This window comes from Gastrolobium bilobum, unplaced genomic scaffold (genome assembly GCF_033153095.1).
Source record: "Gastrolobium bilobum isolate Gb01-03AN ecotype WA unplaced genomic scaffold, APGP_CSIRO_Gbil_v1 utg23163, whole genome shotgun sequence".
Classification (NCBI taxonomy): Eukaryota; Viridiplantae; Streptophyta; class Magnoliopsida; order Fabales; family Fabaceae; genus Gastrolobium; species Gastrolobium bilobum.
In genome coordinates, this window is record NW_026899959.1 from 41,888 (window position 1) to 113,976 (window position 72,089).

Here is a 72,089-nt window from a genome sequence, read left to right on the forward strand (position 1 = left end):
TCATTAGGTTTCTCTTAATTGCCATCTGTGCCTCCTTTCTTTATTCAAATTCTTGCTTAACATACAACTTGTTACCTATTATCCACGGACCATTAATTGAACCTGAGCTAGAGCCAGAACTTGAACCGTCGTGACTTAAATCTTGTTCCCTCGGATGATCCCAATTAATGTATGTGTAATGTGGAATGTCTTTCCAAAATGGAACAACATCGTCACCTACAAGTACAAAATTAAACATTAAAACCCAAAAAGCTACAAATATAAATGTATATTTTCAGCCATTTACTTACTTACCTTCCAAAATTGGCGGTAACTGAGTGGACGCGACATTATCATGTTCCTGGACATGAGACTCCCCCGCAACATTATATTCTAAGATTTGAGTTTTAGGAATACCACATTCATCATCGTTGTCTGAAGTGCTAGCATCCTCAGCAAGAAGTTGATCTTCCATTGCAATATTTTCATCATCGTCATCCTCACCATCATCTTCCATAACCCAGGTAGGATCATTTTCTCCTTCCTCAGACAGATTATCAACTGGAGCAGCAGATGATGATGCATTATGTGCAAAATTTAAAAATCAACTAACCTCACGGGTATAACAACATCCTCTGTTTCGGCAATATCCACGTATAACTCTAAAAAATCTTTTCTTGACTGGTTGAAAAACTCTCTGATTACCATTTCTACGTCTTCATCGTCAACAACTTGCATACTAAGTATTGTGATTCACACCATATTCTTGCAGTGACCATATTGATAGATTGTTTACCTTCAAGCGCTAACTTTTGACGAATTTTTTGATGCACTTCGCTAATTGTTGAGTTTTGCGTGATACGTGTTGGCCTTTTCTCGCCTTCAAAAATGACACCATGTCGACCTTCCATTTTCCTACCATTATAATATAAAACAACACGAACAAAATCAGAATGTGAACTCATTCTTAACTATATTAATAAAGAAAAACACAAAACAGAGTATGCATAGAAAGTAAGATTGTATCGAAGACTAAGAAGTTAAGATGAAGAAGAGTTGTGATGAATGTGGAGATGAGAGGTGTTTATATAGGAAAAATAGGTGCCATTCACGCCCAAAGTGGGCTGGAAAGGGGACTGAGTATAATAGCCCTAGCTTAATTAATTAGTAAATTACATGAAATTAAGTAATTAAGAATGTATTAGTGAGTAAAAATAAGTATAAGGCCTACTTAAGTGAATTGGGGTCACTTTTGAGGTAAAAAGTGTACTCAGTGAAAATTATGGGGTATAAATGGGTGTAGGCAAAAGTACCCAAATTATAAAAATAAAAGTGAAAATATTCCTAGATAAATATTCCAGACATTTGGGTAAAGTTTGGTGGTGAATAGAGTTGAATAGATAGATGAGCTAATACCTGGTTGATCTCACTTAACCTATGTTAAGTGACTAAAAGCAATTGAAACCCATTTCATTTCCCCCACATCCGTCGAGCCAAAAACAGGGAGAGAGGAGAGGAGAACAAAACCTTGAAGCTCAAACCCTAGATCCTTGGATTCTCAACCTATTTGAGTGATTCAAAAGCTTAAACCACTTGGAATCTTCCTCTCATCCTTAATCCAAGCTTGGTTGTGAGTGGGAAGCATTGTGGTGGGAGATTTCTTCCTCCAAAAATTCGACCCACATGGTTGTTGGAGAGGTTTGAAGACATTTCCTTCAAGGAGAGCTTAGGGGATCCACATTCATGGGTTGTGCAACCATTTATGGTGAGTTTCCACTCCTTGAACTTTGTTTTCATGGAGAATGTATTGTTGAGGAAGATGGTGAGTAGTGTTTTTGGGGTTGTATAAGTGTGAGGTTGATTTAAGCTTAAGACCTTTGTAAATGTGGTTAGTGATGATAAATAAACGGTAGAAATGAGTTTAGGTAATCATTTAGTTATTGTTCCATGTATTAGAAAATTTATGCTTGAAGTGTTGGTTTTCTAGTATTGTAAGGCATGGTTTGGTTTGGTTGGATATTAATTGTGTCCATGTGATGGGTATGATTGAGGAAATTGGACCACCTTTGAGTGACCAACCATTGGAGGGAGCTATGGAGCTTGATTAGCTCATTAGAATAGGTAAATTCATGTTTTTGTTATGGTATGAATTGGATAGTTTGGTTGATAATTATGAGATACTCTTGAATGTAATATGTTGATTGCATTACACATTGTGTAGGTGGTTGTTTGTGAAGTTGATTATTGTAATTGTTGGCAAAACTTGATGATGAGCAAAGGTTGAATTGGAGCTTTGAGGTAAGCCTTCGGACCTTGGGTGTAAATCCCTCTATTGTTCCACCAAGCCCTGAATGGGTAGTGGTTGTTGATAGTGTATATAAACGCAATGAAATAGTTTAATGCTTTGTTATACGTATGTGTATGCATTTGGTGTGGCATATGATGGTGTTTCCCTATGTTGGTATGTTGCATGACGATGCGTAATTCATACTTGGTAGTTTAGCTGGCCAGTAGGACTATTTGCATCTGAGTATCCTTAGGACAGCAAGATCTCGAGGGATTTCTCCTGGAGATGTTTGTTACACACTGCATGGATATGTATTTATTGCATTATTTATTGTTATTGCTATTATACTGTGATTGAACTATGGGGTGGAGAGATGCTCCAAGGACCCCTGGTTTACTGCGATATATTCGTATATCTCACCCCGTGTTGTGGGAACCCCCTTTCAGGTGCCGATGCTGCAGGAGCCTCTAGTGGCAACTCGCCGTATTTGGATTAGATGGTCATATGTTGATAGCTTCTCATTTTGGATTGCATCTTATCTACGATAGCAGATGTATATGTCATTTACATTGCCACATGTATATGTATATTTTGAGGACACATGATGTATTTTGGGGGACTTAGTGCATGATCATTGTAGTGGTGAATGCCTTGTTGTATATAGCTTATGGCTTTGATCATGTTCCTTTTGTAGCTAAGTCCTTTGGCATGTATATGAAATTTGTAAGAACAACGATGTAATTGAGACCTTGATGGATTGATGAATATGTAGTATGTTTATCATGTATTAAAGTTGTATAATGTCTATTAGGTGATAAAAGAATGGTGAAAGTGGGAGGAAATCTCCCATGGAGTCACATGAAAACAGGGGAGGACATATTTTGCCCAGCTGGAGAGCGTTTTAGCGCTGAAATAGGCGCTAAAACGCTCTAAGTTCGTAAAATGGAGGAAAGGTCTCTGCCCTTGGACGTTTTAACGCGCAAATGGGTGCTAAAATGCTCAAGTGGGCGTTTTAACGCTCAAGTTGGGCGCCAAAACGCTAAATTCGAAAAATCAGTAAAAACTTAGTTTAGTAAAATTGACATAACTCGAGCTACAGAGCTCCGATTTGAGCGCGGTTTGAACCCACTCGAAGCTAACAAAGAGATTTATAACATAGTATGAGATGAGAAGTATAAAGTAAATATAAAAATTCCAATTTAATAAAAAGTGAAGAGAGTTTAGTATTAAACTCGAACAGAATAATAATATGATGTTAAGTTTAGTTTTGATTATTCCTCAAAATAATAAGGTTATGGTCACGCAATTGGTTATTTCAAACTCGGCGTTGTTAAAAAGATAAAACAAGTAAGTTGTAAAACGAAAACGAAAAATTTATCCGAGTTTTTAATTGAACCAATGTGATTGTAACTGCGCTTAATATCATAAAGCAATGTTAACAAACCGGTTCTAGAACGGAGTGTTACACTGAGTCACGCCTAGAATGGGCTTGAATGTCCAGTGATTCACGCCTACATGGGGCGTGACTAATCACGCCTATTTTGGGCGTGAATGACGTGGAATTCACGCCTATCATGGGCGTGAATTGTCCTGCCCATTTGCGGCGTGAATGACTGCAACAGATCCGAAATTAATTTTCAAACTGCAACTATTTGTAATTAATTATTAAAAATGTAATATTGTAATTTTTTTTGCCAAATATATCGTATGAAAATAGAGCTTACCAATTATAAATATTTAATAAGAAATCCGAATTATAATATTTTTTACCTTATTATTATGAATGGCTTGTTTGTAGTGCAATATTCAGAATGCACGGACAAGAAAAAATTCTAACGGGCCCACTAATTCAGTTTCGCCCCACTAATTCAATTTTGTGTTTGTGCCTACCAACTCTCACTAATCGAATCCAGCATCATTTAAACAGGTCAAATTGTGTTTACATAAAAAAAAAAAAAAAAAACAGGTCAAATTGTAAGATTATTACTAAACCAACAACTCTAAAATAAAAATTATTATTTTTTGTTTGGGATAATAATTATGTCTATATTTTTTATATTTATTTTATCTGTTTCTTTTCAATGTTAGATTATAATCTCAATCAACAACAATAATATGAGAGATAAATAGTTAAAATTGGTTGAGATTGTGATATAATGATATTGGAGACTATTAATAACAAAGAAAAGATATTTATTCTTTAAAAGGATAGTTATTTTAATTAAAATAATTATTTTTTATTTAATATTTAAATTAAAAAATATTATATTTTCTTCATTTTTATTTTGCAACTTTTCTCTTATCATAAAAATTATAATTTTGACCAAAATGACATAATTTTATATCCTGACAAATAATAATACCTAATATCAATTAATAATGTCAAAAGTATCCTAAAACAAGAATAGATTGAAATTATAAAAACAAAGTTAATCGTAAGAGGTTATCGAATTAACCAACATCCTTACAAAAAATCATTTAACAATACATTCAATGAGTGCAACTTTGAAAAATGCAAAATCATTCAAGAAATAACCAATCATGATCGAAATACTTTGTATGGAAATTAACATACCCGTAATTTTTTTAATTTTTTGTAACATACTATTATGGCATTCAGTAGTTTAACTTAGTAGCATCATCAAGACACGCGAAGAACTGAATTTTTTTTACTGCTTCTGCTTCCACCACGAAAATCACGTTACTCATTTCAATCTCAATTCTGCTTCTTCTTCTTTTTCTGCTTCTGCTTGTTGTTCCCTTCCCAGCAATGGCGGAATTCGTGGATCTCGAATCGCAAGACGGTGTACGCATGCCCTGGAACGTAATTCCTGGCACGAAGCAAGAAGCCGTTAACGCGGTGGTTCCCGTGGCGGCGATCTACACTCCTATAAAACACTTTCCGGCGATGCCAGTGCTCCCTTACACTCCGCTCCGGTGCCGCACGTGCCGCTCCGTTTTGAATCCCTTCTGCATCGTGGATTTCGCCGCCAAGATCTGGATCTGTCCTTTCTGCTTTCAGCGCAATCACTTCCCTCCTCACTACGCATCCATTTCCGATGATAACCTACCGGCGGAGCTCTTCCCGAACTACACGACCGTCGAGTATGATTCCCCCGGCGACACCTCCGCCACCGTCCCTCCCGTCTTCCTCTTCGTCGTTGACACCTGCGTCATAGAGGAGGAAATCGGATTCCTGAAATCCGCTCTCTCCCAGGCTGTGGAGCTCTTGCCGGAAAACTCCCTTGTCGGGCTTATCACATTCGGCACATTCGTCCATGTTCATGAATTAGGGTTTGGTATAATCCCGAAGACGTTTGTGTTCAAAGGCTCTAAGGATGTGTCGAAGGATCAGCTTCTTGATCAGATGAGTTTCTTTGCCAAGAAGCCGAAGCCGACTGTCGGCGTGGTCGCGGGCGCACGGGATGGCCTCTCGTCCGAGAGCATTTCGCGGTTCTTGTTGCCAGCATCAGAGTGCGAGTTCACTCTCAATTCGGTAATGTAGCTGGGTAATGTGTCGTTTCTTGTTGTGGAATTGATGGTGCGGTAGTGGTGATTGTGTATGTGTACGTGTCTGTGTGGTTTGATTGGCAGGTTTTGGAAGAGTTGCAGAAGGATCCTTGGGGGGTGCCGGCTGATCAGAGGGCTACTAGGTGCACCAGCACGGCTCTGAGTATTGCGGCGAGTTTGTTGGGGGCCTGTGTTCCTGGTTCCGCAGCAAGAATAATGGCGTTTATTGGCGGACCGGCAACCGAAGGACCTGCTCCTGTAAGTAAGAGTTGCTTTGCTCATCATGCTTATGTTATAGCTTGCCCATGTCCTATTTAATGTACTTAGATATGTGACAGTTCTTGAGTCCTGTAAGTAGTTAATTGTTATAATTTTGCCTTGGCGAAATGTGTTGAGGGTGATAAAGAGAACAAAATATTGAGGGTGATAAAGAGAACCATATGCAATTAGTAAAGAGTGTTTGTCTTGCATAACTATGGGGTTTAATTCCTGATTGTCCTAATCACAGGGGACGACATCCCCTTCCAAATTTGATATGTGATGGTCAGCACAACTTTAGGAATTTATTGCCTAATTATCATAATAACAGGGATTTAAAGCCTGTGCATTCTAATAATAAGAATTTATTGCCTGATGTTGGCCAATCTGTTCTAGATTTTGAGTTATTGGGCCCAGAAAAAATCAGACACAGTGTGTTTCAAAGACTTGGGCACATCTATTCTCATAAAACTGTTTTTAAGAAACGAGACTGCTGGGTTGTTAAGAAAGTAGGTGAGGATCTATCCGTCTCTGGAACTCAGCCCCTTAATTTGAGTAAGGAATCTACTATGTTAGGTTGAGCATCACAGATTCAGTTGCAAGGTGCACTTAAAGATGGAGATGTGCATTGGCATATGGCCAAATGGTTAATGTTGGCAGTTCCAACTTCCAACACACGGACAATCATTACAATTCCCAAAATGAGGGTGACAAGGTTCAAAATTATTTCAGGAAAAAGATAGACGCTGAAGCAATTGCAGTTAGATAAAGTGTTCAACTTCAATTTAATAGTGATGATAACAGTTGCCTGTGTAATTCAAGATTTAAACTCTGAAGAATAGGTTGAAGAAGATTCTTATTTTGCAGACATTTAGGTGGGCAGGTTATTATGTGATGAAGATGATCTTTATTCCTTTTATGAAGACGATGAACATATGCTTTTGGATAAATTAAGGGGTGCTGAATATGATCGACAGACTGTTTAGGGCTTTAGGCAGGGAGTGAAGGAGCCTTTTCAGCATCAAAGTGATGAGGTTTATTATACTTTCAGTTTAGGTTTCCACGATCTCATGAAGCTCAAGATTAATCTATTGTCAGATCCTTCTGTCCATGTCCATATTATTGAGAATTCTGCTCTGTCTTTATGCTCAAAAGGTGTCAAGGGTTCGATCCTCACTGCCCCTCACTTTCTCTTGTGGAATTTCTTAACACAGGTAGGTGAGCCTGTACATTGTCCACTCTTCAAGTCTAGTGGGCTCTTGTGTGAGAGGGCGTGTTAGAGATATATAAAACCATTAATATAACCTCACCCACCAGCTTAAGCTTTTTGGTTGAATTAGTTCTTTACATTCCACATGCCATGGTAATGCTTAGAATTTTGCTCAAACAAACATTTTATGTTCATGGCATTATTGGGATGGAAATCAATGAACTCATGCCTGATTTTTTTTTTTTTTTTTTTTTAATTTGAGAAAATGATTCACTTGTTAAAGTATCATATTTTTATAGATATAAAAAAGAATCACCGACTGGGGTTGACTCACCTAATCAACCTTCTATTCCTACAAAGTGAGGACTTGGGTATGATTTTAGGATAAGTTGTTGATAGATGATATGTAATGTCACTATAAATCTTCGCTAAGGTTGGTGGTCTTCTCTAACTTTGCAGGGAGGTGAGCTCTCCCCTAATATAAACTTTTTGAAACCCAAAAAAGTAAAAAACATATTTACTAGATTATAAGCATTTTGAAAAAAATAAAATAAAATAGTCTATTGGAAGACTAATACCTTTTTATGGAAAGCAAGCACACATACTCTAGGCTTATCCTGCCTTGTCTTCTCACAGCTGTAAAGTAAACATTTCTTAAACAAACACATGAATTTATATTTATTTTTTTTATACATAGAAATAGGAGGATTTCAATAGTTGCTTGACTAAAAAGGGAAAGAGAGGGAGAGGGGGGGGGGGGGGGGGGGGGGGGCTGTATGTTAACACCTACAAATATAAAACGAAAAATGAGATAAAATAAAATAAGCATAACTGCGTGAATCAACTTTAATTTTCGTAAGAGACATAGGGTTATACTTGTAGGTGTTTTTTTACTTCTCTTGATATCATGGTCAAGAATGATTTCTTTGATTGGTTGATGACATTCAGTTGATTCTCTCTGTATGAACTATTGTATATTGTAGATTGTAACCAAACAACTTTCTGAACCAATTCGCTCCCACAAGGATCTGGATAAAGATTCTGTGCCACATTACCATAAATGTGTCAAATTCTATGATGGACTTTCGAAGCAGCTTGTACATCAAGGCCATGTACTAGATCTCTTTGCTTGTGCTCTTGATCAGGTAATGTTTTTACTTTTGTTCAACTGACCTTTTCTGGTTGGTATACAGCACTCTGCTTGTTTATAAGTTGATCAATGATTGTCTCTGTTCTCTACCTAGAGGGCTTTTCAGTGTTTAATTTTTGTCTAGCATAGAATATTTAAATGAAATCCAACTTTCAAGTACATCCAGTATAATAAAGAGTTTGTGATGATGGTTTAAGTTGTAATTCACTTCTTCCCATTATTTGATGTATTTAATTTTTCAAAGTTTTGTATTTTGAAATTTCTATGTTTCTAGTCTTCATGCACTAACTAAAATATTTTTATTCAATTTTAGCAGCTGGATTGAAAACTCATTGAACGTAAAATATGAGTGTTGTGCTCCAATCAAATGCTTGAAATGGTAGCAAGAATTGCATGTTGCGTTAAAGTCTGGCCTCTTTACTTATACCAAAACCACTAATGCTAGTAATCAAGAATTGCATAGCATTAAAAAAAAGGGCAAGCAATGTATTCGATAAAGAAACAGCAACAGAACAATGCAAGAAATATGGCTCTGAATTACTTTACTGCAAAAATATTTTCTTTTTTTTTTGCTGTTTTTCAGTCTTTAAGTACTGCTCTCTATTCTATGAAAAAAAAAAAAGGTTCTATAGAGATGACTCGTAAACCATTTCACTTATTTTATTCTATTATTTTAGACTCAAAAGTTATTAATTAACAAAGAGAACGTGAAACATCTGAATAGAATGTTTACATTTTTTTTCTTTTTCTGTGAATATTTTATTTGACCAGGTAGTTTGTTCTCCCCCTTTTTTCTTTTGTTTTTAGGATGATTCCTGGTCTTCTTTGCCTGTAATCTTCTCTTCTCTTATTAGATTCTTATTTTGGGGAAAAAAATTGTTTCAACAAATTATTTGATGAAATTTAAGTGTTTTGTGATATCTGGAGGCAATCCTGGCAGCTACCCATCGGTCTAATGCCTCCTACCCCTAATAACTAGAATTTCCAAGTTCATAACTCCTGTAGTCAGAAATCCCTGGTTGATTTTAAGGAGAATAGGAAAAAAGAAGGTCATCATTTTGTTAACTGTCCAATCTGATTTCGTTTCTGTTGAAGTTGTGTTATGCTAAGCTTATAGTTTTAGGTGGTCTGTAGGCTGACAAAAGTGTTATTCCTTAATTGCTATAGATGTGCATAATGCACATTCTGGTAGTTGTTTAGCTTTGTATGATTTTCTTGTAATTGAAAATAATATTTTTTGCTTTATGCTTTATCTTCCAGGTTGGTATTGCTGAGCTTAAAACTGCTGTTGAAAGGACTGGGGGCCTTGTTGTACTTGCTGAAAGTTTTGGCCATTCAGTATTTAAGGATTCACTTAAGCGTGTTTTCCAATCAGGCGATTATGATCTGGGTCTATCATCAAAGTAAGTCTTAAAAGATTTTCATTTTTTTAATATGATATATGGATCTTCCTGAGTTACCTTTTGGTAAAGACAACATACTGTATGCATAAATTTATTATTGTCATATAAGTGTTAGTAGCAGGCCCCCAAATAGGAAGGTGCGTGTGAGTAGAAATAAGGATTTGCCCAATGATTTAGATGGGCCAGGCCCTGTTAGTCAAAGGAGTTAGGGTTAGCTGATGTTGTTAGATATAATCAAGGTTGTTAAAATCGAGATCTTACCTAATATCAGAAGAGGATGAAAAAATTGTAAATCATGAGATTGACACGAATGGTAAGATCTTACATTTTTAATTTTAATTATAAAAAATATTTATATATATAAAAAATAACATTTAAATTATATTTGTATACTTGAGTATGACTAACCAGATCTGAAATCGAAAAATCCATTTATTAGAGAGAGCTAAAGGGATTGGTAATCCTTGAAATTATCCCAAAAAAGTAAAAAATAACAAGCGGTGGAAGAATCACGAATGGGCTTTCCTGGAACCGTTTCTCATCTTACTTGCTCTTTCAACAATATATACATATATATTAAAACAACAAAGTGAATGGGGTACTATATTAATTAAACTCACCATACTACCACAACACCGCTTCCTAATACAATGAGAGAGGAGAGGGCTTGAGTGGGAAACCCAATTCCATGGCCAAGTTCAGATCTTGATGGTGCCGCCATGCCCTTTGCACCAAAGGGTTTGGCTTTGGTATTTCAGATTCTGTCTTTCTCCGCCACCATCACCTCCTTTTTCTCTTTTCATCCTGCAAGTCTCTATTTGACTGTTTCTATTCATCCTGCAAATTTATATTTATCCTGCAAGGCTCATTCTGTCTCCTTTTCTTTCTGTCTCTCTTCCATCGATTCTCTTTCCTTCTATTTCTGTCTTCCAATGGCCAAACTTGCTAGCTAATGATTTCCCCCTTTGTGGATCTGATTTCCGATGACTGTCGCCGACAACCAACACCGTTCATCTTCTCTTCCTCTCTTTCATTATTTGTACATCTGTGTTTTTTTCACAAATCGTTGATACGGTAGGGTCGGACGATCCCACCGATTTTACGCCTTTACTCGTCAATCCTAGCTGATTTGAGAGGAGAACGATTTTATACACGTTCAGATCGCTTGAAGGAAAAAAAATCGTAGGATCGGATGATTCTATTTTCTACGCGATCTTAACAACACTGGATATAATGTATAGAATTACTTGTTATTAAGGGATATGGTTAGATACAACATTTAGGATTTCTTAATGTTGGTGTGTATTTCTCTAATTGATCAGTAGTTGGGAATATAAGGAAAAACAGGGCAGAGTGGAGGGATCCCATTGAGCTTGTAATATCACTCTTTCTCTTCATAACCTTGGGTTTTTCATAAATCCATGGATAAGGGAGATCCTACAAAAAATCTCATCTGTTTTTCCTTGGGTACTCCTTAAATTCTGGTCAAGTTCTATCATTCAGATACTAACTTATGTTAGGTAAATAGTACATAGTTACATTGTGTAAATACTAAATAGTGTACCACTACCATTGCATAATTGTGTAAATTTGGAAAACAAGTTGATTCTTGTTGAAATTGTAAGTTTTGGGGATAAGGAAGAAGGAAAAGTGAGAAAGATGACTAACTATAATAACACTAAATATAACATTGGCTTGGCAGATAACTTCTTGCTTCTCCTAGGCACACATCCCAAGCAAATGAGAATTATTTATTATACCTTTCTCCTCAGTGGCTCCATTGACCTCCTCAGTGTCCAAAATGGTCTCCAAAACACTGAGTTCAGGTATTGTACCGCCCAGTAATGACCTTAGCAGGGTCTCGATAACACTGAGTTGTGTATGATACCATCCAGTAACACAAATCGATACACATACTAAATTGTCCAAACCACAATCCTCATTAACAGCCATCACCTCACTGAGCAACTCGTTCTTCAAATTAGGAGTACCTGAACCAAAATTGCTGGAATAATATGATTGATTCTGTGGCATCTGAATCAAGAAACATATGTTTTCTGACCGTAAGTAAATCAATGAAGATGTGGGAGGAGTTACTTGGTACCTTTTGTCTTTAGCTGACAGAATCCCAAACCCAGAAACAGAAACATACCTTGTGGCTTCTGAGTTCAGCAAGAAAGCCCTGAAACCAGAATTACATGCTTTCTAACAAAAAAAAAGCCAGTGAAGGTGTGAAAGCCCTGAAATATACTCTGGTATCCTACCGTCCAATGGCTGCTGACTCAATCAGATCCTTTCTTTTGAGTATTGGAAGAACCAAGCTCTGATGACACGTTACTGCTGGATAATAGACCAGAAACGCTACCATGAACATAGCCTTAGTACAAACGATATTATTCTAAGTTCTAACATATATTAAACTTTCTTAATAATTACTCTTGGTGGTCCTTATCCTCTTGTCTTCGTGTATATATATATATATATATATATATATATATATATTTCTTTTTGTTTCTTATTTTAGCTTCTTTTTGCAGTGGAATATTTGAGATAAACTGCTCTAAGGACATGAAAGTCCAAGGCATTATTGGCCCTTGTGCATCTCTTGAAAAGGTATATCTAGAAGCTTTCTTATCTTTTTTCTGCTACTGAAATTTTAGATGCTGTATTCCCCCCACCCTCCAACACACACACAAATAGATGCTTAGCTGCTTCTTTGTATTTGCAGAAAGGCCCATTGTGCTCAGATAATATAATAGGTCAAGGGGGTACAAGTGCATGGAAGATGTGTGGCCTTGACACATCCACATCATTGTGTCTGTTTTTCGACGTTGTGAGGAAGGAAAGTCCTGATGCTACAGTACAGTCCACAAGCAATCAATTTTACTTCCAATTCTTGACTTAGTATGAAAACCTTCATAGTGCACCTTTGAATAATCTATTGCCTGTTATGGTATTGTAGATGAAATATTTCTCACTCATCACAGATATTTTGCTTCAGTTATCAGAATCACAGTGGGAAAATGAGATTGCGGGTTACGACCCTTTCACGAAGATGGGTTGCTGGACCAGGAAGCATACAGGTAAGCTTTTCTTTGCCACCCTTTGATTCATTATTCCTGATTCTTTTGATCTACATTCATTACTGCAAAACAATTTGTTTGGATTTTTCTAATTGTGAAAGTGAATTATTATTTATAGCCTTGGGAATGTTGCACTGTACAATTTTCTTTACATACAAAGAATTAAGATGCAAATTAAAGCCTTTTATTTATTTTCTTTTTCTACCATTCTGTTTCTTCCCTTGCATAATGGTCTATGAAGACAGTATATGTTCAGTACTAACATCAATGTTCCTGTTGCATGTTTTATTATCTGTGATTTTGGAGACATAATTTTATGAGCTTGTTTAGAACTGCTTTGTGCATGATTCCTTTTTAATTGCTCTTTTTTTTTTCTATTGTTTTTCTTTTCTTTGCTGAATTGGAGTTTTTGTGCTGATAGTTTTTGTATACTGATCGATATCATTTTTATATTTTGTTGATAAACTTTTACAGTTGGTTATCAATATTGCATTTTTAGTTTGACTTATGTTTGAAGATGTGTTTTGTTGCAATATGAGATACTGTGGCAACTAAGTAGCTTGTTTTTTGGCCTTTTGGGAGAGCATTGAATCTGTCTGCCTATATTATAAATCTTGAATGATTTTAGAGGCTTTGTGAGCGGAAAGGAAATGAGGTGGTTAAGAATTGTAGCTTCTTTTCTCTTTGGTGGAATACGGTGTATTTGGCTGGAGCATAATTTTAGAATTTTTCGCAACTTATTTTTCCCTCCTCACTCTTTGCGTGACAAACTTGTTTGCTTAGCTTCCTTGTGGGAACTTGGGAAGCTCATTTGTTGTTTTAGGGAGATTGATTGAGCTGGTAAGTCAAGTCGAGATATTGGATGTGGAGGGAACTGGTTAATGACAAATGGCAAATAACTTGGCATTTGAGGAGTTCTTATTTAAATATTTTTTTTTTGTTTAAAATAGTATTTATGTATTTTTCTCCCTTATTTGTTTTTCTTTTCTCTTAATCTTTTTTATTTTTTACTTGGGTTCATGGACCGCTGACCTCATATAGTTTGGGATAAAAGAGTTGATATTTTTAAATTGGTTGTTTCCTTGTATGATATGCAATGGGACTGTTTTGCTCCTTTGAGCTGAATATTTTTTCTTTCGTGCCTTTCCTTTGTGGTTTTAAAGGACTCCTGATTCTCCTGTTTGTACTAATTTTCTTAATGGACTTTCCTTTCATCCAAAATAAAAAGAATGTAGCTTTTTTTCTAACTTTTAGTTTATTTCCCATATATAGATCGGGGGTTTTCTTGTGGCCTTTTATAACTTTCTTTCAGATTTTAAGTGTTTACCGTTTCTTCAGTTTTAAAATGTCTTTCTATTGCTAAAGTAGAAATGTTTAATACCTGTTTGTAGTCCTGATGGCTGAGTTCTGTATGGATGGGTTGGACGATTTCACTGGAACAGAGTTGTTAGTAGGACCATCATATGGCAGTTAGTTGGATTGTTGTTAGAGTCAATCCTGTAGTGGTGTCAAAGTTGTGGTTAGATTCTGATAGGAACTGGATCAGATTCAGACAGAAACAGAAAAGAGGGATGTATCTCCTCTCCTGAATTGATGTCAAGGTGATATCAGATCAATGGGGTCTGTAAAGTATACACGGATTTAGAAGTCTCAGGAAATGAAAAGAAACACTGATAGTCCCCACCAGGCAATTCAAGAGTGCCTGATCTGTCCCTCCCAGTCCCTTCCTCACTCACTATTTCCTTGCCTTCCCCATTTCCTGTGTTGCCGTTGTCCCCTCTTGCATGATCCTCACCTCATGCCATTTAAGCAGATGGTTATTTCCATCCTCGTTGTCAGCATGACTCAAGTGGGTTCCTGATTCTCTATATCTCTTCCTACTGTACACTTTAGTAACCGTAGGCTTCTTAACAAGATTCATAGAATAAAAAGGAGAGAAGTTTCCTAATAGGCTATGCTAACATAATTATTATGACTTATGAGTAACATCTGGGAGTGGTTTTTGTAGGAAGGACATTTTAATTTTTCCATTTTGCTGCTAATGGTAGGAGCTATGTAGCACCGATACTGACACGGGATACGTGACACGACACTCCGACACGTTAATTGTAAAAAATATTATATTTCGACACGTTAGGACACGTTTTGATATTAAATAATATTTTTAATTTATGAAGTGTATATTATATTTAATATTCAATAATTTAACAAAAAAATGAAACTAAGCTTATAATATTCATCAATTTTGCACAGAAACATAATATATCCCAAATATTTATATTAAACGTAATAAAATGGTAATCGTAATCCAACGAATATAATAGTTGAAACTAAAAACTCAATGCAACGCAACCTTTGAAGCTTTTTTTGAATTTCTATACACATGTTAAAGTGTCGGAGAGTGTCGGGAAGTGTCGGACACGACACATCAAGATTTTTGAAGTGTCGGTGCTTCATAGGGTAGGAGTGGTGGAGTTACATTACTGGTGAAGTGATGACCACTGGTCTGAGTCTGACTAATTTTGTTGTATATTTGTGAAGCTGAGGTCACTTTTGAGGTATGATGATTTAGGGCCTCTATTATCTGCTAGGATTTTGATAGGGATTTTTATATGAAAAAGAAGGGAAAGGTTTCGGTGCAGCGTGCTTGCATATTTGCATTATGATTGCTGAACTTTATGCATACAATACCACTAACACTAATTGGGGAACCTTTAAAGAGTTTTCATCCAGCTTCAGTGGCTCAAAGGTGAGCAAGGTTGGAGATGGCTTACGGTCTGATGAGTGTGAAAGTTTTGTTAGGGTGATATTCTTATTTCTTATAACTAGTGAATTTTATCTGTTCAGTTTTTCTTTTTGTCCCTTATATGTGACATTCAGTGCTTATGGTGGTATAATGTTTCATGGGATGATTTATCATGTAACTTGTGCAGTCTATTTTCTTTCTTGGTGTTTTAAATTTTCATGATAGTAATTTTTTTTTTTTCATTTATTGTTTAAGCCATCTTGCTGAATTCTTCAGTGTTTATATATCATATATGTCTAAAATGTTGTAGGACTTGATTGCTGGATTTGACCAAGAAGCAGCTTCTATAGTCATGGCACGCCATGTCTCTTTCAAAATGGAAACAGAGGTAAATGCTTTTGCAGTTGTGTAGTTGTATTTTGGATAAATGTATCAACTTCCACCTAATATATATATATATATATATATATAGAGAGAGAGAGAGAGAGAGAGAGAGAGAAGGGAGGGGGGATCTTTTGACTCCAGTGTAAGATTAAGAAGTCTTATTCCTCATTTATCTGTTGATTTCGTCTATCTAATGGTTGTAATTTATTGAGTTTTACCCATTAATTATTATTAATTCCACATAAACTATAACAGTTCGATGGGAGAAAATCAATGGCTAAGATAAGGAGTAAGACTTCTTAATCTAATTACTCATATGAATGGTAAATTAGAACGGCTAGATATAAGAGGGATCAACCGTCAAGATTGAGAATGTAATTTATACTGGTGTAAAATGATCTTATTCTATATATATATATTTGGTTGACTCAATGTCATTGGTTTTGTTTCTCTTGCAAAATTTAATTTTGGTATGTAGTGAACAGAACAATATAGAAATATCTCTATACTTTTTCTGCTTCATTTCTATAACTTGCATTAATTAATTAAATGGATTTTAGTTCTGTAAATTTATTACTCCAGTGAAGCATGAGAATGGCCAAAGAAAAAAGACAAAATACAACACAAAAAGTGGCATGGGGTTTCCTTTTTTTTTTCCCCTCCTTTCATAAAAAAAATGTGAAGGAATAAAATGAATCATAACCCATTATACTTTGTTAAAATATAGTTGAAAAGTTCATTGGCTTAAAGAATCAAGATCATAAGTATTTTTTGCCACTTGATATATATGATACATCCGTAGTTGTGTGAATTGAGAACCTGCTTATGGCTTTCTCACTGTTCAGCTTGACATGGTTTTCCACTTGTGTAAATGTTATCTTTGGAACATTGTGTAATGCAATGCAATTTTTGATTCAGGCTGAATTTGATCCTATCCGATGGTTGGATAAGGCATTGATAAATTTGTGTTCTCGATTTGGAGATTTTCAAAAGGACACTCCATCTTCTTTCAGTTTGTCTCCCAGGTTGTCAATATTCCCGCAATTTATGTTTCATTTACGACGTTCTCAATTTGTTCAGGTATCCATTTTGTATTTTCAGATTTTTAAATGTTTGTTATTGCTGATTTGTGCCCCACTTATATTTTGTACATCAATGGTGTTTACTTTTTTTCTTAATCATGTATATTGCAGGTCTTTAACAACAGCCCAGATGAGACTGCTTACTTTAGAATGATACTGAACCGTGAAAATGTTGCTAATTCGGTTGTCATGGTTCAGCCTTCATTGATTTCTTATTCATTCCATTCTGGTCCTGAACCAGCTCTTCTTGATGTGGCAGCCATTGCGGCTGACAGGATGCTTCTTTTGGATTCATTTTTCACTATTGTTATTTTTCATGGTTCAACCATTGCTCAATGGCGAAAGGCTGGATATCATAATCAACCGGAGCATCAGGTATTCTTTTGGACATGTTATAGCTAATTTGAGTGTGAGTGTATTTTATTTTGTTATGATCCAAGGTCTGTTGTTAGAGAATAAGAATATCCTACTGCTGGAGACAATATAGCATCAAGAAATGCCTGAGAGTGTAGGTGAAATCATTTCAGTATTTTGGTATAATTTCATAGTTTTGGACAAATTGTAGTAGTTCATGGGCTTTACTTGATCATAACGGTTTAAAATTAAGTCCAGTAAGGTGCTTTTGCTTGCTGCTTAAGTTTATATGTCAGATATAGGGCTATGCTTACAGCTTCTGCAAGATTTTACTTAATTTTGCAGCTCCTAGGTCGAAGTTGGGTAACAGTGTGAGAATTCTAAAAGAAAAGGTTTCATTGGAATTGTATTGCAATAAGGAGAGGATACATATATAAATACACACCATGTGTGATTTAAAAATGAAATAAAATAAGAAAAAAAAAACCAATCAATCCTAAATAAAAACGGAAATAAATCTGTGTACCAAAAAAAAAGGGAAATAAATCTAATCCTAATTGATTGAATCCTATTAATTAGGGATTTGACAATCTCTTAATAAATGAAAATAACCTTCAGATTTTCTACACCCCTCCTCAAGTTGGTAGGTATATGTTGATCATTCTCAACTTGCCAATTAGGTCTTCAAATAGTGGTCTATGTAGGCCTTTAGTAAGGATGTTTGTTGCATGCTCTTTGGTAGGAATTTATGTCATACACATTTCCATCATCTAGCTTTTCTTTAATAAAGTGGCGATTAACTTCCACATGTTTCGTCCTATCATGGTGAATAGGATTTTGAGCGATACTGACAGCAGCGGAGTAGCCTTGTTCAATCCCTCAAGAAGTCTTCTCAGCTAGACTTCCTCACAAACTCCATGAGTTAGAGCCCGTAATTCTTCCTCAGCACTACTTCTTGCAACTACAGTCTGTTTTTTACTCCTCCAAGTCACAAGATTGCCCCACATGTAGGTGCAATAGCCTGAAATAGATCTTCGGTTCACTGATGAACCTTCCTAATCTGCATCGGTGGATTTCAATCAACACCTTGGACTCCTATATGAAGAATAGTCCTCTGCCAAGAGTGTTCTTGAGGTACTTAAAGATCCTGTGGACAGCTCCCAAGTGTTTCACCCTAGGTGAATGCATGAATTGGCTAACCATGCCTACTGCAAAGGCAATGTCAGGTCGATTGTGGGATAAGCAAATCAGTATCCCAACCAATCTCTGATATTGTTCCATGTCTACCTCTTTTCCATCTTCAGTTCCCAACTTAGTGTTAGGTTCCATAGGGGTCTCAGCTAGTTTGTGTAACATCCCTGTCTCGAGCCGGTTCAATTAACATACATATGATACTAAACAGAAACAGCGGAAGACTTAACTTACGAAAATACGAGCAACTTTTTCTTTTTCTTTAATCCTATTTCACATGATATATCACATTGCATACTTCATCTAGTTTAATTCTTATTTGACGGAGATGAAAATCGAACAGAGTGACGTCTGTAAATTGGACAAACGGGGATTTGCAAATCCCACTCTCAAGGTATCCTGATAAACCGTTTATACAAAATATGATTTCAGAAATACCAGATATCCATATAGGACCATATACCCATCCATGGGCGCATGCACAACTTGGCTCCGTGCCACTATAACTAACAGCATACATATCCAACATGTAATCATATAACTGAATATGACCTCCTAATATAAACATGCCTGAATACACAATTGTACATGCATCAAAGCGGAAAACATGTACAAAACATATACAGGTCATATACAAAGTAACATATCAGACATCATGATCCACCAAAATAAATGGAATACTAATGCAAATCACAATCCTCCAAAATAATGGTAGCAGACTGCTACCCAAAAATCCGGTCCATGATACACTATCCACGGGTCGTATCCCTGCCCCGTGTAGACTCACCGGCAATCTGTGTACCTGAAATGATGTCCCCAAACGGGGTGAGATAACAAATCTCAATAAGCTCCAGGTTTATAGAGAATTCTCCATACCCCTGGGCCCACTCCTGCATGAAAGTCAGATACAGAGTATATAAAACATCATATAACAGATATCATAACTAAATAAAGCATATATACATATCTTATCAGAGGCGTACGCAGTCATTCCTAAGGGAGGACCCTAAGCGAAAATCAACGCACGTGTTTCTAAGGGAGAACCCCAAGCAGAACCAAAACATATCAGATGTGTACACAGTCAGTCCCGAGGGAGGACACCAAGCAGACATCAGTGCACATACAATCAATGGCCACAGATCAATACAAAAATCACATCAGAACAAATCATATCATGTTATCAAATAGCTCTATATGAATGCATCTATACAAAGCATCAAATACAATCATACAATCCAACCATAGTCCACTAACCATGGTGGAGCACTCAAGTAGGAAAAGACTCTTTAAACATAGAGCTTACCTCTTGAAGCTTTACCAATTCGCTTACTTGTAGTACAAGTTACTTATATAGCTCCAACAGGATCCAAACCCCCTCAATCCCTAGGCACACCTAGAGGAGGAATCCAAAACAAAAATCAATAAAATGATACAATGCCATGAATTTACATAAGGCATACATTTTATCGCTTACTTTCATTTCTTTACATTTATGCCAATACACAAGTCAAGACCATACTTTCATAAATTCCTTTATTAGACCATTTTAAGGATGATTACATGAACCACAAGCACTCTCATGGTTTCATACCCACATAGGGTCCTAAAATAACCCAACCAAGCTTCTAAAATACCATTTTATAATTTTAACATTTCCTAGCCTCACAAAGCCTACATGGCCGAAGCCACATCAAGGAAAAGCTAGGGATTTACATCAAATAATTGACACAACCAATAGTTCCTAGAACCTACACTTGATCCCTAAGTTAACTAGGTATACTCTTAAGAATTTTAAACATAATTCATGCCCATTTTTCTTCACAAAGCCGTGGGGTACACCTATAGGGAACCAAGACGTTTTTCCCCATTTCATAAGTCATTTCGTTTCATAACCATACCAATGAACCACATTGGAGTGCTAACACATCATCAAAACAAAATTTACACAATCATCCCCCATTGGAACCATGATGGCCGAAATATAATGTGATGTTTTTTCCAAGGGATTTTTTTTTTGTAATCTCAATTTCACACTTTATTCACAATTTAGTGCCACGAATTGGAGAGGAGGAAGAACTCTTGCCACAAGCAATTTCAACCTAAATAAAGTGGTGGAATGGATTCCTTGGATGATTTACGATCAATTTCGTGTAATGGACTTATGGATTTGGATGCTTGTGTAGTGAGAAATCAAAGGAAAAAGAAAGGAAAACCTAAGCCTTCCATGGATGAGGAGCTTGTGACGTGAATAGTGACTTACTTTAGTGACTTGGACTTATATGCACATGTGGCATTTTACCGGTTGTTTTTCTCTCACTTAATTTCACTTAAGTTAACCTGGAATTAACTTAAAGCTACAAACATATTTTTATTTTTCTGAACTTATTTATATTAATTTTTATTCTCTAAGGAACAATATTCACAATTCACAGTATGGTTTCTGCACCGTTTTTGACGAAATGCACCGTGAATCACTAACTATGCACCGTTTGCATACAAAACTTAAAACTTATAAACTTATCATTCTTGGGTCTATTATGACTTGTTTGGCATATATTGGACTTCCTTTATTCTTATTTTATCAATTATTTAGTTCTGGACTCTACCGGTTGCTAAAACAACGGTACAAAATACCCTGCAGAAAACACTATTCATGAGATTTTCACGGAAAGTGCCAGACTATACAATTTTTCGTTCTGAACTAATATTTGGCATCAGAATTGCCAAATTATGTCTCTAAACTCATTTTGCTCATTTTAATCTCTACCGGTTGATTCACAACAATGCAGATCATCCGGCAGAAAGCACTATTCATGGCCTAGTCATGATCACAGTCAAAATACTCGAAATCATGTTCTGAATCTAATTATGGCATTTAAATCCTTAAATTAAATCTCTAATTAAGATTTACCAGTTGGGGTCATTATAGTTTGCACCCTAGCATGCTTGTCTTATGCAAAAGGTCAAGGATATATTTCTTCTGAGTAATAGTGATTCCTGACTTGCTCCGAGCCACTTCTATTCCAAGAAAATACTTAAGGTTTCCAAGATCTTTCGGTTAAAATTGGTTTGCTAGATACTTGGAATCTAATTCCTCACGATCATCATCTATAATAATTATGTCATCCGCATAAACTAACAATAGCAATTTTACCATCTGTGGAGTGTTTGTGGAAGAGAGTATGATCGGTTTATGCTTGGAGAAAGCATTTCCTCTTGATTGATTGAGTAAATTTTTCAAACCATTCGCTCGGTGATTGTTTAAGACCATAGAGAGACTTCTTCAACTTACAAACAACCATTTTCCTTTTTGAAACTGGGCAAAGGATCCATATAGACTTCTTCAACAATAAGAATGCATTCTTCACATCTAGTTGTAAAGGCCAATCCAAGTTAGCAGCCAGAGATAAGAGGACACAAATTGTGTTGACCTTAGCAACTGAAGTAAAAGTCTCTTGATAATCTATTCCTTTAGTCTAGGTGAATCCTTTCGTAATCAACCTGACCTTGTATCTATTTATGCTATTATTTGCATTGATTTTGATAGTGAACACCCACTTACAACCTACCGGCCTTTTTCCTCTAGGTAATGTCATTGTTCCCTAGGTTCCATTCCTGTCCAGAGCATCCATTTCTTCAAGGACAACATTTCTCCACTTGGATCATCAAGGACTTCCTGGATTTTTCTTGGTATTTTTGTACTGTCTAAGACAGTATAAAGGCACAGAAACCTGGAGACAACTTCTCATAGGAAATATGGTGAGAAATAAGATGAGCAGCATGATCGAGTACCTTTTCTTAGAGCAATTGGAAAGTGCAGATCAATTGTGTCATGGCATACAGGTGCTTGATTGCTGGAACCAGAACTCGAATCACAGAATTTTGACAGTCTAGAGGTTCTGTGTTATTTACCCTTTTAGGATCCTTTCGCCAGTTTTTTCCACTATAAACCAATAGCTGAATAGCTCCCTTTGTCTCCAACGGTAATGGTAACACTATGGTATCATTAGGTTCCCATGACTTATCTTCATTTCCTCCTATAGAACACTCCCCATGAAGAGAAGGCAGAGAGAAAAAGGACTGTGTTTTGAAAAAAGTGACATCGATAGACATAAATACCTTTCGTAGAAAGGGCAAATAAAACTTGTTGTCCTGTTGATTAGCAAAGTAACCAATGAAGACACACTTAAGGAACTTAGGATCAAGTTTGGATCTCTGGTGAGTAGGAATATGAACAAAAGTGACACATCCAAATAACTGGGAGGAGGAGATGAAATGGCCGGAAGGAAGGGAAGAGGTTAACGAGGCGAGATATTGGAGAGTGAAACTGGAGGATTCGAGAGGGCATACAATTGATGAGGTAAGTCGCAGTGAGCATGGCTTCCCCCAGAAGTATTTAGGGACATTCATAGTGAACATAAGGGCATGGACAACTTTAAGAAGATGATGGTTTTTTTCTTTCGGCTATGCCATTTGCTGGGGTGTATCAGGGCATGAACTTTGATGAAGAATGCCATGTTGAGTTAAGTATTCTCCAAGGACAGAGTTGAAGTATTCTTTGCCATTCTCCAAGGACAGAGTTGAAAGGTTCTCCAGGGACCCGTTGTTATCCCTATGTTCTAGATGGTCCCCTTTTTAGTCCTTCTTCTTTTCATCCCTCCTCCTTCTTTTCCCCTTCTTTCTTTTATCTTATTTCCCCTTCCTCAACTTCTTTTTATTTATTTATTATTATCTATCATTGCGTTCATCTACCACCAACCCTATTTAGCTTGGGTTAAAGGTGCTGTTGATTGTATGTACGGAGAATTTTTATGGAAACTTGAAACTGATTTTGGATCATGGTATGAAAGTTTTTGAAATTTGGGTTGCCTAACCTACGGTGCCATAACATAACATCTGTACAAGAATTAGAAATAAATATAGTATCCTATGGGCCTTTAATAAAATATCCAAGTCTATTAGTTAGGAACTAGCTATATATAGATGTTTAGGATGAGTTTGGTAAGTGCATTAAGGTTTTATGCTCTAATAATGTCAAAAAATATTTTTTCATTGATTTTTAATCATTATGTCTTCTCATGGTATTTTACATCAATCTTCGTGTCCATACACTCCTTAACAAAATGGAGTTGCTGAAAGGAAAAATCGTCATCTTATTGAAATTGCTTGCACATTGTTATTACAAGCTAAGATGCATTTTTCGTTTTTCGGTGACGTTGTCTTGATTGTTTGCTATTTAATCAATCATATACCCTCATTTGCTATCGATAATAAAGTTCCTCTTTTGCTAATAGATCCTAGTCGTCCCTTATATCTTGTTCCTCCTCGGGTGTTTGGATGTACTTGTTTTGTTTATGATCTTTATCTTAGTCGGGATAGATTATGTCCTCGTGTTATGAAATGTGTCTTCTTAGGCTATTCCAAGTAGCCAACAATATACCTCTGCTATGTCACTTTCTTTGAAGACATACCTTACTTCATGTTTTCTGCCGACTATAACGTGATTTTTGAGGTTTTACCTATTTTATATTTTGGTCCTCCTTTGACTCTTTTGTAGTTACCTTTCATAGAATCTACAATTGTTTAGCCTGAGCAAGTTTTAGTTTGTTCAACAACTTGAGAGTCCAGTCTAATCTAGCCTTGTCCACTCCATTCCTCCATAAAGACCCCTTATCACCTATCAACGTTGCCCAAAGGAGGTTGTTCCTATAATTGAGGAAGCAATCACGGGTCCTCATGGATCTTGTCCTCCTCCTTTGGCTTCCCCTGCTATAGATCTTTTTATCCTTTATGAATTTGTTGGTGATTTCCTATTTCCATTCAAATAGGTATTTGGTCCACTCGCAATCCTCATCATGTTTACAACTTGTTATTGTCTTCCTTGTCTTTTGTTTAGCTCCCTAAAGTTGTTGGTTAGTCCTTTTTCACTTGGAACTTGGTTTCTTTTCCCCCAACAAAAATGATTATTTGATGTTGTTGGGTCTATCTTGTCTAGGTTAGGCCTAGATGATCAATGATAATCTCAATGCTTGCCTAGCTGCTAAATGATACACTTAGACTTATGGTCTTGATTATAGTGACACATTCTCTCCAGTAGCTAAAATGGCTTTTGTTCGCCTCTTTCTTGGCATAGTAGCTATTGGACATTAGCCGTTGTATTATTGAGAATGCTTCCATTCATGGTGATCTTGAACAGAAATATATGGCACAACCACCTAGGTTTGTTGTTCAAGGGGAGTCAGAGTTGTTTTGTAAGTTGAAACAATCTTTTTATAGGTTGAAATAGACTGCTCGAGTTTTGTTTGGTAAGTTCAGTAATGTTGTCTAGGAGTGTGGGATGACACAGAGTATGGTAGATCATTGAGTCTTTTATTGACATACTCTATCTAGTCGATGTACTTATCTAATAGTTTATGTTGATGATATAGTTATTACAAGTAATGATTATGATGGAATATCTCAGTTGAAGGAGCATATGTTTAAACACTCAAACCAAAGACTTAGGTAACTTAAATACTTTCGTGGTCTTGTGGTAGCTCAATCATGGAATGGTATTCTGATTTCATAGAGAAAGTACACTTCTGATATATTGGAAGAAATTGATATGGTTTATTGCAAATTTGTTGACACTCTTATGGATCCATTTGAATATAAAATAATATGTTGTGTATTGATCTAATTCAGAGAGTTACAATATATAGAGACCCTAATGGGCTTAAGTGAAAGGCCCAGACCTAATACAATCAGAATATTTACGGATAGGAAGTAATCTAATCATATATATTCATATCTAATCACATCTAATCATATCTAATCACATCTAATATATTCTAACACTCCCCCTCAAGCTGGTGCGTATATATTGTGAGCACCAAGCTTGTTACAAATGTATTCATCCCGAGGACTTCTAAGAGCTTTAGTGAAGACATCCGCTAGTTGATCAGAAGAGTTGACGAATGCTGTCTTGATTTCTCCTGACAGAATCTTTTCTCGAATGAAGTGACAATCAATCTCTATATGTTTGGTCCTCTCATGAAATACAGGATTAGAGGATATATGTAGCGTAACTTGATTATCACAGATGAGTCTTATGGGTTGTTTCTGTTCACAAAGATGAAGCTCCTGAATCAACTGCTTTAACCAGATTAACTCACAGGTAGTATTTGTCATTGCACGATACTCAGCTTCTGCACTAGATCGAGAAACAACAGGTTGTTTCTTGCTCTTCCACGAAATTAAGTTTCCTCCAAAGAAGACACAATAACTGGAAGTAGAGCGCTTGTCCGAGGGTGATCCTGCCCAATCAGCATCTGAATAACCACAAATTTCTGTATTTCCCTGATCCGAATACAACAAACCTTTTCCTGGTGCTCCTTTGATGTATCGGAGGATCCTCACAGCAGCATCCCAATGTGAATCACAAGGGGAATCAAGGAACTGACTAGTCGTACTAACAGCAAAAGAAATATCTGGCCTAGTCACAGTAAGATAATTGAGCTTCCCAATTAGCCTCCGATAACGTCCAGGATTAGACAACAGCTCCCCCTGTCCGGGCAATAACTTGACATTAGGATCCATGGGTGTATCAACTGGTTTACTCCCCAACATACCAGTTTCTTCTAAGATATCCAAGGCATACTTCCTTTGACAAATAGAAATGCCCTGTTTAGATTGCGCCACCTCAATTCCCAAGAAGTAACGCAGCTTCCCAAGGTCCTTTGTTTGAAATGCACTGAATAAATGCTGTTTTAACTGACGAATTCCTTGATCACTTCCGGTGAGAATGATGTCGTCAACATAGACTAACAAATAGATGCACTTGTCAGGAGATGTAATCCTATAAAATACAGAATGGTCAGCTTTACTGCGAATTAAGCCAAACGCCTGAACAGCAGAACTGAAGCGACTGAACCATGCTCGAGGAGACTGCTTGAGACCATATAAGGATTTTCGAAGACGACACCTTCCCAAACTCTCCCTGAGCAACAAAACCAGGTGGTTGCTCCATGTAGACTTCTTCTTGTAAATCACCATGAAGAAATGCATTTTTTATGTCAAGTTGAAGGAGTGGCCAATGACGAACAACAGCAAGAGCAAGAAATAGGCGAACTGACGCCATCTTAGCGACCAGAGAGAATGTATCGCTATAATCAAGGCCGAAGATTTGAGTAAAACCCTTTGCAACTAGGCGTGCCTTGAGTCGATCGACATGGCCATCAGGTCCAACTTTCACAGTAAACACCCAACGACAACCAACTATAGACTTCTCTGGATGAGCAGAAACAAGGTCCCAAGTGCCATTGGAATGAAGTGCAGTCATCTCATCAAGCATCGCTTGGCCCCACCCTGGATGGGAAAGTGCTTCACCTGTGGTCTTAGGAATAGAAACAGAAGAAAGACTAGAAACAAAGGTGAAATGAGGTGAAGAAAGACGGTCATAGCTCAAAAAGGTATAAAGAGGATAAGGATTACGAGTAGTACGTGTACCTTTTCTTTGAGCAATGGGAAGAGCCTCTGGTGAAGGATCCGGAGAGGAAGAATCAATAGCAGTGGGCGATGAGTCAGCAAGAGTCGAGTCGACAGGAGGCACAATTTTACGACGCTGATAGGTGAGAAGTGGACGGTCCGCAGGTATAGAAGCAATAGGTTGCTCATCTGGAATAGAAGCAATAGGTTGCTCGTCTGGAATAGAAGCACCTGCAGCTGGCAAAGACAAGTCAAGAAAAGGGACAGAAAGAACATGATCAACCTGTGACAACGGAGATGGGATAGAATTAAAGGGTTGTTGATCAAGAAAAGTGACATCAGCGGAAACTAAGTAACGCTTAAGATCGGGAGAATAACAACGATAACCCTTTTGAAGACGAGAATAACCAAGAAAAAGACATTTAAAGGCTTTAGATGTTAACTTGTCCTTACCAGGGGTGAGATCATGAGTAAAACAGGTACAACCAAAGACATGTGGGGATAGAGGATAGAGAGGAACATCTGGAAGCAATAAGTTATAAGGAATGTCATTATTAAGCATAGATGAAGGCATACGGTTGATGAGAAAACAAGAGACAAGGACTGCATCGGCTCAAAAGTGAAGAGGAACATGCATGTGAATAAGAAGAGTTTGTGCAGTCTCAATAAGATTTCTATTCTTACGTTCAGCTACTCCATTTTGTTGTGGAGTGTGAGGACAAGTAGTTTGGTGTAAAGTACCCTGTTTGGCTAAGAAATTAGAAAAGTCCACAAAAACATATTCCTTAGCATTATCACTACGTAAAATATGAATAGAGGCACCAAATTGAGTATGAATTTCAGCAGAAATTTTTTGATAAATGGAAAACAACTCAGAACGGTTTTTCATTAAATAAATCCAAGTGCAACGGGAGAAATCATCAATAAAGGTAACGAAATACCGAAAACCTAAAACAGACAAGGTACGACTTGGACCCCAGATATCTGAATGAACAAGAGAGAAAGGGGCATCAGCTCGTTTATTGACTCGACTAGCAAAAGAGGAGTGTGTATGCTTCCCTTGTTGACATGGCACACAATCTAAAGACTGAAGACCGGATAAAAGAGGAATCATCTTCTGCAACTTTGAAAGACTTGGATGACCGAGGCGACTGTGGATAAGTTGTGGAGATTCTGTGAGAGAGCATGCCACTGAAGGACGAGGCACCTCTAGATAGTAAAGCCCCCGTGACTCACGACCCACTCCAATCATCTTCCCCGTACCCGGATCCTGCACAGAAACAGAATGGTTAGAAAAAGTAATGGTGCAAGTGAGGGAGTGGATCAATTTACTAATAGAAATTAAGTTATAAGGGATGCCAGGAATGTAATAAACAGATGTCAAGGCCAAGGTAGAGGTCGGACGAGCTTGTCCAATCCCACGAACTGGAACTTTGGTTCCATCAGCAAGGGTAAATAAAGGTAAATGATCAGAATAAGTAAGAGATGTAAAGAGTTCCTTATTACCACAGAGATGATCGGTAGCACCTGAGTCAAATATCCAAGTGCCAAGTGATGTAGATGCAGAAACACAAGCAACGGGATTACCAGTATATGGAGCGGAGGGCTGAGACTGAGGAGAAGCCTTCTTGAGAAGAGTTTGAAGTGCAGCATAGTCCGCAAGTGAGAGAGAAACTGAACCAAATGATGCATTGTCTGATTGCTGAGCTATATTCGCAGCAAGAGAGGTGGCCCAATTCTTGTAATTAACAGAACCCTTCAATTTTGAAGAGGTAATGGACCCAACATTGGTAGAGATGATATTGGGAGAATTTTTGACAGGAGAAGGTTGAGAATTGACCTCTGAATGATCAGAATCATTTGCTGCCATAATAGTATATAGGAGATGACCAAATCTGAAACGGAAGAATTTTTTTTTCGTGAACAGTACCTGTACGGACGGGTGAACAGTGCCTGTACGGACGTGATGAACGGTGTTTTGTACGGACGGTGAACAGTGCAATCGTACGGACGGTGAATAGTGCAAACTGTACGGACGAGATGAACAGTATTTTTTTTATTTTTTTTTAAAACCGTGTGAACAGTGTAGAACTAAGCCGGAGGGATGCACGACGTTAGAAGAAGGAGAGAACGCCTAAGCAGTGGGCTTAGGGTTTTAGCGGAAGCGAAAATTCCCAGAACAAAGAGCTCTGATACCAACTTGAATATAAAATAATATGTTGTGTATTGATCTAATTCAGAGAGTTACAATATATAGAGACCCTAATGGACTTAAGTGAAAGGCCCAGACCTAATACAATCAGAATATTTACGGATAGGAAGTAATCTAATCATATCTATTCATATCTAATCATATCTAATCACATCTAATCATTTCTAATCACATCTAATATATTCTAACAGATCCAAACAATAGACTATTACCAAATCAAGGAGAATCATATTTAGATGGGAAGCTAAGTTACCATACACTAAGCAGACATTTGATTTCTTTCGTGATTAGTGTAGCGAGCCAATTCATGCAATTATCGTGTGTTAGATCATTAGAATGTTGTGGTATGAATCTTTCAATATAATAAAAATGCTGAGTCAAGGATTGTTGTATGAAGACAAGGGGTAGCATTTAAGTCGTGGTATATCTAACGTTGATTGGGCTAGCTGGCTTATTGATAGGAGATACTTCATGATTTTATGTCTTTATTGGTAATAATCTTAATCATGGAAAAGCAAGAAGCAGTTACTGAGTGCCTGTTTGGCACAACTTTTTTTTTTAACTTAAAAAGTTAGTTTTAAGCTAAAACTAAAAATAAGAGCTTAAAAAATAAAGCTAATTTTTTTTTTTAGCCAATTAGTTACTTTAGAGCTCAAGCTAAAAATAAATTGTTTGGTAAAATAACTTCCATGAGCTCTGTTTCTAATTAAAATTACTATAAAAGGTATGTAATTAGAAACCTTTATATTATTTAGATAAACACAAACATGATAAGAAATAAAAGACAAATTTATCTTAATAAATTTCTATGGATGCATCAAATCAAAGTAACATTCATGGGGCCTTGCCCCTTTATTGTACCCAAAAAAAAAAAAAAAAGTAACATTCATGATTCTTCCGCTTCTAACTGTCAAAGGCTTCATGCATGATGAACTTAATTCCTAACTACCCTTTCTACCCTTGCATTCTGTTACACGCATCCTTTTCTCCTACAACCATCTCATCCTCACCTCTAACAACACTCTTGTGCTTGTAATACTTCTCCAGCATCAGTACAAAATGCAGTGTTGCCTTGCGGCAATTTTCAGTGCTTAAACCTGCAGCCTCTCTTTATTGTCTGTCTTTCTCTAACTCTATTCAAGAATATAATTTTCTTTCTTTTACATTATTAAGCACCATAACCTATTCTTTGGCACATTGAACCCTCCACAGTTTTTTTGTTAAATACAAATTATAACATAATATACATGTTTAGATGAAAATAAACCAGACAAAAAAAAGTCTTTCCTTGTGCGGAAGTAAGGAGATGAACCAATGGTTACTAGCGTGCAAAATCTCCTCTTGGGGCAAACACTCTTATTGACATTCTCAGCTTTTTGGAGGGGAGGATATCAAATGATTTGTCATTCGGGTAGAGGGTAAAATGTGCAAATACAAATCTAGAATAAGGAGATAATTGGGAAACAAATATGAGGACTTTGAAAAAGCTGACATACATATTAAAAAACTAATTATTACCTTTTTTATTAATTAAAAAAAAACTCTTATTATGATAATAGCTTCTATAAAAATATGTTTGACTAAATTTCTTTTTTTTAAGAAGAGAAGCTAAACAAAAGACCCGCCAAACGGGTACTTAGTGAGTTATAGTTTGGAAACATAGATCATATGAAACTACACTATGATAATCAAACTACTTTACACATTGCATCAAATTTGGTCATCCATGAGAGGAACCAAGCATATAGATTGTACGTCACTTTATCAGGGAAAAAGTTCTTTCTAAAGAAATTGTCATTGAATTTGTTTTCTTCTTTTCAGCTAACTGTATCCTCACAAAGTCATTGTGGGGTCCTCTAATATATTTCATATGTGACAAGCTTGGTGCATATGATCTATATGTTTCAGCTTAAGGGGGAGGGTTGAATAATATCTTCTAATTAGGGAAGTTGATCCTATTTATTTGGTTTTATTTTGTAATTAATATGCAAGGGTAAAATTGCATACAAGGATTGTTTTCACTCCACTCTCGCTATTCGGGGTTTAATAGGGAGTGAATATTTTTATATTTTGTAATTAATTAGATTTGATTTGATTTGTATTTTCCTTGTTATTAGTGAGCTAATTCCTATATATAAATAAGGGGGCTATGAGGAATTTTCAAGCCTTTCACAAAAATCTGTTTGAACAGATACTATTTCAAAATTTCTATCTCAGTTGGCGGCATTTTAGCGCCCAACATTAAGAACCGTAAAGCATCGTTTGTTTTATGTTTGTGTTTTCCTTTGAGCTTGAGAGGTAAATGTCACTCCCAAAATAACATCGATTTCACAAAATTATATAAATTTTGAACTACTAAAGCACTGCCATAGTCCACATCTGAAAGCAAATATAACTTAAGCATTTGAAGATTTAGGGCCTAATTAAGTTCCCAAGTTGGAAATCCATGGTATGGCATGTGCCAAACCAACTAGATAATTGGGTTTGGTTGTTGGATATCTTTCCTAGGTCTTTGTAGGTTTCTATTGATGTCCTCAAAGGTCATAATGGCTGTTGAAATTATAGGGATTTAGGAAGAGAAGTAGGAAAAGAGAGAATAGAGACTTTGAATTTGTGTAGAATGATGTGTTACAAAAGACAAAGCATTAAGATCTTTTTATACTAATAGAAGACTCCTAATACAAATACTTGAAAAAAGGGAATTTTGTATAATTTGAATTGTGTATAATACAAACAAGAGGTTACAATATATAGAAGCCTAATGGGCTTAAAGGAATAAACCCAAATACTAAAACGGAAAGAAATCCTAAGAAGAAAAAGGAAATAAATAATTACAATATCAAATACAGATAATTCTAATCTAATATTTACAACACAAATCATAAGATGTAAAGAAATATGGAAATTATTCCTAAGAGATTATCTACGATCAATAAACTATTCTAACTCTAATATATAACCAAGATATTATTAGATATTTTCTAGATACAGATATGCTAACAATGGTTAAAACTGCATCAATAATGCTCTTATCTTCACATTGTCATCGCCTATTTAATTTATTTAAATAGAGTCGCTATAATTTGCAGGCATTTGCTCAGTTGCTACAAGCTCCTCACGATGATGCAGATTTAATAATGAAGGAGAGGTTTCCTGTACCTCGCCTGGTTGTTTGTGATCAGCATGGCTCCCAGGTTACCCTATTTTCTTTCTTTCCAGTAAACTTGTTAAAAAAGAGGTGGGAACGAGAGACATTCGGAGAATATACATGTCTATACTACACAATAGAGACTAGATAATATAATCAAAAAAGTAAAATGCAGATGTCATAGTTATCCTAGTTACCATAATTACATGATTTACATTGAACCTAAACACTATTTACATGGTTTCAAATAGAACTTATGGTAACACAATGTGGCACAGAAATGGCTTGCTTTGCACTTGTTTATGCATTTCTACTAACCAATTACCATCCTATTTAGAGAAAATGGTAATGGTGTTGTACTAGCGGCTCATATGTTTCTTTCGCTCAGAAAATTCTATAGGTGAAGAAACATATAAACTGCAAATTCTTGTATTTTTCATATGAACAATCAAACATCACCCACCCGTTCAGATGTGAGTGATGTGGATGAGTTTCTGTTTGCTGTTCTGAAACAAGCCGAAGTTCATTTTCTATTTCTCTATTATCTGTCACACTGACTCAGGTCTATATGTACCTTATCTATTTCTTTTGGTTAGTTGTGTGTGATCTTCTGGGAAAGGAATGATAGCACATGTTAAAAATTCAATTTAAAATTCTTATGTGCATTTACAAATAAAATTCTGAAGCTATTTCCTTGATATCAAATTGTCAATTAACTTGCTTTTCAAACGGAATAAGGCTAGCCTAAGAATCAATTTAGATGAGTAGAAGAAAAATCAACAAGGAAAAGTGGTTTAGCTCATTGAATATCAGGTATAGAAATTGTAGTGGAAGCGATGGTTTTAGCATTGTAGTGGTTATGTATATCAATGTCCGATTAATAAAGATTCCTTGGAAATCAAAGAAAGGAAAAAGATCAAATGCTACTCGGTCATTAATGGCACCTCAATTATGATAGTTCTGAGTTGGTTGATGTTTTATCACATTTCTAGAGATAAAAACTAGAGCTTTGTGGGTTGCAATAGTTAGTGTCATCATTCATGGGTGCCAACGGCTTCTCCCAGGGAAGGCTGAGTGGTGGCGCTGATCATTTTATTCGCTGATGATCTTGGAATAGAATAGCTATAAATTTAATTGTAGTTCGTATGCTTCAACTGGTTTTATGCATATCAGTATTTTTGCATTCCGTGACTTTCTCTATTTGTGTTTTTTTGGTAATCTAAGATGTTTGACGATCATGTACATGTTAATAATGTGCAGGCTCGATTTCTACTAGCAAAGTTAAATCCTTCTGCTACTTATAACACGGAAAGTTCTCTTCCTGGAGGGGATATTATCTTTACAGATGATGTTAGCTTCGAGGTCTTCCTGGATCATTTACAGAGATTAGTAGTTCAATAAAATTATAATGTGACCTGTTACTTCTATGTAAAATTTTCCTTGAGTTGCTTCTTGTACATTAATTTCCTTTTAGCATGCGGTCATAATTTCCAATTTAGTGCAAAATCTTGTAATTATTTGAAATTGTGAACTCTCCAATCAATGGCTTGAATATTACATCTCTGTTTTCTGTTTTCTTCACTGTAGCTAAATACACGAGTTTAAAGATTCTCTGGAATACAATATCTGTTCTATGTCGATGAGTTTCCGGAATTATTTAGTGAACAACTAACGACGTTGTCAAAGAGTCCTAAAGGATGTAACCAAAAAAAAAAAGAGTCCTAAAGGAAGTGTTGAATGATTCAATTTGATCGTAGTGGTAAGCGAATTGTACTATTAAGATGATTGAAGTTCAAAATATTAGAAAGGATAATTGTTTGGAGAAAGCCTTTCAGTCATAACAGTGTATGAATTAGTCTCACGTCAAAAACAAATAAATATAAAGATAAAATTCACAATTCCTAACCATAAAAAATTATTTTACGTAAAGTTCACATTTGTATGTTTGACCTTTTATTTTTAACCTTTATAAATCATTGTCAAATATAAAGGCTAAGCTTTTGACAAATGTTGCCTTAAAGAGTTACAAAAATGTGTTACGAATTATAGGCAGAGTAAATACCAAAAAAATAAATAAAAAAATAAAAAATATAGGCAGTGCTAGTATTGCCAATGGCTAGCAACGGCTGACGTTGCCTTAAACTTTACGCAATAGTTTTTTTTACTAATGTTAAAAACCTTTGCCATAGTTAAAATATATATTAGTAGTGTCTATGGAGTGTGAGAATCTTCACCAAAATTGGTAGTTGTTCATTATATGTGATGAGCAACAAGCCCTTCCAGGGGCATACGTTTAAAGTGATGATACTGCCATTAAGGGATATTCTACATTTGTATTGTTTATATCATAGAAGTATGTACGTTATAATTTAAATTGTGGAGCAAATGATCCCAAGTGATTTGATTAGTTAATTGAAACTAATAATGTTAGCAGTGGTATGGTTTCACTATTATTGGGAAGCTTTTATTTTAGGGAAAACTGTTTTGAATTTTAATAAAATGCACGTATTTTACTAGTCATGATAAGCTGTAAGGTGCATAAGGAGTCTACGTCTCAAACATGAGTAGTCAAAGTAAAGAGTGGGATTCTTAGTTTACCGGAAAAAAGAGAGTAGGATTCTTCAATCACCTGATCAATTTTCTTGAAAACAAAGTTGTGTATTTCAAATTATTAATGCGTGTTGCATATTATTTTATGGGATTTGATTTTCTCATGTTGCATGATAATTCAATTCTCATGTTGCGACTTATTTAATGGTGGATCCCATATTTATTAAAAAAAGAAAATGAAAAGAAAAATTTTGCACGCAAATCGAAAGGTCACTAACATGAGAGTTGAATTCTCATACAACATGAGAAAATGTTTCTTGTCTCTATTGGTGTCCTCTCATATTTTGGGGATTGATTTTAGATTTTTTTTTATGGTTGATTTTTTTTAAGGGAAAAAATTACTTTTATGCTACATGTGATAACTTTCTCTCCTACACACTCTTCGATAACTGTGACATCTTTTTTTTTTTTTCAGATGGTGGAACCCACAAATTTATCTCTATGATATGAGATAACTTATCTCTTTTAACATGAGATTAATAAACTTTTTTTAAAATATAATCTTCCTTTCTTAGTAGAAAATATTATATAAACTCCCTCTTCTTTGAAGCCTTTACAGTCATAAACTTTCTCTTTGACTGATTAATCAGAGAGGGTGGAGACCCAATCTTTTGAGTTTTTCTTTCATTTATCTCCTTCTCTCTTTTATTATGTATAGAATATCGCTAGAATCTCATGTGGCGTCATTTCTATTTTCTCGCTAGATTTTATTTGGTGTTCCTTTATACCATGAACTTGTATTATAAATGGATTGCTAGCCTTTTTTGTTTGTGTAACACCCCGTTCTAGAACCGGTTTGTTAACATCAAGTATGACATTAGGCGCAGTTACAATCACAACAATTGAATTAAAGTACGGATAAACTTTTTCATTTTTCCGTTAGTGAACGTTTATATTTAAAATCAAATCCATAATTAAAACAATTCCAATAGTTGTAATCATAACTTAAACGATGTGTGGAACACCTAACATAATTTTATTTAAACTATACGTTGCTACCCTAGTGTGCCAAGTAGTCCCCTTAGACCAACAAGGCTTATAAACTCATTTTTATTGTTATTAAACACTAAACATCTCCACTCTTTATTTATTTAAGAAATTCCTATACTACTTTTATGGTCCCCATCTTCCAATATGTTATAGAATTCTTCATTAGCTACGTGTGGGTTCAAACCGCGCTCAAATCAAAGATCTATAGCTCAAGTTATGCTAATTTTACTAAACTATGTTCATGTTATTTTCGAGATGAGCGTTTTAGCGCCCAACTTAGCGTTAAAACGCCCAGAGGCAGAAAATTTTGCCTTCTACAAGTCTTTAGAGCGTTTTGGCGCCCGACTTGCACGTTAAAACGCCCACTTGAGCGTTTTAGCGCCCGTTTTCACGTCAAAACGCTCTATGCTCATGAAATGGAGGAATAAGTGGTATCAGAGCAGAGCCTCACTTCCAGTACGGTGTGGTTCGAGGACGAACCAGGCGAAAGCTGGTGGGCATGTAACATCCCGAGCGCTGACGAGGGCGGGGAGTGATCGCCGGTGCGAAAGGGCATGGACAAGGAGCGGCTCCTATCAGGCTTCCAGCGGGGGGTTACATGAACGAATGAATCGAATCGATACCCGAAAGAGAGGGATTCCAAAGACTGTGCAGGTATGAGACTTCATAGTTTGGGATAGCTTATAAGAATTAATTGATACTACCTATACTAACAAGATGCATCTGCTTTTCGGTAGTCCAGAACGAAAGAAATCCACAGTTAAGCGTGCTTGACTTGGAGCAATTCTGGGATGAGTGACCTCCTGGGAAGTTTTTCCAGGAAGTGTGCGAGTGAGGATAAAGCATGCTGAAAAGTCTCGTGTTAGTGTGTGGGGATAGTCATTGATTCTTGAAGCGGCCATGCGTTAGAGTTTGGTGTTCATAGTTAGTGCGCACTAACATATTTTGTCAATCAAATTTTATCATAATAGTTTTTTGGCATGGATTAGGATCACATTGTTTACTATTGCTAACCCGTTAGTTCTATTATGGCTATCAACCCACTTTTATATGTAGTTTGTGGTTGTCAATTTATGAGCTTAAGCAATCTGTGAGGACAAGGCTAGAAAAATCTAACAGTTTGAAGTAAATATATAGGACCCTAAGAAATGATGGGTGAACAAGGAGAAACTAGATTTAGTTTGCATTTTTAATGCATGGTACTACTTTTTGTTCTTTATTAGAGTTTTTCAACTTTAATTCAACATAGTTGTTAATATGCTTTTGTCTTTGCCCAAGGTTTATAGGGTAAAAATTAGGAAGAATTATATTTTATGGGTTATATACTTCTTCTGTCACTGCAGATAGGAAAAAGTGCAGCAACACTTATTTTTATCAGGATATGCGTCCGGATCCTGATGTGTTTTTTTTTTTAGGTCAGGATCCGGACACGTATCCTAGTGTTAATAATTTTCTGCAACTTTTCTCATCAGTAACAAAAGGAGAAACGACAAACCCATATTTTATAAATGATTTTCATGCCAATCATGAAAAAGCATGATATTAAATCTAAGGCCGAAATACTTTGGTCTGTTATATTTTTTTTGTCTTTGCTGCCAGTCTTTTTTTATTTGAGTGTAGTGGATGGAAAATAACAATTTTCTTGTTTATTGCAATGCCTCTGCATTTGTACCTCTGGATCTTCTGATGCACGTATTTTAGTTATCTTATATTGTCAACTAAGTTAGGAGAGTTGAACAGTGATCTGGATAAATATTATACAAATACAAGGTCCAAACTAAAAGCTTTTATTATTAAGAAAGCTCATAGTCAAAGAAGGCTGCAAAGCCCATCTCTCCAAGCTGCACAATATTAGAGGCTATCACAGCAAGCAACACAATCTTAGAAGCTCGTGACAACCAGCAAGCTCCTCAATATTAAAGACTCCATGACAGCAAGCTCCTCAACATTTAATCATGGCAGCCATACTACTTTGGCACCAAGGAACCTTTGTCTTCACCATGAAGAAAGGCATCTTCCAAGCAGCACATCGTTCCACTATAAATACATGTATTAACCACAAGGTACATCTTCTTCTTCTACATAATAAAACCTGCTTGAACCGTAACTGACTTGAGCGTCGGAGTGTCTTGCAGGTACACCCCCATCTCGTTCCATAGAAGACATGTAAGAACCCGCACCGTTAATTAAGGTATTTAATTAATTAATTATGCAAAAATAGGAAATGATTCCATAATTGACCCTAATAATTATTTATGAGGCTTAATAATCATAATAAGTGATTAAGAATGCTGAAAGTCGCTTTTCGGAAGAAAAGTGCAGATACCGGTTCTGCTAGTCGGTATAAATGCGTGCCGAAAAAGTATCCCGGAAAATTAAAGTAAGTGCATGATAATTACTAGAATAATATGTAGGACTTGTAAAACGAGTTTCAAGTCCAACTAATGAGAAATGGTGCTAGAAACCGGTACTGGCTTTGAAAAGCGCGTACCGGAAAGGTACTCAGAAAAATATAAGAAAAATATGATAAATCTTAGAAAATTATGTAGTTTCATAATCCAAAGTTTGGGATTAAAATCCTAAGCATAGCAATTAAAGTTAATACTGTGTGCTTAAGTGAGTTTTGGCTATAAATACACTTACTAAGGGCACATTGCCCTAGATACCAGAATTCCTGCATGAGAAGAGGCTGACCAGCTGCTTGAGCACTGTTCCATTAGCCTCCTTCACCTTCTCTTGAGCCAAGTTGGGACCTTTGAGCATTGATCCTTCTCTTTTCTTCTTGTAAACACTTGAGAGCATCATTGTTGAGTGAAAGGAGAGCCTTTTGGTGAGTGTCCAGCTGCTGTGAGAGGTGTGAGAGAGCTGTGTTTTCTGTTCTTGAGGGGTGTGACCTTTTGTTGGCATTTTGATGCTCAAAGATGCCTTCTTGTTGAGTGAAAGACCTGCCTTCTTGTTCATTTTCGTGCATCTTCCTTGAGTCAGACTTGAGGGGCTGTGTTGAGCTCCAAGAGCATCTCAATTCTGAGTTTTGAACCTTGGTATGTTGTACCAACCTTTAACTTGAGTTTTAAGGCTTAAAAATGGAAGTTTGATGCATGTTAAGGTTAAAAAATGATAACTTGTTGTTGGGTAAGGCTTAACACACCTAGAAATGCATGATTAGGTGTATAAAATCGGTAAAAAGGGAACCTTTAAGGGATATCTTCACAAAAATGCAGAAACTGCATTCTGTCGTGAAATATCCGGATATTTGTCGAACAGATATCCGGATATTGGATATCTGGATATGTGAATCTATATATCCGGATATTGCATATCCGGATATGGACAGTGAGATATCCGGATATTGCATATCCGGATATGGTCCCGAGGAATATCCGGATATTCTGGGATTTCGCAGAACAGTAGTTGTGCTGTGTGTACAGTAGCCTATTGGGGGTTTGTGGACCCTAGTTTGATGAAGTTGAACTTCTGTATGTATTGGTCTAAGTCAGAATCATGGGATTAAGGACTTGTGGCTTTGTTAGAAGCTTTAAGACTTGAAAACATAATGAAAAGGCGTTGTCTTTAATTTGTATGCATGTGGTACATGTTATTGATTTATATTTGGTCCATATCAAATTGTGATCTGCTGTAATTGGACTTTGAGCTTGTGGCATTGGATAGCTAGCTTAGAGGTAAGCTTTCGTGTCCTCGGTTTAGCCATGTTGTGGTTCCACTATGTCCCATGGGGATATGGTTATATGCATGCTGTGTTACATGCTATTGATGTTTTAGAAATGCTGTTGAGCTATTATATGTTAGTGCCTTGTTGATATGCATGGAGGTGTTCCACCTATACGGTAAGCCTGAGTATGTAGAACATACAAGAGGGTAAGACTGTGGGTGAGGTGCAAGCGGTGTTCTTGTACTACATGTAGGGAATAGACGTATTCCTACATTTCTCTGGCCAGTAGATAGTGATTACACACATGCCATAGATATCTGTTGCACTACATAGTTTTGGAACTGATAATGATATAAATGCTTTTTGAACTTATATTGCACATGTAGGTGAGCTTGGGGTGGAAGATCCTTGAGGACCCCTTGTCTTACTGAGATTTCTAGTTTAGAGATCTCACCCCACGTTTGGGGAATGCTTATTTCAGGGTCAGGTAATGTTGAGACCTTAGGCGGCAGGAGGCCGGAGCTGAGTTAGATTGCTGTTATATTATACTGCCATGATTGGATGCTGGATTTGCATGCTGCTTTTATGCTTATAGCTTCAGTTTATGTTTTGGAGTTTTATGTTGAGACTTGTTGTTTACTATGTTTATTTGGCGAGCATGGGGATTGTCCATGACACATAGTATTATTATGTCTTGATTATGTCTTGAGTCTTTTGGAGTTGTGATAATGTATCAGGATATTGTCCGGATTACTTGATGGAATGCCGTGATTTAGATACACACTTTATCTATATATTGAGGTATTTCAGTAGATGTCTTATTGCAATTTACATACAGGCGATATTTTATGAAATTGATTAAGTAATGAAGTTGGTAATTGATAATGACGTCATAATTGAAAAGAAAAAGAATATTCCGCATTTTTAATTAAGCACCGCTTAATACGATGTAATGTTAATATTCCGAGTATACACGGGGTGTTACAAGACCCATGTGATGAAGCAACCCAACTGCGAGATGCTCCGACCCAAGACGGTTCCAGGCTGTGTAGAAAAAAATCACCTGATCGGCCGAGTTGTAAAAACCTGTTCCGATCACACAGTTAGGTCATTTTTCCCTTTGTTCTATCATATTTTCCTAACAAGTGATTATTAATATTTTTTGGGTGTTTATGTTTGCCATCGTCTATTGTGTGTGTCTAGGTTTGCCTTCGTCTAGGATTTATTTAATAGAAAAATATTTCTGCATATAAGTTATTTGCATTTACTTCCAAAACGACGCGTTTTGAAATTGAAAAATTAGAAAATTATAATTATAAAGACTATAATAACTATGAAATAAATTAAAATTACAAAAATATCATGATTTTCGCCTCAAAACGACGTCGTATTGGGCTTACTGCAGATAACTTATCTGAAAAAATGAACCAATGCAATTTATAACAGATTTAAATTAATATGCACATAGCTTACCAAAAAAAAAAATTTAAAATGCACATTAGTTTAAATGATTGTAAATTGATATCCAATAATATTTTGATACACTAATATATTAATTTAAGAGAAAAAGAGTTATTAAATAATAATATGTCAAGCCGATGTCAATACTGCTTTGTACTAATAGTAAATATCAATTGAACTCACTATAATATTACATTAACAATTTTTATGTATGACCAAAACTTCATTATTTATATAACAGGTAAGTATTTAAGAAGTATTTTAATTATAAGACATGAATATTTTATATCAGTATAGATTATATTTTCAACTTTAGTCCTTCATTTTATTTATATTTAATGGTTTTAATTTATCAAATATGTAAACCTAAAAATTTATTACCTATAAGTTGTTGATCATGCTTTAATTACACATTTAGATGTATTGGGCTTAGTGGTAGAATTGGAACAGTATCTTAGGTGAGGCCCAGGCCCATCATGCCCTTACAAATGCCTTGTTTAAGCCATTGTTTCCCTTCTTCATAGTTCTCTCATGCCATTGTTTCATTTTCACACCCAATTGCTATTTCCTTGCAAGTAAGTTTACTCAATTCAAGTTCACTGCCTTTGAAATTGCACAATTTATTTTTTACTTTTTTTCCATTTATTTTTTGTTATATATGATTTCAAAATAAATAAATAAATTATTTTACTGGAAAATCCTGACTCAAGTAGGATTTAATATTCGGAGGAAATTGTATTATACGAAATGGGTCATGCGTGATTTTGTAATGTGGGTTTAAAATATGACTAATTGTTAGGGCTTGTTGAGATTCTGAGATTTTGGGATTCATTGTCTTTCTTCTTTTTCTTGTTGAAGATAGGTCCAATTTAGTTTAGGGTTACAAATTAAAAATAATTGTTAGAAATGTACTTGTCTAATTGTGGTTATTCTTTTGTGAATTAAGTAAATTGCTGTTTTCCTCTTCCTTTTCCTTTCCATAGTATTGAATGGAAACTAGTATTATTCTTCACTGATTAAATAATAATAATTTTTTTAATTTATTCATGTAAGATTTTTTGTATATAAACTCAAGATGTAATAATTTCATTGCATAATAATTTGTTTACTGTTGTCTGGTTAGTGGATTTGGAAGCTGTAGCAGAAACTGTTGAAGGTTCTGCTAGGAAAATATCAGCAGTGTGTGAAGGAAGTTCAATTTTGGAACCGTGTGTTGGTATGGAGTTTGAGTCTGAAGATTCTGCCAAGCATTTTTATGATGAATATGCAAGACGGGAAGGGTTCATTGTTCGCCTTGATCGCTGTCATCGTTCCGAGGTTGACAATAGGATCACTTCGCGCCGTTTTTCATGTAATAAGCAAGGTTTTTATGTGAGAGGTAGAAATGGAGCCAGGCTTGTTCATAAACCTCGAGCTAGCATAAGAGAAGGCTGTGAAGCAATGTTGTTGATTAAAGTTAATAAATGTGGAAAGTGGGTTGTTACTAAATTTGTAAAAGAGCATAGTCATCCGCTACATGCTTCTAGTTCTCCATCTTATACAATGATGGTGAGTTTGATCTTCTTCAATTCTTTACATTGAATAGCTAATCCTCTATCTGTTGATAATATTTAAGATTTTTAAAACTGAATAAAGTTGAGTTTCATATTTTACTTTAATCTATTGCAAATCATAGCCAGAAATGTCACTTAAAGTAGTTATTCTAGTTGGAACACCTTTAACTTGTGAAGTGATAATCTGTAATCTCAAATATTTATTGATCCAGTTGATTTTTTCTTTTCTTTTTTGGTGAACTATCCAGTTGATTTTTTCTATTAGACTTTATTATTTACCTTGTTGCGAAAATTTGACTCTTTTGGTTTGGCATTATATGACTATAATATGCTTTATTTAGAGCGCGCTTGGATAAGTTTTTTTTTTTTTTAAGATACTCTCTTTTATGATATGGGTTTTGCTTATAGAAATTTTCTTCAAAAAGTACTTTTTCTAGCTTCTAAGAAAGTATTTAAACTTTTTTTTTGGATTTTTGCTTTTTTTCAAAAACCTTTATCAAATTATCATACAAATTTTCAGACATACTTTTTGATTAAACAAGTAATTTTTTTCTAAGAAAAAACTTAAAAAACGGGACCTTATGATGTTTAAAGATCACAGATTTGTTGCTCTTTCTAGGAAGGTAAAATCATTTGTAACTTTTAGTTCCATTTTCCATATTTTAGGCAGCACGTAGTCTTAGATGACTATTATATTCAACCAGTAGTAGAGTTGCGCGTGTTTCTTTATGTCGTAATGGAAAATGTTGTTATTTCTTGATTCCTGTATTTAAAGATTGTTATATTTTTTTTCAGTATCCTATAACTTATTTATATTGAAAACCACTGACGCATGCTCATTCCTATTGTGAAATATATTCCTTTCATTTGATAATATCAAGAAGGCTGACAATATTAATGAAGTACAACATAGAAAATTCACATCTTAGCTGGTCATTAGTTTTGATTTTTAAGACTTCTCTCATCCTAATTCCATGATTCTGCACAGCATTGACTTGGACTTTCCCTAGTTTACCATAGTCATCTTAGACATCTCTTTCTCAAGAAGTTTCGAAAGTGAAAATCAGGGAATGAATGAAAGGATTTTAGGAAAATTTATTTCCCGATTGATGGTTACACACACAGAGTAAAGCAGGAGTGCTATAGTCTACTAGTTTTTATGGAAGCTACTAGTTATTTTCTGGTTCCCTGTGTAGATTGTTATAATTATTCTTTCCTCCCACTTGGTTACATTTAGTCCTTTCTTTGGGTCCCATTTTTTTTATTATGTCCAAACATGTTCTAAGGCTATACTTTTAGTATATATTATAGGATTTCTTCACAACAGTGGTAAGACTGGCCACAGATTCGAGTATAGGAAACAATCTCTTTGCAAAATGCAAGGGTAATACTGTGTACAATCAACCCTCGTCCCTACCTTCGCAAGTTAGGGAGTTCCGTGCACCAGGTTTGCCCTATAGGATTTCTTCAACGGTCTTGTGCCGCATTAGGAAATTAGTGACAATGGGAAACATTTCCTTATCAGAGATCAGGCCCGAGTAATAGTGGAAGTATAGTTACTCAAAATTACCATTTGCATTGAGTGTAAACTGCACACAATGGTTGAAATGTTCTTCTCATAGCAACTTCACATAAACCTTCCTTTTCATTTCAAACGCATGGGACACCCTTCCAATTATGAATATTGTCTACATGGTGAGCTTTTTAGAAGGGTTTTACTTTTACATCACGAGACAAACATTTGTATGATTGTATCAACATTTTGTATCAACAATTCTTTTATCAGCATTTTGAATTCATGCATTTATGAAATCTTAATAAAACTTTTTTTTCACTAACTTCTAGGATTCAAAGGATAGGAAGATCCAACAACTCACCAAGGAACTTCAGCATCGAGATCTACAATGTCAACAATATCGCAGGCTGCTACTTTCTCTTCTGGAAACTGTTGATGAGCAAACAGAACTTTTATCAAGAAAAGTTGAACTTGTTGTTAACCGTGTAAAACAACTAGAGAATGAAGAGCAAAAACCTTTGGACACTCACTAAATTCCACTCAGGTTTTGTTAGAAAGCAAATTCTTTTTCTTCATGTTTTTAATATTAACTTGGTTCAAATGCAAAGATTTGTTAAACAATACAGAGCAGCTTTTTTTTTTGGTGGGGTGGGGGGTGGGGGTGGGTATTGTTTTGCCAAAAGTCTTTTGTGCAAACCTAATATGATAGCCAGATTCATTATTAGTTAAAAAATAGGGGTAAATGTACTAAAAATAAAATAAAAATAAAAATAGAGGTAAACCTGCTGTAAAGTAGATCTCTTTTGGATTGAATTCTCTCATGTCTAATTTGACATGATCAGTTCATGTGAGAGACATTCGACTGTCTATAGACAGATCAACGGTTATCCTTTCCCTACTCTTTATCCTAATGCTTTCATCACCTGTTGATTTGACTCTAAACAAATGTGGTGGCCACATATGCCTTGGTCATGTTAAACTAGAATCCATTCCAGATGTCTTTTGGTTGATAGCACGTTTTTATTTTCTGCTAATAATTGATCAATCACTCCTTAGTCGGGATGGATGGATAGCTCAAAATGTTGGCTGTCCTGGGTAGGAGTTGCAAGTTTGACATTCTCGAGTCTATTCAAGTGGGTCGGACAATAAAATACCTGTATTTTTATATGGGGTTGTGAAAAAGATTAGCTTGACTCTTATATACTGCATATAAATTCACCATTCTTAACAAGTTGGTTCTTTCTCACTTCTCATTTATTTTTCACTTATATATTTCCATAACCTTTGAAAGTTCATATATAAAATATCAACCATTCAATACTATGTAGTTCAAATGTGAAAATAATAAATACTCAATTACACATTGGAATACTAGTTAAAATATCAACCATTTAAAAGTTCATATAATTTCTTCATTACACATTCATCCACACTCAATACTCATAAAACATCAAAGTCCAAACTTATGTAGTTCAAATGTGAAAATACAATAGCATCAATAAATGTACTTTTTCTCAATTCTTTTTGTGAAACATTTAATCAATCTACTTGGAAGGACCTTCTTAAGTTGCTTGCCAAGAAGATTGACAGTGTTTTCAGCCATCACATAAATGGGAAACTGAATTATCCCAAATACAGTGACAGGGAAAAAAGCAGCACTGTATATCAAAGTTGATGTCCAGTTCTTCCATTCCAATCTAATGGTAAGCAAAATGGTTGCACTGAATGCTAGCATTGTTGTCATCAAAGAGAAGAACAATAAAGCAAACCCCAGATTCAGTTTTCTTGGTAGAGACTTGTGAAAATCCCATAGCTCACATGGGGAAGTGAGAATAGAAAGGAACATGACAACTGAAGCTAGTGAAGTAGCAAGGGCCACAATGTCCATGTTAGTGAAAAAGAGAAAAACAGGAGAACGAAGGAACACAGGGGTACCTCCTTCAGTTCCACCTGGAATGGTGTAAGCTGCAGCAAACACAACAGTGGCAACAAGAACAGCAACAGTGGAACATGATTGAGCTGTTTCCTTTAACCATTTCTGTGCATTTTCAAGCATTTCTTGATGCTCAATGTCCAATACATCTCCTGCTGTTTGACCATCTTTGTCACAATGCATATGGTAGTGATGAGGAACTATTTTTCTCACTCGCTGGACACAATCAAATAGTTATTTCAGGTCATTGCAAGGACATATACATACTACAACAATTTATTTTTTACATGCATATTCAATGTTTCGTAACCTTTCATTCTCAGAATGAGCAAGAAGGAACTAATGGTGTGTATGATATCATTCTCAATTTTTTTTTTTTTTTTTTTAACTTTTAGTCTGAGAAATAAAAATGGTTAAAAGTTGTGTTTGATAAAACTGGTTTAATTATTTGTTTTAAAGGATGAGAGAGGATACTTCACGAATCATTATTTAAGGGTTAATTATCTACTTACATCATACCAACGCAGCTCATCTTGAAGTTGGAAAGCCACTCCTGCTAAGTGTCCTCCTTTGTAATAATCCATCCTTGCAACTTGGTGCAATATAGTACGACCTTCCTTTGTGATCCTTGGAACCAATGATTTAAGTGCTTTTTTTCTCTTTATGATCCTAAATATTTCATTCTGGCGGTGCTTGATTGCCATGTGCAATATGTTCTGCTCATCCTTACTAACATGAGAAATAGCCTCTGGATTCACATCAAGAATTTTCTCAACAATTCCAGTGCTAGCTGCTATGAGTAATGGTGTGTAATTATATTTGAGGGATTCTTCAAAGCTCTCTTGCTTCTCTTGCCTCTTGGATTCAATTTGCTTTCTCCTTTTGGCCACATTGAAAGGAAGAGGTGGCATTGCTATCAATGTCTTTTTATAATCATTATAAGATATTTGCCATGATAAATCATATTGCACTAAAATATCTGCTAGACACTCTGCTAATCTATGCTTCTTTTTTTGCTGCCAAATTTGATCAATTCCTTCAAACTCTGCAATTAAAGTTGGTCAAGTATAAGATTCATAAAAAAGGAATAAATGGTACAATATCAACGGAGGTAGATAATATTGATGCAAAAAGTATAAGATTCCTTTAAAAGTAAGTTATTAATTAGAATAAATAAAATTTCTAGGTATATGAAACATTGATGCAAAATATGAAATGAAAACATGAATGGGGTGAATGGTTATAAATTAACAATGGTATAAGGTAGATAATATCAACGGAGAAAATTAACAGGATTAATCGGATAATATATAAAAAAACATGCAGACAGCTAAAACTAACGGCAACATTGCACAGCATTTCCAAGTTAACAACGTTGCAAGCTAAATAATATCAAATGGAGACAACTAAATTAGCTTATATAGAATTATCCAAAAAAAAAAAAATGAACTTATATAGTTCGCACCTTTTGCAAAGCGTTTCCAAAAACCATAGTTGATCTTTGAAATAACTGCAATTTGTGAATTTTTTTCCAAATAGTTAGAGACATAATACATACACACACATATGCTAGCGTGAAAAAATAAAATAAAAAAACGTTTTGCATGAGTACCTGATTTGGGGAGTATCCTTTCCTCCATTTTACCACTTTCTAAATCTCTCTTATGTTTAAACAACTCAAGGCTTTCACCTTCTTCAATTTCATACCCTTCTTCAGGAAGCACTGTCACCCAAATCTTAACCAATCAAAATCAACATCAATTATATACATTAAGAGTGGAAGAGCTGTGAAAAATAATGCATTAATGCTGCACAACAATATAAAAAAAAAAACATGATTTATTGGATAGGAATTCAAGCAGAAATTTGAGCGAAAATTATATGTTTGGGGTAAGGCTTTTTGAGACTTATGATGTGTTATGGATTCATATGTGAGGCTCATTCGTTAGCTACGCGTGGCTTCAAACCGCGCTCAAATCGAAGCACTGTAGCCCAAGTTATGACAATTGGAAGCAACACAAAAGGGTGTTGATCACAGGCCCCGCGCGCTTCAGCGCGCTACCGGGCGCTCAAGCGCGCGTTATCGGGCGCTAAAGCCTCCATCTGGGCGCTTAAACGCGCGGAGGCAGGAAGCATCAGGTCTTTCAGTGTAAATGGGCGCTTAAGCGCGCGGAGGCAGGAAGCATCAGGTCTTTCAGTGTAAATGGGCGCTTAAGCGCTCGCCAGGGCGCTCAAGCGCGCTATCCTGGGCGCTTAAGCCCCCATTTGGGACGTTTTAGCGCGCAGAGGCAGAAACATCTCCTCCTTCAACGGCTGAGGGCGCTCAAGCGCGAACCAGGGCGCTCAAGCGCTCGACCCTGGGCGCTTAAGCACCCACTCTGGGCGCTCCAGCGCGAGGAGGCCGAAAGCATTGGCTCTCACAGGGGCAGCAGGGCGCTAAAGCGCGCTCCAGGGCGCTAAAGCGCGCTGCCAGGGAATTCCATCACCCTCATTTTTCAAGTCCAAGTCTAGGGAAAAATGCATCTCCATTCTAAACCCCAATGGTTCATGCCTCAAAACTTAATCCTAGCACACATCCAACCTCTCCTCATGAGATTTAGCTAGAATTTGGGCAGCATAACCTTTGTTTTCTCAACGTTTCCCCAATTTAAACAAAAGGTACCTAATTGATTCTCAGCCCAACCAATTCAATAACTCAATACATAACAAGCATGCATATATTGAATTTCAAGTAGGCATCATTTACAGTACATATTCATTACAAATCATGGAACTTAGCTTACAAAACACTATGATCATTCCCTTGGCTCCCATCAACAAAAGAGATGACCAAAGGCATGAGCATAGACTAAGTCCATTCCAATATACCAATCATAAATCTATCACTCATAACCTCAATCACAATCCTCAACCATTACCTCATTCATTATTGCTACTTCTATAACCATTCCTCAATTACTCTTAAACAATCAAACATCAACCAATAATCATCAATCAATCATAACATGTATTAATGCATGAGCATACAATTACTATCATAATTACATATCACATCTCATAAACCATTTCTCCTCAATGGAGTATGGTGGAACACTCAATGGGATCAACCCCAAGGTCCAAAGGTTTACCTTGCTCTTGAGCTTTCCTCAATTGCACACAACCCCAAGGGTTGGTCACTCCACTTGGTCCTTTTGCCTCAATCCTATCAACACAAGGAATACAATCAAACAATGCTAACAATGCAAGGAAATCCATAGTTCCAAGCCTAGATTTCTCCAAACATCAAAGCATACTAAAATAACACTATAAACTCATTTCTACCGATTAAATGTCGTTCCTAGCATTTTTCACAACATACTCTAAGCCTCATTCTTCCTTGAACATAGCCAATCTACTCAACATTTCATAAAAACCCTAAAACACTATTCATTAAACCCTAACCATGAAATTTTCCAAGAAAACAAGGTTCAAGGGTTAGAATCTTACCACCAATGGTCACACAACCAAGGATTGATGGCTCCTCAAGCTCCAATGGAGGTTGAAGCTCCCAAAACCCCAAACTCTCACAAAGGGGCGAAAATTTGAGAGGAAAAATCTCACAACACAACACTCCCCACTAAGAACCAAGCTTGGATTATGAAAGAGGGGAAGATCTAGAGTGGTTTAGGCTTTTGAATCACTCCAATCGGTTGAGAATCGCTCTCTCTCTTTTCCTCCCTTCCTTCTCCCTCCTTTCTCCTTCTTCTTCTTTCCCCTTCTTTTCTTTCTGTCGACGGTTTCATGGGGGGTTTGGGTTTCTTTCTTGTTTTATCACTTAACATAAGTTAAGTGGTAACATGTGAGTATTAGTTCATCTATCTATTCAACTCCATTAATTACCAAACTTTACCCAACAGTTTGGAATATTATTCTAGGAATATTTTCATTTTCATTTTTATATTTTGGACACTTTTGCCTACACCCATTTATACCCATTAATTTTCACTGAGTACACTTTTTAACTCCAAGTGACTCAGATTCATTTAATTAAGCCTTATACTTAATTTTACTCACTAAAACATGCTTAATTATTTAATTAAAATTAATCAATTAAATGCTTAAGTTTGCAGTATTATATTCACCCCACCTTTTTAACGATTTTGTCCTCAAAATCGACAAAACCACTCATTCAATCATCTACGGATTTATCGGAGAACTCTTCTTGTGTTCCCGAAGTTACCCTATTAATCAGTTCCTCTTTTCCTCATCATCTTATCATAAGATGAAATGTTTCATTCATGATTCAATCTATGTTTTATAATTACAATTCTATACACGTGAGCTACAAAACAACATGTATAATCTCAAAAAAATGCAACACTTCATGCATACGCTAACCCAGACCCTGTAGCATGATATTGTCCGTTTTGCCCCGCGCACAAACACTGTTGAGCTCACGGTTTTGTTTCTTGGGACACCCCACAAAAGGCCTCACACTAGAAGAGGTATCCACACCCTTATAAGGCATGCTTCGTTCCCCTCTCCAACCGATGTGGGACATTACATCCTCCCCCACTGGGAATACAGCGTCCCCGCTGTACACACCGATCCAGGGCCAGGCTCTGATACCATAAAATGTAACAGCCCGAAACCCTGTAGCATGATATTGTCCGCTTTGCCCCGAACACAAGCATCGTCGAGCTCACGGTTTTGTTTCTTGGGACACCCCATAAAAGGCCTCACACTAGAAGAGGTATCCACACCCTTATAAGGCATGTTTCGTTCCCCTCTCCAACCGATGTGGGACATTACATCTGGCGAGCGCTTAAGCGCCCATTTACACTAAAAGACCTGATGCTTCCTGCCTCCGCGCGCTTAAGCGCCCAGATGGAGGCTTTAGCGCCCGATAACGCGCGCTTGAGCGCCCGGTAGCGCGCTGAAGCGCGCGGGGCCTGTGATCAACACCATTTTGTGTTGCTTCCAATTGTCATAACTTGGGCTACAGTGCTCCGATTTGAGCGCAGTTTGAATCCACGCGTAGCTAACAAAGAGATCTACAATATAATAGAGGTTGTGAAATAAATAAGAAGTAAATTAAGGGTTTTAAAAATGGAATAAGAACATGATGTTAAGCTTGAATTATCTGATTCCGCAAGGTGATATGGTTATGATCACGAAATTGGGTATTATAAATTCGGCATGTTTTATAAATGAAAAATTTATCCGGATTTTAATTGAACCCATGTGATTGTAACTGCGTTTAATATCATAATGCGATGTTAACAAACCGGTTCTAGAACGGGTTGTTACAAATGTAACAGCCCCAAACCCTGTAGCATGATATTGTCCGCTTTGCCCCGCGCACAAGCACCGTCGAGCTCACGGTTTTGTTTCTTGGGACACCCCACAAAAGGCCTCACACTAGAAGAGGTATCCACACCCTTATAAGGCATGCTTCGTTCCCTTCTCCAACCGATGTGGGACATTACATTTATCATATGGTCCAATGATAGGATATAGCTCACAGGTCAAGAAAAATACGAATATAACTCAAACAATTTTTGCCCAGAAAGGATTCTTCCAGATTTTTATATATGTAATGTAAATGCAACTTACAGTAATGACAAGAAATATAAATTCTACTTAGCACTTTCGAGAGGTGCCTTCTCTCCCATTCTATCTTTTCTGTTCTTTTCTTTCCTACATGAGACTGCTACTATAATACCCATTCTAACAACCTGACACGTCACTACTACCCTTACCATCCTATTACAATTTTGTAACTGACTGAACCCCCCAAAACGTGACTCATATTCTAGAATACTTGGACCACGTCAGCTTTATTGGTTTGCTCTTCCTCTGAAGTGTTTTCTTCCATAAGCCTTCATTACCTTCGTATCAATACTGCCCCCAAGACTTTCACCTTGTCCTCAAGGTGAAAATCTGGAAATTGTTGGTGGAGGCTCGCAGCATCCTCCCAGGAATTCTCAAAAGAGGGCAGATCTTGCCACTGAATTAAGACTTCAGTGCTACCCATCAAGGTTGTCCTCCAATTCAGCACCTTCTCGGGTGCTACATGTAACTCCCAAGTTTCATCGAGCATGGTAGGCAACGGTTGTACCACAGTAGAAGGGGAAATGGCTTTTTTAAGCAATGAGACATAGAACACTGGATGCACCTTGCTCTCAGCAGGGAGGGCCAACTTGTAGGCTGAAGCTCCCACCCGTTCCAACACCTTAAAAGGACCATAAAAGCGAGGGCTTAGTTTTTCATTGATCCGTCGTGCTAAGGACTTGAGCCTATATGGTTGTAATTTCAAATAGACCATGTCATCAAGTTGAAATTCAATATCTCTTCTATGTTGATCCGCCTGGCACTTCATTTTGTTTTGTGCCACACTTAAATGTTGTTGCAAATCATGAAGGATGGTATCTCTATCTTGTAACAGTCGTGACACTGCATCCACTGGTGAGATAGCAAAATAAGAACACAAAAGTATAGGTGGGTCACAACCATACAATACCTTGAATGGGGTAGTCCCTGTAGCATCCTTATAAGAAGTATTATACCAAAACTCCGCCCAATGTAGCCAAGAAGGCCATGTCTTGGGTTTGGGGCCACAAAAACATCTCAAATAAGTCTCCAAGCAACGGTTAACCACTTCCGTTTGGCCATTGGATTGAGGGTGATAGGCAGTGCTAAATTTCAGTTTAGTACCTGTGCACTTGAACAACTTAGTCCAAAAAAAACTTAAAAACAGCCTATCTCGGTCACTGACAATAGAGGAGGGAAAACCATGTAGCCGCACGACCTCTTTGATAAAAATTAAGGCCACTTCCTTCGCTGTGTAAGGGTGTGAAAGGGGAATAAAGTGTGCGAACTTGGATAGGCGGTCCACCACCACAAAAATTGTATCCAGCCCTTGAGCTTTAGGCAGCCCACCCACAAAATCAATTGAAATGTCCACCCAGACTTGCGTGGGGATGGGCAATGGCTGTAACAGCCCTGCTGGAGAAAGGTTTTGGCTCTTATTTTGTTGGCAAACCGAGCATGCAGCCACAAAATCCTGTATAACCTTGCGCATTCCTTCCCAATACACCAAAGCTGAAATACGCTTATATGTACGAAGAAAACCAGAATGTCCCCCAACACAAGAGTTGTGAAATTCATCTAGTATGAGAGGAATGAACTTAGAATGCCTTGAGAAGACTAACCTGCCCTTGAACAGCAAACGACCCCCACTAAAGGTGAAATGAGGGTGTGAAGTCGGGTATGTGATCAAGCCTTGCATGATGGCTCTTAGTCTCATATCTGATTGCAATTCCTCTTCAAAGCTTATATCCCCCACTGGGACCACGCAAGTCAAACTGAAAAATTGTTCCTGGCGAGAAAGAGCATCAGCCACTACATTCTCTCCCCCAGGTTGATACTGTATCTCAAAATCATAACCCAACAGTTTGGTAACCCAACGCTGTTGTTCCTCCCCTAGCACCCGTTGTTCCATCAGAAACTTCAAGCTCTTCTGATCCATCCTGATGATAAACCTTCGCCCCAACAAATAATGTCGCCATTTCTGAACGGCAAAGACAATTTCCATAAGCTCATTCTCATAGATAGACTTCTCTTGAGCTCTTTTAGAAAACCCCTGGCCAATGAAGCTGATGGGCCGCTCCTCCTGCATGAGAGTTGCCCCTACCCCTCGGCCAGAAGCATCAGTGACCACCAGAAATGGTTTGTTGAAATCCGGTAAGGCAAGAACAGGGAGAGTGGTCATGGCTGTCTTGAGAGTGTCAAACGCAAATTGAGCTTGGTCACTCCACACAAACCCATCTCTCTTCAAAAGATCTGTCAATGGTTTGGCTAACTTCCCATAATCTTGTACAAACTTCCGATAGTAACTCGTGAGGCCTAAGAAACCTCTTAGGGATTTGAGATTCTTTGGGACTTACCATTGCAGCATTGCTTCAACTTTCCTGGGATCTGCACAGACACCTTTCGAAGAGATCAGATGTCCCAAATATTCCACTTGGGGCAAGACAAAGGAACACTTCTTACGATTGACCATTAAGAAATTGCTTCTTAGTGCCTCAAAAACCGCCTGGAGGTGCTGCACATGTGTTGTTCTGTCTATACTGTAGATGAGAATATCATCAAAAAAGACCAACACAAATTTACGGAGAAACGGTTTCAACACCTCATTCATCAACGAGTTGAAAGTGGAAGGAGCGTTGATGAGCCCAAATGGCATCACCACATACTCGTAGTGGCCCTCATGAGTGCTGAAAGCAGTCTTAGGGATGTCGTCCTCTTTCATCCTAATTTGATGATAACCGGCCTTGAGGTCTAACTTGGAGAAGACAGTGGATCTCCCCAGTTCATCCAGGAACTCTTCAATCACTGGTATTGGAAACTTAACTGGCACAGAAATTTTATTTAAAGATCTGTAATCCACACACGCTCGCCAACTGCCATCTTTTTTCGCACCAAGATTATAGGACAAGAATACGGGCTCTCACTAGGCCGGATGAATCCTGAAAGCAGGAGCTCAGACATAAGGTTTTCAATAATGGTTTTCTGATAATTAGGATACCTGTAAGGTCGTATATTAGGTATCACGCTATCAGCCTTGAGTAAAATGGCATGATCTTGACGTCTTGTTAAGGGCAGGCCCTGTGGTTCCTAAAAAACAGAGGCAAAATCCTCCAATAGTGTCTTAAGTTCAGGCCACAAAGGTACTGCATCTGGTTTGACTTCCTTAGGCCAGTGATGATCGACCACAAACTTCTGTTGGGCTTCGGGTAATGCCTTGACCATGGAGCGAAGAGTGGTCATCGTTGTGGTATGTGATAGAACCGGGTCACCCCGCAACGTGACTTCCCGCCCTTCCACACGCACCTTGAGAAATAAGTGGTTAAAATCAGCCTTCATTTCACCCCAACCCTTCAGCCACTCGAGCCCCAAGATCACCTCAGCTCCTCCGAGTTCGAACAGGAATAAGTCGTGACAGGATTTAGCCCCTTGAACGTCAATGATGACGTTGCGGCAGACCCCCTGACATTGAACCTTGAATCCATTTCCCACGACCACGTTGTATGTTGGCGTGGCCTCCACCGTGAGTTTGAGTCACTCCGCCACTGTTCGTTCAATAAAATTTTTTGAAGCCCCACTATCCACCATCATGACCAAACGCTCCCCGTGAATCAACCCCCAAAGCTTCGTACTTTGGTTCGAAGAGAGCCCCAGAAGGCTAAAGGTGGACATGTGAAAGAGTGTCTCCTCACCCTGAGGCTGATCGACGGGAACCCCATCGTCTGCCGGAACCAGATCTGCCGTGTGCCCATCTTCCTCGTCTTCGACCAACAAAAGGCACAGCTGTGGAATAGTGCAGCGATGAGTTGGATTCCACTTGTCACCACACTTGAAGCATAATCCCTTTTTGGAGCATTCATGGAGATCGGCCTGAGGAAGACGACGGCTCTCCACCTTATAAGACTGGCTTGCAACGTTCGCAGGAAAAAACGAAGACCCCACCGTCGGATTAGAGGTGCCACTCACACCCGCATTGTGACGCGTGTCTAAACCAGTTGCTGGCACGTGAGGACGCGTGTCACTCATCCCAAGTGCGTGCGTTAAAGGAGGCACATGCTTTGGCTGGGCGAATTGTGAACTAAACCTAATGGGTTGTGGAAAACGAGTGAGCCCACTCCCTTTTCCATTGGGCCCAAAAGCATTCAGCCCAAAGCCATCCAGAACCCATGCTTGGTTTCGTCTCTCTAACGCTGCCGTTTCTTTCATCAACTCCACCAGATCGCGTATCTCCATCCGCAACAACTCCATTCGTAAACCAGCATTCAATCCATGGAGCCATATCTCCCTCAACATCAGATCATCCGCATAATGAAGCGGACTGATGATGCGTTCAAACTCAGCCTTGAACGACGCGACACTTCCTGATTGGCGAAGATTCATTAGCTCCTGGTATGGGCTGCCCACTATCTCCGCCGTGAACCGCTCCATGACTTTCGCGCGAAAGTCGCCCCACACAGCGTTGGGATGGTTACGTTCCCAAACCTGAAACCAATTGAGAGCAACACCATTCAAAACAATCATTACGCCATCCATCTTGTCCTGTTCGCCAATACGATTGACCAGAAAGTAGCGCTCCACTTCGTCAACCACGAGTACACATAATCTCCACCGAATCTGGGCATTTTAAGGCGAAGAGGACGACGCTCTAACACCAGTGTTGCCCGAGAATCACCACCATCAGAAGCAACCGGAGTGGGGCTACGCCGCCCCGAACGACCATGGCGACGACGGCCGCCGTGAGCAAGACTCTCACCAGTGGGTCGCTCCATGTGCAATAGCTGGAGAATTTCACGATGACGTGTATCAGCGAGTTCTTCATTTCGACGAAAACGTGCCTCCAGCTCATCGATGCGTGCATCCATAGTGCGCGTCAAAACCATACACTCCCAGAGGAGACCACAGACAGCGCCAATTGATAGGATATAGCTCACAGGTCAAGAAAAATACGAATATAACTCAAACAATTTTTGCCCAGAAAGGATTCTTCCAGATTTTTATATATGTAATGTAAATGCAACTTACAGTAATGACAAGAAATATAAATTCTACTTAGCACTTTCGAGAGGTGCCTTCTCTCCCATTCTATCTTTTCTGTTCTTTTCTTTCCTACATGAGACTGCTACTATAATACCCATTCTAACAACCTGACACGTCACTACTACCCTTACCATCCTATTACAATTTTGTAACTGACTGAACCCCCCAAAAGTGACTCCTATTCTAGAATACTTGGACCACGTCAGCTTTATTGGTTTGCTCTTCCTCTGAAGCATTTTCTTCCATAAGCCTTCATTACCTTCGTATCATAATATGACACCATTAGACATGGGGTTGGGCTACTAGAAGAGACACAGAAGGCCCAAAATTCTAATACCCACAAGTAAACCGTATAAATAAGAGGTACAACCTATAAGTATGATTATTTCCTCTCTCTTTACTGTTATGTTATCACTGTGCACACATCACCCCTTTGGCGAAAGCTGTCTTTTACTCTTTTGTGCACAATGATCTGCTAAACTCAAGGATATCTGACTCATAGATACTTTACAGAGAGCACCTAAATTCAAAAGAAACTCACTAGCCTGTTGGGCTAGACATCTCTGTCTTCAGGACAGAACATGATGCAAAAATACAAATATATTATCAGTTTAATTTTTTGACTAATTTTTTATCAATCTAATGCGAGTGAAACACACATGAGAGTGTGCTCCTTTAAGTCATGCCTCATCTCCATGCCCAACTAGTGCAAAAATCAGCACAATACAATATATGCATCATGACAATGCGCGTTCAAGTTGCACACGAACCTTATGAACTTCTTACAGATCACGACATGTAGCAAACGCGTTTTGACTTTTGCACAATTTGCATATGGGGTGATGCACGACTTAAACACGCACACTTCTAATGCACATTTCACTCGCATTAGATTGATAAATAATGTACCAAAAAAATTAAACTAGTAATATATATGTCTTGAATTTTGCATTAAAATGATAAAAAAAAACCTTTTGGATAATAGAATTGCTCGCTTCAAAACAAACTTTTTTTTTCTTTTTTTTTATCTTAAAAAAAAATAGAGAGAAAGTACAAAGGTATATGAGGGTCTTCACTGGTCCCATGGGAGTGTGGCTCCTGAAAACTTGTGGCATTTTGCAAAGTAATTGAAGACATGTAAATCCGTTTTGATCCTTCTCTACAGCAAGTGCTTTGTCCATTCTAACTAACCAAAGTGCAACGTCTGCACCAAAAGTTACAGGAGGACCGATATACTGACTACCATTAATTTTTACTACCAGTTACTACTTTGTTAATCACCGTTAGATTATCATATTAATCAACGGTTATTATTAGTTTTAAATTTTTGACACTCTCTCTCTTCTTTCTCAGCTTTCTCTTATCCCCACTTTCTTTAGTTTTCATTCTCTTTTTATGCTTTGCCACAGCTTTGCCACCAACCACTATCACCGCTCCTCCACCGCCCTCTGACTCTGCTCCGTCAACAGCCCAACCGCACCGCCCTCTTTTTATGTTTCCTGAAGACAATTACCCAAATTATTTTAAAATCCAAGGCTTAAAGAATGCAAGAACACAAGTGGAAGAGAGTAATTCGGAACTGAAGTGGAAGCTAGGTTTGGGAGTTGGACACGACAACATTACACTGGGACTCTCGCGCATGAAGTCTTCTCAGTCTTTCGAAACTTGAAAAAGGTGTCTATATTTTTTTTCTTCAATTATCTCTTCAGTCTTTTTGAGCCACTTTGATTTTCTCATCAAATAATGGGGTTTCTTCATCTATCTCTATTTCTTTTCTCTCCATCTCACTCTCTCTCTATGTGAATTGCAGAAGCACTCACTAAGTTTACTCACTCTCGTGTCAACATGCACTAGCTAGGTAAGATTTTAGTACTTTAATAAATAGAAGTTGAGAACTTCGTAATTAGGGGTACGGTTAAAGTGGTTCAATTTGGACAAACTAAATTAATTTTTGTTATGGAATATTTCCATATCCTAACCACCTACCGAAGGATCCCTTAAAGGATAATTCTCCAATTATCCTAACAATATAAAACAGTAAGGCAGCTAAGGATAGAGTCCCTATCCCAACAAAAAGGAAGTTAAATCCTACTACAACTGGGAGATCTACACAAGCCCAAGAGGTAACCCTTATAAATAGGAGGTTAAAGACCCCAGGTATACACTTTTAACCTATTTACTAATACTGCCCACACTGTGCACACACCCACCCCTTGGCTATAAGCCTATTGCTTGTGCGCAGTGATTGGGACCTCGGCTATAAGCCTAGTATACACTTGATATACACTATCTCTGAGCGCATACCCTACGGTATAGCAATACGGTCTATCCAGGACCGAACATTGGCGCCGTCTGTGGGGAACGGCAAATTTCGACTCCCATCCATGGTGAACACGCGTGGCATAGCACGAAGCCACAGATTGCAGGCGACCTCGCGCGCCCTGAAATTGCTGAAACCACATACATATAAGGAGACAAATCCTACCGCAAAAAAGGCTTTTTGATCCTCCAAGAGACTCTAGAATAGAGCTCTAGATCCAAGCATATGACGATTTGACAAAGATTCTCGTCGTCGCAATTCTTGATGGAGCAAGTGAAGACCTGGAGGTCATTAAATCATAAGGAAAAAGCTCCAACTCAGCCCAATGAAGGGCTTCACCTTTAATAGCTCGGCCTCGGCCTTGAGCTCAGCCCAATAAAGGGCTTCAAGTTTAAAAGCTCGGCATCAGCCTCGAGCTCAGCCCAGTGAAGGGCTTCAAGTTTAAAAGCTCGGTATCAGCCTCGAGCTCAGTCCAATGAAGGGCTTCAAGTTTAATAGCTCGGCCTCAGCCTTGAGCTCCAACTCAGCCCAGATAAGAGCTTCAAATTTATTAGCTCGGTCTCGGCCTTGAGCTCAGCCCAACAAAAAGCTTCAAGTTTAAAAGCTCGGCATCAACCTCGAGCTCAGCCCAGTGAAGGGCTTCAAGTTTAATAGCTCGGCCTCAGCCTTGAGCTCCAACTCAGCCCAACGAAGGGCTTCAAATTTATTAGCTCGGTCTCGGCCTTGAGCTCTGCCCAACAAAGGGCTTCAAGTTTAAAAGCTCGGCATCAGCCTCGAGCTCAGCCCAGAGAAGGGCTTTAAGTTTAATAGCTCGGCCTCAGCCTTAAGCTCCAACTCAGCCCAGATAAGGGCTTCAAATTTATTAGCTCGGTCTCGGCCTTGAGCTCAGCCCAACAAAGGGCTTTAAGTTTAAAAGCTCGGCATCAGCCTCGAGCTCAGCCCAGTGAAGGGCTTCAAGTTTAATAGCTCGGCCTCAGCCTTGAGCTCCAACTCAGCCCAACGAAGGGCTTCAAATTTATTAGCTCGACCTCGGCTTTAAGCTCAGCCCAACGAAGGGCTTCAAGTTTAATAGCTCGGCCACGACCTTGAGCTTAGCCCAAAAAAAGGGCTTCAAGTTTAAAAGCTCGGCATCAACCTTGAGCTTCAACTCAGCCCAGTTAAGGGCTTCAAATTTATTAGCTCGGCCTCGGCCTTGAGCTCAGCCCAACGAAGGGTTTCAAGTTTAATAGCTCGGCCTTGGCCTTGAGCTCCAACTCAGCCCAATGAAGGGCTTCAAGTTTAAAAGCTCGGCATCAGCCTTGAGCTTCAACTCAGCCCATTTAAGGGCTTCAAATTTATTAGCTTGACCTCAGCCTTGAGCTCAGCCCAATGAAGGGCTTCAAGATTAAAAGCTCGACATCAGCCTCGAGCTTCAACTCAGTCCAACTAAGGGCTTCAACTTTAATAGCTCGACCTCGGCCTTGAGCTCAGCCCATCAAAGGGATTCAACTTTAATAGCTCGGCCTCGGCATTGAGCTCCAACTCAGCCCAATGAAGGGCTTTAAGTTTAATAGCTCGGCCTTGAGCTCCAACTCAGTCCAATGAAGGGCTTCAAGATTAAAAGCTCGGCATCAGCCTTGAGCTTCAACTCAGTCCAACTAAGGGCTTCAAGTTTAATAGCTCAGCCTCAGCCTTGAGCTCCAACTCAGCCCAATGGAGGGCTTCAAGTTTAATAGCTCGACCTTGAGCTCCAACTCAGTCCAATGAAGGGCTTCAAGATTAAAAGCTTGGCATCAGCCTTGAGCTTCAATTCAGTCCAGCTAAGGGCTTCAACTTTAATAGCTCAGCCTCGGCCTTGAGCTTAGCCCATCAAAGGGCTTCAACTTTAATAGCTCGGCCTTGTCCTTGAGCTCCAACTCAGCCCAGTGAAGGGCTTCAAATTTATTAGCTCGGCCTCGGCCTTGAGCTCAGCCCAAAATAGGGCTTCAAGTTTAATAGCTCGGCCTCGGCCTTGAGCTCCAACTCAACCCAGTGAATGGCTTCAAATTTATTAGCTCGGCCTCAGCCTTGAGCTCAGTCCAACGTAGGGCTTCAAGTTTAATAGCTCGGCCTCGACCTTGAGCTCAGCCCAACGAAGGGATTCGAGTTTAATAGCTCGGCCTCGGCCTTGAGCTCCAACTCAGCCTAGTGAAGGGCTTCAAATTTATTAGCCCGGTCTCGGCCTTGAGCTCCAACCCATCCCAATGAAGGGCTTCAAGTTTAATAGCTCAGCCTCGGCCTTGAGCTCCAACTCAGTCCAATGAAGGGCTTCAAGATTAAAAGCTCGGCATTAGCCTCGAACTTCAACTCAGCCCAATGAAGGGCTTCAAGTTTAATAGCTCGGCCTCGGCCTTGAGCTTCAACTCAGCCAGATAAGGGCTTCAAATTTATTAGCTCGGCCTCGGCCTTGAGCTCAGCCCAACGAAGAGCTTCAAAATTAAAGCTCGGCCTCAGCCTTGAGTTCCAACTCAGCCTTAGCCATAGCTTCAGGCTCCGAGATCAAAATGAAGACAGAAAAGGAGAGATGTGATCCTAAGAAAAGTATTACACCCCAATCTGAGATAAAAATGAAGTCCGAATTGGAGAGATGTGATCATAGCAAAAGGATCACACTCCAATCCGCGATAAAAATGAAGACGGAATTGGAGAGATTTGATCCTAGCAAAAGGATCACACCCCGATCCGAAAAAAGAAGAAGAAGAAAGATGGAATTGGAGAGATGTGATTCTAGCAAAAAAGATTACACCCCAATTCGAGAAGACGAATTTGGAGAGATCGTGATCCTAGAAAAGGAACACACCCTAATTTGAGATAAAAGAAAAATCGAGGTGGCATATGATGTCGGGCTCCTATTCAAGATTTTGGCAACAAAGCCAAATGACAAAGTTTGCGGCCCAACAGGCCAGCCTCAAATTAAAAATCCATCACTAATAAAGCGTTGCTTGAAGTAGAAAGCCACGGTATGCGAAGCCGGGCTCAAACAAAATATGGCAAAAAGTATAGTCCAACAGTAAAGCCACGGTACATTAAGCCGGGCTAAAATCAGAAAGGCAAATATATCGCCTTCAAAAGTGTAGACAAGGCAAAAGCCAAGTCAATTTAAAGAAAGCCACGGTATGTGAAGCTGGGCTCAAAATGACGAAGGCAGAAAACTGCCCTAGCAACTTAAGATTACAACAACAAAACCAAGTCGTTAAGGTTTTGGCCACAAAGGCCTAACAGGCTGGCCTCAAATCAAAAAGCCATCGCGAATGAAGCGGGACTCAAAATAAAAGCCACGGTATACGTATTCGGGCTTAAAATCAAGGAGGCGAACTCCTCCTTCAAGAATACAAGACTATGGCAAAAGAAGCCAAGTCTGTCAAAAACAAGAGAAGTCATGGTATTTGAAGCCGGACTAATCGTTCAAGAAGGCATGGAAGACCTTCCCAAAATTAAGAAATATGCAGCAAGTCAAATCCAAAAGGGGGAAGTCGTAGTAAGAAAATCCGTGCTCCCTAAACCTTTGCAAAAGGTCAAATCCATGCTAATAGAGATCTCGGTATGCGAAACCGAGCCAAATCTAGAGCCACAACACTTAACGTCAAGAAGTGCAAAGTCAGGTTAATTATTAAGGAGGCATGAAATGCCATCTTAAAACTTAGGCGAACACCTATATAAAAGACTGACTATAAGCCTAGTCAAAACTAAAAAACAACGGCAAGAGAAGCTGAGCTCAAAGTCAACAAAAAAAGGCAAATACCGCCTCACTACTCAGAGACTTCAAGAGAAAAGAAGCCAATATAAAAAGCTAAGCCCAGAAGAGGTAGTCACACCAGACCCAAGGCATGATCATAGTACCTCGGTATGGTCGACCTATCAATCAAACTTAGGCACCCAAGCAGTCCGAGCTTCCGAACTGCCGGGCTGGGGGGCAACTGTTAGGGAATATTCCCTTATCCTAACCACCTACCGAATGATCCCTTAAAGGATAATTCTCCAATTATCCTAACAATATAAAACAGTAAGACAGCTAAGGATAGAGTCCCTATCCCAACAGAAAGGAAGTTAAATCCTACTACAACTGGGAGATCTACACAAGCCCAAGAGGTAACCCTTATAAATAGGAGGTTAAAGACCCCAGGTATACACTTTTAACCTATTTACTAATACTGCCCACACTGTGCACACACTCACCCCTTGGCTATAAGCCTATTGCTTATGCGCAGTGATTGGGACCTCGACTATAAGCCTAGTATACACTTGATATACACTATCTCTGAGCGCATACCCTACAGTATAGCAATACGGTCTATCTAGGACCGAACAATTTTGAAAAACGGTTGGTTTGTTGAATAGGTTCAAAATATATATATTTAGATTGAGAAAATCGATTTGAAAAAATATATAATTATTTATGGTGTACTTCGATGGAATTCACGATTCGATTTGACTGCGTTCCTATAATTTTTTTTTCATTTCTTGACTGTTAAAGTATTTCGATCTGTTCGATTCGGTTATTTATTCTAAATTGGTAAAGTGATTCAAAATGAATCGGCTTTAAAAAATGAGTTCGCTTTTTCTGCAATTACTGCATATAAGTTACATGCAATAAGCCATTTTTTATATGGTTATGATTCCCGTATTTAATGCATTCAAGTATATATATGACAAATATTTGATTGATGCACGTACAGCAGTTGCAGAAATATAAATCCCTATATATAATTAGGTTATGAACCCATTAAAAAAATAATTTCATTCTTTGGAAAAATAAAATTATTTATGATATGGTTAGGTTGAATTTACTATTGAACTGAATGCATATGATTGTTTTGGACAGCCCGACTTATAGGAGTGGATTCTTAGTTAGTATGACCATATTATTTAAGAGGATACTTCTAATTATTTATGGATAAATCAACAATGCTGATCTTATTTTTATTTTTTTTTTAAATTGTTCTAAGAGTATTCTCCAACCGAAAGTCAAAGACTAATTTTCTTGAGGCGAAAAGATCACGCGATCGTAGGTACAACCTCTCTCAATAAAATCTTTTTTATATACACGGCCAGAGATCGAATCTCTGTCAGCATGCTTAAAGGATCCGGCTATTTATGAACTTTGTCGGGTTTTGTTGGTACAACGGTGATTTTATTATTCACTATTCTAATATATTTTTTTATCATCATCGATTTGTCTATGAATAATTAAAATATTTCTAAATATCATATTAAATAACATATGAATTCCCAACTAATAATTGCTGCAACACTTTCAAAAAGATGCGAAAACATGTTTGATGCTTTGTTACTTTCGGTATACCTTTTTGCTTTTTCTTCTTGTATAGATTGTCAATCTCTTTCATGTGTACGATATATAGGTTTGAATAAAATTATGATTTGCTTTGATCTTGAGATATAATGAAAATTCCTTAAAAAACAACATACAAATTATTATTGTCACTTAATATAAAATTAATTCTATACAAAAATTCACTAAAATAATTTAAAAGTAAGTGATTATGGATAGAATTTTTATTGCTTGAAAGTTATTTACAATAAAAGATGGATCTAATTAAGACCAATAATTACTGGTTCAAGTGATAAAAAAAAAGTATTCATCTTATTAGAGGTGGGTCTCAAGAGATTCTCTTATCTAATATCAAATATTAGGAACTAAATTTTGATAAGCCGAATTAGTCTAGTGATGAGGGGTGTAACCATGTAAGTAGTTATATAATAGTGCATGTGTTCGATTTCTTAACGTATCAAAAACAAAAAATAACTAAATTTTGATGATAATGGTGAAGGGTTTGATGTTTGTCATTTTAAATGACATAAGTTATGTAATTTTAAGAGAGAGATAAACACAGAAAAACGAAAATCATGGGAGAGAGAAAGTGGATGATTTTTTTTAATTTAAAATTCAAATTTTCTATGTCTGTCTCTCTCTTAAAATGACATAACTTTCTGTTATTTAAAATGACAAACACTTTTCCCTATTGTGAATACCTTCATAATGAATATTTGTAAAAGAGAGAGCAGAACCAAAAAAATATTGGGAGTAACGTGCTTACTTTTAAAAAATAAGGGACATAAATCAAAATTCAAATTTTCAAGGATTAAAACCAAAATTTGATATATTTATGTGAATGATATGAGAGAAATGACACAGTTAAGTTGGAAGTCCACTTGAGTTGTCAATACTTAATAGATTTATAATAATCAGAGAGATCAAAATTCATCACTTTTAAAAAATAAGATACAAATACTAAAAGGATTAAAACCAAAAGTTTGTATACTTATAGAGAAAAAAAAATATTTAAGCTCAATTAATATTGTTATTATCCTCTTTGATTTTTATTTTTTATTTTCATCTATGTAATCATTTTCTATTTCCAAATAAAAAGAAACACAAACTCTCTTCCTATCAAAGTCCTGTAAAGAGTCCCTTTAATATGAATCATCTCAAGTGAAAGTGTATCCATTATAATAATTTGATTTAACATACACGGTCACCAATCTGAATAAACTTTTGAAAATAAACGCCCTTTAAAAAGTTTTAAAAGTCTTCAAAGTTTCAAAGTAATTTTATATTTTGTTGTACTATAGTTGTCTAAAGGGCCCATTAATTCAAGAGTAAATATCTTTTTTGGTCCACAGCAAATTTTACGACGCCCGTTTTAGTCCCTAGCAAATAAAAAAGCCCATCGTGGTCTCTAAAAAATTCAAAATGGACCTATTTAATTGAAATTTCGGTCCCTCACAAATTCAAAAAAGACTCATATTAATCCCTAAAATAACTAAAATGGGTCCATTTTGAATTTCTTAGGGACCACGATGGGCCTTTTTATTTGCTAGAGACTAAAACGGGTGTCGTGAAATTTACTGAGGACCAAAAAAAGATATTTATTCTTAATTCAATTATATGACGACAACAACAACACAATGCCTTGCAACCAAGGTTCCTTTTCCAATTCGATGTGAAACACGCTTACACCTCTTTGTTATCGTTATTATGTTTTTCTTTTTGGGATTAATGTTTCTCGTATCAGTATTTTTTACATATACATAATAAAAGTGTGTAAATTAAATTTTTGTTTTTTTCTCTCTCTTCTCTCTTCTCTCGTATAACTTCATATGAGTCACATATATTTTTATGTGTATAAAAAATAAAATTATCTCTTATAACATGACAAATAGTAAATCCTTACTTTTTCTTACCATTTATCTTCATTCATCATGCTCCACCTTTGTTGGAGCTGCTTGATAAGTGCGCATGTTGTTCAGTGTATGAACTGCTAGTGCATTGGGTTGGACTTTTTCACGTGATCTTTTAATAAAAGTCTAATCTGAACCATTTAATTTGTTGTTGTAGGGTCCTCTCGCAATAACATGATATTGTTAGAAATTTTATATGTGTGCATTATTAATTAATATTTTTGTATTTTCTAAAATAATTGGGTTAATGGATATTTTCTAATTTAATCTATTGTGATAACCCTATTGTGATCATGTTGAGTTAGACTTTTGGATTCTTTTGGTATTGGGTCTAGTTGGAAAGCACACTGTAAGTATTAGTGTCTGATTGGGCTTCTATGATGGGTGGACCAATCAGACACACTGTTGATTAGAGTTTTGCTAGGTCCCCTCTCTAGCCTATTTATATTGGAGTTAAGGCCCATGAGCCGTCATGCTCCCGTTGCCGAGGTTGTCGCTTTTCGAAATAGGTGAAAGAGAGGAAGATCTAGCATATTATCCCTCCTTTCCTCCAACTTTGTGATGACTTAACAAGATAAGCACAATCCCAGCTTTGATTTTATTTTATTTGGATATTTTATAATCATATACATGATCCAGGAAATATAAATCTTTCATTTGGTATCAGAGCCCGATGTATATGATTATAGAATACATTGAATTTGAGGAAATTGAATTTTTCATAAATTTGTTGTTCAATTTAATTAAGAATCTTAAAAATTTTGTGTTATCTTAATTAAAAGGCCATTTTTAGATTTTCGATTTCCATTTACTGTGTATGGCTTCTTGATCACCATATGTGGTGCGCTCTTGTCCTGCAATTTCTTTTATTTGAATTCCTTTTGGAGTACATGCCTTTATGTTGAAATTATGGAGATATATAATTTATCTGCCCAAAAGGGATAAAATTGAGACAATTATATATAATTTTCTCCTACTTCAGCATAATTAGTATTTTTTGTCTTATACTTTAATGTTAAATGCTGATTTTTTGGCAAAATTCGTTGAATTGACAAATGCAATATAATTTTTGGAAACCCATGATGTGAAGTGTTTAATAGTGTTAGAAACACATGTTGTGAAGTGTTTCATGTTGTTGAAAATATATGTTATTAAGTGTTTCATGTTGTTGGGCATTATTATTGAAATATTATTTTGAATTATTATATGTTAATTACCTGCCCAAGGAGGTTGTTACATATAATAATTTGAAAAATTGCATGAAGAAATTATTGATTAGATTACGTGATTTAAAAGTATTTATCTGCCCAAAGGGGGTAAATTATTTTTAAATTGCATGTGGTATTATTGAGAAATATGTATAATTTAAAATTTTGTCTGTCCAAAGGGGATGATTTTTATAATTGTATGCAATTCTCGGTGTTGTTCAAATCTTCATGTGATAGAAAATATTTGTATATTATATTCCCTGCCCAAAGGGCGGTTTATGATATATAAATTATTTTGCTGTTGTCCAAATTTAATCTTATTGCATTGTGTATGTCAATCAGTTATTTTTTACCATCAACAATAACCATGCTATTGTTAAGTCATTTACTATATCAAATGGAGATGTATAATTTATGGAATATTTTTATTTATTGAGTTATATGTTTTCGCTTGAACTGTTTAAGTGCAAAATCTTTTTGAGAATGCTATTATTTTTTAGCTCATGATCAATAAAGGTGTTACACCTTCTTGTGGAATGCATCATAATTTTGGGCAAGATTTGTTAGAGTTTCTACAAATTACTATAGGTGATTACCACCAAAGTGGAATTGATTTATTAGTAATGAAAATTTCTTTGTAAATTTGAGGAAAGCTTATAGTTATTTCATGCAATTTCTTGTCCGAAGGGGGTTATTGTGTATTTTAATAGAATCTTGTCTGTAATAAAGTTATTGGGATGCATTGGTCTAGGTGATCTGTGTACCCAAAGAGGACAGATCTCTGAAGCTAATGTATGCTCATTGATTGATTTATCTGAGACTTTAACCTTGGTTTAAACCTTGGTATATGTGCATTCTGCCCAAAGGGGAATGTACTATTTTGTTGGTCTCGTTGTACTAACTTGTCTTAATTAAAGTGCATCTACATGAAAGTAATTAGGAGTAGATGTATATTATTAGTACTTTATGTAGATGACATTTTATTTTTTAGTAAGATGATGATTTACTGAATTAAATAAAAGCTTTTTATCTGAAAAGTTTTTATAGGAAATACCTTGAAGTATCCTCCTTCGAATATATGAGTACTTTAAATTCTTTTGATTTCCTTAATTAGTGGGAGTTGTACTCGAGGCTTTCATTTGAGTGTTTTAAATTATTTTGATTCCCTTGATCAGTGGGAGTTATATTCAATTTGTTTTTTTGTTCATGCAAATTGATGATATTTTTGTGACTTTTGTTTGAATTTTAATAATTGATGATCATCATTATTGTTATTTCTCTTGTCAACTGAGAAATATATGTATGAATAGTATCTTTAAGCATGTTGTGAGCTTAAAGATGACTGGATGTCACAACTTTGAGATCTCATGTGATATTGTGACATATTGGTTTATCTAAATTGAGAAATTTCATATCGTTTGGAAATTGCGTTCATTTAATTTCATGTTGTTAAGAAATTTGATTGAAAAGGCAATTTCATGTTGTTTAGAAATTGCAGTAATGTAATTTTATGTTGTTGAGAAATTGCATTATGGAGTGAAATTTGATGTTGAATAGAAATTGCAATAATGTAATTTCATGTCGTTGAGAAATTACATTGAGGACAGATAAGAATTAGTGTGTTACATTGTTGATCATATTTTGTCACTAATTCTTACTACACTGCTAGGCCTTGATTCATGAAGATGTAATACTCATTGTAAGTGAGTATGGAAGGTCATATTCTATGATATTTTCGATATATTGATCGTCACGTTCCTGTGATGGGGTTATGTTGGATTGAATTGTGTTGAGATGCTGATATTGGAATTGGAATATTGTTTTTCAAAATCGTGGCCACGTAAAATATTTTTTCCTTGTTATTAACCCGATAAAGTCATTTTCAAATAATAGTATTTTAAAATAAAATAAATTAATATAGCTCAAGGGGAAGATTGTTAGAAATTTTATATGTGGGCAACATTAATTAATGTTTTTGTATTTTCTAATATAATTGGGTTAATGGATATTCCAGTTTAATCTAATGTGATAAGCCCATTGTGAATATGTTGAGTTGGGCTTTTAACATCTTTTGGGATTGGGCTTAGTTGGGCAGCACAATGTAGATATTAGTGTCTGATTGGGCTTCTGTGATGGGTGGACCCATCAGATACACTGTTCATTAGGATTTTGTTATGTCCCTTTTCTAACTTATTTATCTTGTGGTTAACTCCCATGAGCCGTCATGCTTACATCGCTGAGGCTGCCACTTTCGGAATAGGTAATAGAGAAGAAGATATAGCATATTGTCCCTCCTTTCCTCCAACTTTATGATGGCTTAATAACGTACGCACAATCCCAACTTTGATTTCATTTCGTTTGGATATTTATAATCATATACATGATCCAGGAAATATAAATCTTTCATATATATCTGTATAGGATTAAAATATTTATTATCTTCATATGTTGTTTCACTTTAACTAATGATTTTGAGTTTGAATTCTTGGTATGCATGCAGTTATAATAAATATTTAATAGAAATGTTTTATTGTCTATGGTTTTGCTCGACTCAATCATATTAGTCAATTAATAGATAAATAATAATAAAATAAAAAACCGTAGTCCTTGCAATTTAAGAGCTAAAAGTGACATATAGTTATTACAAAAAAAAAAAAAAAAAAAAAAAAGTGACATACAGAAACTTTCACTTAAAAAAAAGGCCATGGCCACAACATAAACACACCGTATGAATGGGCATCGAATCAAAGATGATAGCATGATGCTTGATAAAGAAATGAAAAAGAAAAATCTGGCTATGTAGAATGGAAAAGTCCACTTGCTAAAAAAGTATATATACTCAGCCACAATTTTGTGGTGGATAATCATGTTAATTAATTCAATTTAACAGAGAATATTTGTTAATCTTAAGGCATTTTGCACACTTGGTTAGTGGAATATACCATGGGGAATAGGTCTCATTTTCGATCATTTATAATATTCTTTAGGACTAGAGATTAAAAAAAAAAAAAAAAAGTTGCGCTCTAAGTCTCGGTAGCGTATTAGTCTCACCATAACATCATTTTTATACTCCCATTATTACAATAAGAGTTAACTCTAGGGCTGTATTTTCATAAAAATATGACTAGAGGTGATTAAGTTGAATACCTCGTGATTAACTTGTCTTAAAGCTTTGATCCCTTTCATCAACTCTGACTTTAGGACAGTTCAGGTGCAGCAAGAGTTGCAATCAATGGAAGATGAATGTGCTCAAAGATTTCCAACCTAGACCTGAATGTCAGATATCTTATAAATCTTTGCACTTATTCATATTCTGATTCGATATCCACAGGCAGTTGCAAGAGTTAATAATTCACAAAGCATTGGTGTTAGAATAATTAGATTAATATATATAGTTATTTATATATCTTTACTTAACGTACCGTTTAAATTTTTAAAAAATAATAATTTATGACATGATATTAAATAATACAAAATAAATGAGCATGTGCAAGTTGTGATACATCCACGTTTGAATCCCTAAGGTAGTGTTTGGTTGGGAGCTTTTCAGCGGATATCTATCTTTCTCAAGTATGACTTTTAGAAACACCATATTTGTTTCAACGTTTTTCACCAAAAACCCATCTATCCAATTTGTCTGGATTTATGAGAAACATAGATATCCGCACTATTTAGAAACCCAATTTGAAGGTGAGATTTTTCGGAAAACCGGTTATCTGACTTTTAATTCACTGTTGATTTCATAAAGTTACCTAATTTTCCCAGTAAAGTTTTCTCCCACCAAACAACTTTTTTTTACATATTTCTACCTATCTCATTTTATCTATCTTTCCAATCATTTCTCTATCTATCTCATTTCCCTACTATTCCAAAAAAATTTCCTGAACCAAACGCCCCCTAAATTACCAGGAAAGTTAACTAAGGTTTTGTGAAAGGCCACGTTTGGTAGGAGTTTTGGTAGATAGTGCCTGGGTATCCACTTTGCCATGGAATTGTTGTTATGAACAAAATTTTGTCCAGATTAGCTCCCCAAATTACCTCCAAAAGATGGTATTTGTGAAATACACAATTGGAGGAAATCTCTTCTGATATTTTGAGACAATTCTACCCTTCTACAGCTGGTCTTCTTCGTAACTGGCGTACGTCTCTTTCTTCGAGACCTGCTTTTGAAACCGATGGTGAAGATGAGAATGAAGTTGCTTTTCTAATAAATGGGTATCCATATCCATTCCAGCTCTGTTTACATGCAGTGAAATTTGCTGTTCAAATTTCAATATCTTTTTAATAGTAGTGAACACACAATCTCCCTAAAGAAGCAGAATTTGTTAAGAGAAATGGAATTACATTTATTTTTTAGTTGAGAAAAAACAGCAGAATATGAATGTCATCCATTATTGTTGTTCAAAAAATAGCAGCATATGAATATCATCCATTACATTTTAGTAAAACACGAAGTAGTGAGGTCATTTTGGTAAAATTGTACTATATTTCTACCAATATTTTATCATCAACCAAACAGCATCTCAGCAGAATTAACTAAAA

At 36.8% G+C, this 72,089-nt stretch overlaps 2 protein-coding genes across 3 annotated transcripts; both read left to right on the forward strand.

Moving 5' to 3' along the window:
* The first annotated feature begins 4,937 nt into the window (after positions 1–4,937).
* Positions 4,938–34,015, forward strand: LOC133294391 (protein transport protein SEC23 C). Of its 2 annotated transcripts, none has more exons than XM_061493043.1 (12): positions 4,938–5,762; positions 5,861–6,034; positions 8,228–8,389; positions 9,655–9,797; positions 12,335–12,410; positions 12,526–12,701; positions 12,799–12,884; positions 15,938–16,014; positions 16,929–17,090; positions 17,204–17,467; positions 32,405–32,509; positions 33,724–34,015. In XM_061493043.1, the coding sequence occupies exons 1-12, from the start codon at positions 5,037–5,039 to the stop codon at positions 33,862–33,864; spliced, it is 2,292 nt and encodes a 763-aa protein (XP_061349027.1). In that variant the 5' UTR covers positions 4,938–5,036; the 3' UTR covers positions 33,865–34,015. The 2 variants fall into 2 exon arrangements, with proteins under 2 accessions (XP_061349027.1, XP_061349026.1); XM_061493042.1 differs by having other exon boundaries at positions 4,939–5,762; positions 12,799–12,880; positions 15,937–16,014.
* Positions 34,016–41,733: 7,718 nt separating this feature from the next.
* LOC133294394 (protein FAR1-RELATED SEQUENCE 5-like) lies at positions 41,734–44,828 on the forward strand. Its single transcript, XM_061493046.1, has 3 exons — positions 41,734–41,769; positions 42,318–42,742; positions 44,593–44,828. Coding segments are annotated over exons 1-3 (630 nt in total). The 5' UTR covers positions 41,734–41,768; the 3' UTR covers positions 44,797–44,828.
* Positions 44,829–72,089: the final 27,261 nt, after the last annotated feature.

Bases quoted from the DNA above. Each gene is read 5' to 3' on its own strand.
- LOC133294391 (XM_061493043.1), top strand. From the start codon at position 5,037: ATGGCGGAATTCGTGGATCTCGAATCGCAAGACGGTGTACGCATGCCC. The intron at 8,390-9,654 runs GTAATGTTTTTA...TTTATCTTCCAG, and splicing joins TTGCTTGTGCTCTTGATCAG to GTTGGTATTGCTGAGCTTAA. The intron at 16,015-16,928 runs GTAAATGCTTTT...TTTTTGATTCAG, and splicing joins CTTTCAAAATGGAAACAGAG to GCTGAATTTGATCCTATCCG.
- LOC133294394 (XM_061493046.1), top strand. The intron at 42,743-44,592 runs GTGAGTTTGATC...ACTAACTTCTAG, and splicing joins CTCCATCTTATACAATGATG to GATTCAAAGGATAGGAAGAT.